Source organism: Equus quagga, chromosome 16 (genome assembly GCF_021613505.1).
Source record: "Equus quagga isolate Etosha38 chromosome 16, UCLA_HA_Equagga_1.0, whole genome shotgun sequence".
Taxonomy (NCBI): Eukaryota; Metazoa; Chordata; class Mammalia; order Perissodactyla; family Equidae; genus Equus; species Equus quagga.
This window is the reverse complement of record NC_060282.1, coordinates 80117587-80182110: the sequence shown is the minus strand read 5'-3', so window position 1 is coordinate 80182110 and position 64524 is coordinate 80117587. Positions and strand designations below refer to the sequence as shown.

At 42.0% G+C, this 64524-nt stretch overlaps 2 protein-coding genes and 1 long non-coding RNA gene across 4 annotated transcripts; 1 reads left to right on the top strand and 2 right to left on the bottom strand.

Moving 5' to 3' along the window:
- Positions 1-15761: 15761 nt before the first annotated feature.
- Positions 15762-24641, bottom strand: LOC124228142 (uncharacterized). Its single transcript, XR_006885644.1, has 3 exons — positions 24441-24641; positions 20496-20616; positions 15762-16401 (listed from the first exon to the last, which is right to left on the bottom strand). It is a non-coding gene; the product is annotated as an uncharacterized LOC124228142 (long non-coding RNA).
- Positions 24642-24828: 187 nt separating this feature from the next.
- Positions 24829-29981, top strand: RBIS (ribosomal biogenesis factor). The gene is made up of 4 exons (XM_046642472.1): positions 24829-24899; positions 26882-26999; positions 29154-29270; positions 29852-29981. The coding sequence occupies exons 2-4, from the start codon at positions 26886-26888 to the stop codon at positions 29921-29923; spliced, it is 303 nt and encodes a 100-aa protein (XP_046498428.1). The 5' UTR covers positions 24829-24899; positions 26882-26885; the 3' UTR covers positions 29924-29981.
- Positions 29982-30169: 188 nt separating this feature from the next.
- On the bottom strand, positions 30170-42636 carry E2F5 (E2F transcription factor 5). 2 transcript variants are annotated; one of them, XM_046642470.1, is made up of 7 exons: positions 38901-42636; positions 37869-38030; positions 36459-36505; positions 35152-35216; positions 33828-34095; positions 31721-31765; positions 30170-30735 (listed from the first exon to the last, which is right to left on the bottom strand). In XM_046642470.1, exons 1-7 carry the CDS (start codon positions 39068-39070, stop codon positions 30626-30628), a joined length of 867 nt encoding a protein of 288 aa, XP_046498426.1. In that variant the 5' UTR covers positions 39071-42636; the 3' UTR covers positions 30170-30625. The 2 variants fall into 2 exon arrangements, with proteins under 2 accessions (XP_046498426.1, XP_046498427.1); XM_046642471.1 differs by having other exon boundaries at positions 36459-36502; positions 38901-42634.
- Between the last annotated feature and the right edge of the window lie 21888 nt (positions 42637-64524).

Sequence of the window (64524 nt, the reverse complement as noted above, 5' to 3'; positions counted from 1 at the left end):
CGGCCCGCAGCAGGCGGCCGGGACTGGGGACCCTGGTGGAGATGTGGGGGTCGGTGCTGCCCGTGGTGGCGGTGATTCCAAATACAGAGCAGGAACGACAATGGTGCTAGCCACAGCAAATAATTTAGCTGTTCTTTATTAAGGGCTTACCCTGGGCCAGGGGCTTAGCTAAGACGTTTACCCACATTGTTGCATTAGACTCTCACAGAACTCCTTTGAAGAAGATAGGACAAGTGCCCCAGAATTGGGAGGAGAGGAAATGAGGCTTAAGAGAAGCTAAGTGGCTGCCCCAGGTCACACAGCTAAGAGGGGCAGGAGGTCGCTCTCCAAGAGGAACAGAGATCTCAGAGATCCACCCCAGAAGCGGGCCCCACAGCCCATTCCTCCTGTTCCTGGCCTCCGCCTCTCACTCTGCAGGCCTGTGGCTTGGGGACTGAGGGAACTAAACCTAATTACTGATACCTCGTGCGGAAATTCTTCTGCCTTTTGGACCCGGCAGGGAGGACGGTGTTCAAGCCATGTTCTCCTGCATGCTTGGCAGGCTTGCTGCCCTGGGACTGAAGGCTGAACTGACTGCACAGCCTTGACTTTCTGTCCTGGAGTGGTAGGTGCTCAGGGCCCGGAGTGAAAAATAGAACTGTGTGACTCCCCAGGATTACAGTTACTGTTCCAGCTGCCCTAAGGGTTTGAGTTGGGTCAGTGCAAAATTTCAGATTGAGCTGTGCAATGACAAACTAATGCAAAGAGCTGCTTAACGGGCATGAGACTTCCGTAAAAGGCTTAAGTGTAGCTGTTCAAGTATCATCTTTGATTTTCTCTTGCCGTCAAGACAGCAGCTGTGTAATGTGGTAGTTGCATGTCCCAGGACGTACCTCTTTGGGTAAACACGGCATTGTCTAGGGACCACTAAATAAGGATCAATTTGACCTATTCTTCTTTAGACCGGAACTAAATACCCCACAGTGACGCCTGTACCTCCTTCTGCTTCTACAGTTCTTAATGAGGTTAGAAGGCAACAGGGGAAAAAGGTTTTTATACAGCATTAAATACAGTAAACGTTATGCTCCTCTTGCATCTAGTGGAAAGCCCAGGATTTCTCTTCCATATTCTCTGGCACAATTGGGTTCATTTATGCCAACATAATAGGAGCCAAATTTTTAAGAATAAGGTTTGAGCTATATTCACTTTCATCACAAAAGACAATAGTTATCCAAAATACGCAAAAAAAACCCTCTTAATACTCAACAATTATAAAACAAGCAACCTGATTACGAAATGAGCCAAAGACCTTACTTAATAGACACCTCACTAAAGAAGATGTACAGATTGCAAATAAGCATATAAAACAGGCTCCACATGATGTGTTATGAGGGAAATGCAAATTAAGACAATGAGATAGCATCACACACCTATTAGAACTGGTAAAGATCCAGAACACTGACAACAACAAAGGCTGGCAAGGCTGGGGAGCAACAAGAACCCTCACTATTGCAGGTAGGAATGCAAAATGGCACAGCCACTTTAGAAGACAGTTTGGCAGTTTCTTACAAAACTAAACATACTCTTACCATATGATCCAGCTATCACACTACTTGGTACCGTCAACTCTAAAACAAATTCATCACTTATTTTACCCTCAAAACGAGTTTATTTGGGAAGAAGCAAAAAATTGCAATTTGGGATGTGCATGCTATGGCAAATCATAAGCAAATCCAGAGAACAAAGGAGGGGAGTTGCTTTTATAGAAAAAAACGGGGGGGGAGTGGGGAGGAGGATGTTCTCAACAAAAGTCCACTGGGGGAAAGCAACAGTTGAAGGCTGCAATGGCTACTCATTGGCTGAACTGTGGCATTTCTCATTGGCTGGGCTGTTGCTGGGTGGGGAGAGAAATGTTCCTTCAGTAGTAATGTAATTGAACTTCCTGTCAGAGATGCCAGCATATGTCTCTTCCTGTACAGAGTAATTGATGACATGTAATAGGGCATGAGAGCTTCTCCTACAGGCCTTCCTGACTCTAATTTAGTTAAGGTTTCTTTGATTAATTTCCACATTTTCCCTTTTGATCAAGATCTTTCTTTGAAAGCATTGCTGGTCAACAGTCAGATTTTCTGCACAGAGTGATTTTTCCCTCAGTGCCAGGAAAGACCTTTCGTGGTTGTTATGTACCACGTTGGAGGGACAGTGCATAGCTGTTGGAAACCATTTAGGTCACACTTGAGTAACAAGGAAGGTTAGGAGGGAGAATTGTAAGGCATTTCACATTGAATGTCTCTATTTATCCAGGGTTGTAGGCGTTGGAGTTCATCTCAAAGTGCTGAGCCAGCATCACCTTACTTGGCACATCATTTTTACAGGAGTTTGACAGGCTGTAAGTACAAAATTTTACAATAAGCATATAGAGTAAGATGAAGAGCAATACTATAAACCAGTTTGCAGGATGGTTCTAAACCAGGAGCCCAGACCTGAAGTCACGAGATGAACAAATCAAAAGATGGTGGTTTGTTAGAAGAAATTGCTTTTAGCCCATGTGCTTGCTCTAATCTTATGTAATCGAGTTTCTACTTCCCCAGAGGCATTCATCCATGTGCACCAGAAGGTGTTCACCATGGCATGGACACCTCCTTGCTCAGCGAGTAGGTAATCAAGGCCTGCACGATTATCCAAGACTACCTTGGCCAATGAGTTAAGTGACTGCTGCTGAGCTGAAATTGCTTTGGCTGTGGAGTTGGTCAACTCGTCTAGAGTCAGGGAGAGATTCCTGATCATTTGTTCCCTAGAACACACTCTGATTCATGGGAAGAAAGCTCCTCCCATGGAGGCAAAACCCAGAGTCATGTACACCTCCTGGGAATTCTCATTCAGAGCAACTACGGAGATTCAATGGTAAAGACCAATGAGAGGTCTGTGTTTGGTTATGCAGAGAGAACAGGACAGTGAATACGGCAAGGGCACACTGTCCCTGGACTCTCGCGCGGTCAAGGTGATGAGTTCCCAGGCATAAAGGTCATTACTGAAACCTCCACAGAAGAAGACATAACCAGGGAGTGTACATAAGGCTCCTGCATATGTGATAACATCTATAGAATGCATAGAGGCATTAGCGTTATATAAACAAGGCTCAGACACTATATTGTTACATACCAACATACACACAACCTAAATACATGGACATGTTAAGAAATATACAAATGATTCAACTTACATTGACAGTCCCACAAAATTCTTCATACAAATATTCAAAAGATCTTGTTTTGACTCTCCCAAGGCTGGGTCAAATTAAAGCAAGGAAAGACTTTAGGGGGCTTAGCACCCTAACCCCATAAAATGGGCCAGCAGAGCAATTTACACAAACAAGAGCATCGGGAATCCCAGCAAAATTACTTATAGGGTAAATGAAGGGGTCATTACCATCTTGGACAGACAGAGGTTTCTCATGGCAAATCCAGAAATCAGAGGGGTTTCCTTCATATTTAGCAAGCGATTGGGAAATATGGACAAGAGCACTGTCTTTTCAGGAAAGAGAGGGAGAAAATTAAGAAACAACAGTGGAAGAGCACATACAGGACGGGTCCAGTCATCTTGGGATAGCTGTCTGCCTCAGGCATTGGGCGCTTCAAATCCTGGTGAGTTTTGTCTTCAGATCACCTGATGGATTGCAGGTACGTGGGGTGTGGTATCTTCCTTAAATGCCACACGTGGGTCCAGGAGTCCACTCCCCGGAGTTTGGTGACACAAGGGTTAGCAATACCTGATAGGGACCCTTCCAATGAGACTGGGGAGTGTCCTTTTGGAGGTGTCTTTTCCAGTAAACAAAATCTCCAGGTTGTAGAGTGTGGTGTTTGGGGTCTTTGTCTTCTGGGAGCGCACTGTGAAAAAGTTACTCTACCAAAGCATGGTTATTTCCAACAGAAGCAATTAGGCCTTGATGATACTGAAGTCTTCCTTTATCAACTGAAGGTGGAGAGAAGCAGGAGCCAAGTGCACTGGGCGACCTGTGATTATCTCAAGGCTGAGAGTTTACGAGTTCCTGAGATTCAGGAGGCAGAGCTTGGGCCAGGTTATCTGGAGGGTTTCTACGAACTTTCCTAATTGAGTCTTAGTAATGCCATTAGGACATTTGACCAGCCTGGAGGATTGGGGATGATCAGCACAGCAAAAATGTGGCAGGATTGTCCAAACAGCACGGACCTGTTGAAGTACTTGACCATGAAATGAGCTTCCCAGTTACTGAAGTTCAAGAAAATCTTTTCTAACAGAATATTAGCCACAGAAGAAGCAGTAGCCTGTCTGCAAGGGAGAGCTTCAGTCCGGCGAGAACAGATACAGACCATGACTGAGGCATATTTATAGCCACGAGACACAGGAGTTGTATAAAATCCCCTTGCCCAACCTTGAATGGTCCATTAGGCAATTTAATAATGTCCAAGAGCGGTGTGAACAGGTTTTTCTGAATTGTATTTTGGGCATTTAGGGCAAGCAAAATAGGCACTTTTTGCATCTTTATTCCTATCTCCCCACCAGGATTGGTGCATAAAGGTTACCATTTCATCTGCAGACAGTGGCTCACGGCATGTGCAGTGCTTACTAACAGGAACTTTGCAGCCTCCAATAGAACTAGGTTTTTCTTTGGCCCAAACCAGAGCTTTCTCTTTTGGTCAAACCAACAATAGCTGAATTTCCAATCTTGCTTTTCCTTGTCTGAGGCCAATCATTGGGCTTCTCCAGCCAGTTTTTCCAAGCTATCATTAGAAGAAGCATCCCCTTGGACCATGACAGAGATTTGACTGCTATTTGCCCCTTTAAGAGCAGCAGTCTTTGCAGAAGCATCACGAAGGGGATTTCCTTTAGCCCCCAGAGAGTCAGGTTTAGAATGCTCTGGGATCTTACTAATAGCTAAAGCAGCAGGTGAGGGTATCGCGTGCAATAGTTTCTGAACATAAGGACCATTTTTGATTTTATCTCTGCAGGAAGTAAGGAACCCATGTTGCTTTCACAACATCCCAAAGTCACAGGCCATTCCAGAAGCGTACCTACTGTCAGTATAAACGTGGCAGTCTTACCCTGGCCTAGGGTGCAGGCCTGCGTAAGTGCACATAATTCAGCTTATTGGGCTGGAGTAGCCAAGGGCAAAGGTGCCACCTCGATTCCATCAAAAGGCATTGATATCGCATATCCAGTACAATATTTACACTGTCCCCCTTTAAATGTGAACCATGAGACATTGGCGTTAATCAGAAGAGTCTCCTGTAGGTCATCACAGGAGTCAGAAGGGGGTCTGTCAGGGGTCACTGGTCATGAAGAACTTTGTTGGTAGCAGAGGGGAGAAGGGCAGCAGGGTTAAGGTTATTGCAGCAAGAAAGTTACATGGGGAGTGGTAAGAGGATCTCGTAAGAGGCGAGATGGGTGGCTGAAAGACATCATGTGTGGTGAGAATTTAGGAGGGCTTCCCCTGCATGGAGCCCAAAATGGTTAAAGGGGACCCCACAACTATTTCCTTGGTGGCCTTAACCAAACAGTGGAGGCAGGTCTGGCTCTAAGGCAAGGAGGGTCCTTGCACTAAAGGGTCCAGTTGCTGGCTATAACATCCTGTGGGTAATGGTGGTCCCTGTGTTTTTTCTTCAGTAGCCCAAGGGCACTCCCTTCCTTCTCATACACAAAAAGAAAAAAGGGAAGCTGGTAGTTTTGATGCCCAAGGGCAGGGGGGATTTATTAAGCTCTTCTTTGAAGTTTAAAGGCTATGTTGTCCCGTTCTCCCCACAAGATCAGGTCAGGGCTACTGGTTTTTAGTAAGACATACAAGGATTTGGCCATAAGAGAAAAATCTGAAATCCAGTTTGGCAGTAGCCAGCCAGCCGAGAAAACCTCGTGGCTGACACCTAGTTTTGGGTTTGGGGAGGCTCAGGACACCATGAAGCCTGTCTGGGTCTAGGAGTAGGCCTCGTTCTGAAATCAGGTGCCCCAAATACCAAACCTGGGTTTGGACAAACTGCAATTTCTCCGTGGTGACCTGCTGTCCCTTTAGGACTATAAATCTGAATAAGTGGATGCTGTCTCCATGTGAGGAGGCCTGAGATGGAGAACAAAGAAGCAAATGGGCTACACAATGCAACAAAATAGGACCTCTGGGAAACTGCATAATCCACATCAGCCTTCAGGACTTGTGAGAAGGAAGGACTTTCAGCAAAGCCCTGAGGTTTCTCTGCCCAGGTGGACTGTTTTCCTTCCCAAGCGAAACGAAGAGGTACTGGGTGTCCTTATCAACTGGGACACTAAAGCACATGCCACACAGGTCAATCACAGGAAAGAATTTACTTTCTCGTGGGATAGATGCCAGCAGCACATGGGGGTCAGGAACAACTGGGTGCCTAGGGGATGAGGATGTTATTCATCGCTCAGAGCTCCTGGAGGAATCTTCGTCCTCGGTCACTGGGGTTTCTTATGGGTAAAGTAGGAGTATTACAGGAACTCACACAGGGGATATTGAGGCCTTGGGATTTATAGTTTTCTATTATTTGCCAATGCCCTGGAGGGCTTCTTTATTTATAGGGCATTGATTAATCTGAGGGACAGGTTTTGAAGGATCTCCTTGAATCTTGATAGGAGGTGCACTGTGGATTCTGCCGATGTCGGTTGCAGACTTTGCCCATAAGGAGGGTGGCTGCTCATCTAACAGGGATAAGTGGCTGGTAGTGTCCTTAAACTTAGTTTTAATGTCATCAGCCACGGAGCAAATGAAAGATGTTGAAGGGTCATTTAATTCATCTAGTTGACCATTCTGATTTGCTGCTATCAAATTCTAGAATTTTTTCCCCTTTCTCCAGAAAATCTTGGCCTAACAGATGAATGAGAGGGGAGGAACTAGGGAGAAGGGTGAGTGCCCCCCAGAGGGCCCAAAGAAAGAGGAATACATTTAGAGATGGGGTCTGTGGGGGTCTGTCTGAGAGCCCACTGTCTGAGCTATTTCAGTACTAATAACAGTGGGGCTGAGCACCGAGAGCATAGCACTGCTGTCAGTAAGTGCAGGGGAAGACTTGTTCCCAGTCTGGAGAGTGGTTTCCCCAAGTTGATTAAGGGAAAGTATTGGGAAAAGCCCCTGTGGTTCCTTGGAGCGCTGTCATTGGGGATGGGGAGGGCATTGAAAGGAAGGGTTGGGGGCTAAAACCCATGGAGTTGTTGAGCTTGCAGAAGTCGCTTTTCCAATGCCCTGGCTTTTTACAGAAAGAGGAGAGACGGAGAGGTTTCTGGTTCCATCCAGAGGCCTGCATTTGTTGGAGTTGGAAATTTAGGATTTTTGTGATCTTTTTCCTAGGTAAGTCCTCTAGGGAGTGAGTGAGCTAATTTGCCAAACTGACCAAATCTGGAGTGGTCATGGTCTCCTACTCCATCCAGGTCCTCTTCACTAAGAGGGAAAGATCCTGGTTCATCTCATTAACAAACCTAGAATTAAAAGCTACCTGAGTGGATGGCTTCCACGGGGAAGCCCGAGTTTTCTGAGAAAGCGATCTGAAGTCCATTCAAATAATGTTGAACAGGTTCATCAGGCTTTTGCGTGCAAGCCTGAGTTTTGTTCCAATTGACAGGCTTGGGAAAGTCTCCTGGGATGGCTTGGTGGAGCTTTCCAGCAAGTGTTCTAGCCTCTTGCCAAAAGTTAGCGTTTGCTTTTCTAAATCCTTCGGGCAAGTTTCATCTCATGTTGGGCCTGGCCTTCCCCAACAAACATGTGAACCAACTGATATAAATCTGAAAACCTCGGCTGGTAGATATGAATATATTAAACTCATCAGCAAACCTATGGAGGCCCTCGGTTGCCTTTGGAAAATCCTTAACAATAGCTCACCATTCAGCTTTAGTCCAGGGAGCATACGAGATCTGAGGTTTGTTTGGATCCTCAGAGGGCTTCACCTTCAAAGGGCAGGTTCTGACAGGTTCAGAAGATGAAGGGGTGAGGGTAGCTTCCGAGGAGAAAGGAAGTTTGACAAGAGGATGAGATTAGGGAAGGGGAGGATACAGAGAAGGTGGGGGGTGCAGAAGGGAAAGAGGAAGATGGCCTTGGGGGTGGAGCCTGGGCACAAGACGGCTGCTGGGGTGGACGCTGAGACAAAGGAGTCAGGGAAGACAACAAGATGGCGCCTGAGACAAAGAAGAAGAGGGGAACATGAGGCTTCAGAAGCCATTTCATTGTTTCGGTTAATTTAGACAGGGTATCTTGTAGTGAGGCAATTTTAGAGTTTTGTGTGAGTTTAGAAGCCTCTGGGTACCAATTAGAATAAATATAGTGTTCTTTTCACTTAATTTTAGAGCTGCAGTCTTCCAATCTGGTTTTAAGAAAAGCTACTTTGGGGAGATTGAATGTTCACCATAATGGCCATAGCAACTCCAGACTGCTTTCGGTCTGTTTGGCCCACTTAGTTAAAAATGCGCAGGAAGAGGCCCAAAGTTGTTAACCATAAACCTGGCCAGGTCCCTGAAGGAGGGTTGCCCTCAGAATATTTAAATGACTGGGATCTGTTTCTGAAATTTTCTCTGAAAACCAAAGAAAGTTGCTAGAGTCTTAGGCCTGATCCCTGAAGGAATCTAAAAACAAAAGAAAGTTGCTGGATTCCCAGGAAAAAGATCTGTGGTGGGGGCTGGGGGGCCGGGAGGGGCAGCTGAACAGGCAGAGCACAGATGATTTTAGTGCAGTAAAAATTCTCTATATGATATTGCAATGCTGGGTACATGTCATCATACATTTGTTCAAACTCATAGAATGCAAAATACCAAGAGAACCCTAAGATAAACTATGGGCTTTGGGTGATGATGATGTGTCAACGTAGGTTCATCATTTATAACAAATGTACTGTCTGTTAGAGGATGTTGATAATGGGGGAGGCTATGCATGTGTGGGAGAGAAGGATCTATGAATCTATGAGAACTCTCTGTACCTTCCTCTCAGTTTTGCTGTCAATCTAAAATTACTCTAAAAAAGTTTTTTTTTTTTTTAAAAAAAGAACAAAATAAACCCACAAAAAAGTAATGAGGTCATGTAAAATACACACACCACCCCCCCCACACACAGGAGCTGGCTTGTAGGAGGTCCCACTGTCAAATTTGGGACAATTTGGGTGTCAAAAAGAATAATGATAGTAATAGATTATAACCTCCTCCCCCTAAAATATCCATGAGTCCACAGTGTTACAGAGGGAGAGAGAAAGAGAGAGAATGCTTCTTTATGAGAGAATGCCAGCTACTAAATACAGATGAACGACAGAATTTTAAAAGAACTATTTTTTCAAGGCCAATGTAATAGCTGGTTCAGGCAAGGATCAATAATGGGTGCTAACCTTCTAAGTGAGAGGTAATTGGGGAATAAGCTATTCACACAGTCTACGATTGAGAGACAAAAGATACATAACTACCAAACGCAATGTGGGACACTCCATTAGATCCTAGATTGGGGAAAAAAGAAACAGCTGTAATAGATGCTTGGGGGACCGTTGGAGAAATGTAAATACAGAAAGCATTTGGGCGATATTACTGAATTGATGTTAATTTTCATAGGTGTGATGACGATACTGGGAATATGCTAGGACATGAATGCTAAGGCGACAGGGCTGAAGTCCTTTAATGTCTGAAGCTCTCAGATGTCTCCATCAATTACCAGTGAATCTAGCTGAGGATGTTTGGGTGCTCTTCACATTATTCTCACAATGTTTTTGTAGGTTTTAAATTTTTTCAAAAAAAACGTGAGGCGATGAAGACCTTCTACTTCCTCAAATCGATGAACCCAAATGCTATTAACCTTTTATAACTGTGTGTGGGTTTTCTCCTTGACAAAGAGCCTCCGTCTCTGGGTTGCCAGCCATCAAGTGTAAACAAGAAAAGGAAGGTTACCACTGACCAGAGAACCCAGGAATCCTGACCGAGGATGGGGTCATCACCTGCACTTCACTCTCGAACCCTTTAGATCCAGGTCAAGCTTCCTTTGCAACAAAGCCTGCTTAAGTCAGCTCTCCTCTTCAATGAATCAGACACTGGATGTTATGAGCAGCACTTGTAAGTTATAATCTAGCCATAAAAATATTTAATGAGATAGAGTAACCTATTAAGGAAATATCAAAGTATGAATTAATGTTATTTTATTAGGGATATACACAGACTCTTTCTCTGAGAGAACATTTTTTCAGGGATCCTTTGTAGAAACTCTGAATGTAAACCCAAGTGACTATTGTCATCTGACTTTTACTGAGTAGGAAACTGACATGAGCAAGATTCCTCAGTGACCCAGAGAGGCAAGCCACACAGCCGGGGACAGAGCTCCAGTCTGCAGAGTCCCAAGTCCAAGGTGCTCCCCAGTTTGTGCCTGTTGCCTTCATCAAGTCCTGTGCTTTGTGCGGCTGGGACTTATTAACCACAGGAACATCTTATCACCCCATATCTTGTGGAGAGTGTTGATTTTTATGGAGCTGGGAATTTCCCATTCCTAAGGTTATTCTAAGATTAGAATTGCATAATGCAATCTCTTTGGGAGATTGCATTGAGGTCCAAAGAGACTAGAGGACGTGTTCAAGTGACCTATAACAAGAACTCTCAGACCAGAATTGAAAGGGTAACTTCAATGAGTCACCTCACAAGTCACTTTTCAGATTATAACTCTTATCAACTACAGCCAAACATTTTGTCCTGTATTGTCAGACAAGAACACATCACTAAAAGCCTACCATCTACATTTTTGTTCTTTTGTTTAATCTCATACTCTTTTCTAATAGAAATTTATCCACACTCTATTTTATAGTGTTTTATTTCTTATCTGAGCATATTATAAAAGTAGATAAAGTGCGAAAGAGAAAAGGAGGGAGCTAAGATTATTTAAAAGAAAATGAAGCTGTATAGGCATCAGATCAGTGTTGAAAAGTCCAGATAATTTAGGCCACAATAATTCAGCTGTCAAAGAATTTAGTTAATTGTTCATTGGCTTGGAATGAATAAGTCAATGTCACTTTATTGCTGTCAACTCTTTGAAATATAATGACAGAATAATTAGGGTTGCTAACAGGCCTTCTGTCATCAGCACTTATAAGATTTATCTACCCTCTTCTGTCCTCTAGGAAAGGACAATCTGTTCTCTCAAGAGTAATACCCATATCCCCATCTCACCACCAAGCAAGACTTGATATAGCCTCACTCTAGGAAATTCTCTACCCAGATACCACCATTTCACCACTGAGGGCTGGATGCGCTAGCCCTGCACACCAGCAAACCCTCCCACTCCCTCCAAACACAGACCATTGTATCCTGTATAACCCACATCACCAACTCTACTCCGTCTTTATCATTGCCATCGGTATACCAACATGTTCTAGAATTTCCTTCTGTCAGAGGGAAAGTCCCTCCCTGAACATGTGTACAGCTCCCACTTGCTACCCACCCATCCTCCCCAGTACCCATTGGGTTCTTCTTTCTATATACAATTGTAATAGTAAGGTTTCTCCAGAGAAACAGAACCACACACTGTGTGTGTGTTTGTGTATTTATAAATTTATATATATATTTATGTATTCTCTCTCTACATATATAAAAGAGATTTATTATAAGGATTTGGCTCCCATGATTATGGAAATTGATAGGTTCCAAGATCTGCAGGATGAGTTGGCAAGCTGGAGACTCCAGAGAGCCAATGGTGTAGTGCCAGTCTGAAGGCTGGCAGGCTCAAGATCCAGGAAGAGCCAATGTTTCAGTTTGAGTCTGATGGCAGGAAAAAGCTAATGCCCCAGTTCAAAGGCAGTCAGGCAGAAGGAGTTCTGTCTTCCTCAGGAGAAGGTAAGCCTTTTTATTCTATTCAGGCCTTCAAGTGAGTGAATGAGACCCACCCACATTAAGGAGGGCATCGTGCTTCATTCGGTCTACTGATTTAAATGCTAATTTCACTCGAAAACACCCTTACGGAAACACCCAGGATAATGTTTGACCAGGTATCTGAGCATTCCATGGTCCAGTGAAGTTGACACATAAAATGAACCATCACACCAACCTTCAAATCTCAGGGGTTTGGGACCTTCTACTAGGTAATTCCATCAATTTCTATGGACGTAATCTACCCAGCTTAGACATCTCTTCCAGCACTATCCAAGAGAAACCTAATGTGAGTCACAAATGCAAGCCATATATGTAACTTTAAATTTTCAACTAATTACCTTAAAAAAAAGTAAAAAAAGAAAAGTGATACCCAAACAACTTAAAATCAACAATCCAAAGTAACATATGCACCCCTATGTTCATTGCAGCATTATTCACAACAGCCAAGACATGGAAGCAACCCTAGTGCCCATCGACTGATGACTGGATAAAGAAGATGTGGTGTGTGTATATATATATATATATATATATATATATATATATATATACACACAATGGAATACTACTCAGCCATAAAAAAGACAAAGTCATCCCATTTGCAACAACATGGATGGACCTGGAGGGAATTATGTTAAGAGAAATAAGCCCGACTGAGAAAGACAAACACCAGATGATTTCACTCACACGTGGAATATAAACAAACACATGGACAAAGACAACAGTTCAGTGGTTACCAGGGGAAGGGGTGAGGGGGTGGGCACAGGGGTGAAGGGGAGCACGTATATGGTGATGGACCAGAAATAACGTACAACTGAAATTTCACAACGATGGAGACTCTTATGAGCTCAATTTTAAAAAGTCTACAAAAAAGTGAAATTTGTTTTAACGATATATCTTTTTTAACTCAATATATCCAAAATATCACTATTTCAATATAAATCAACAATAAAAATATTAAGGAGCATGCCAGTGATCAATTTATCTCTCAGCTCTAAACTCACCATGCATTACCTGCTCCATGAAAATGGAGCTTTGCAAATCTCTTCTGTGCAGCCAGCACAGTGCTAACCTTTATTCAGTCGACAGACACTGCAGGAGGGAGACTGGTTTCCCGGTTCTCATGTGCTGCATTTTTCATCTTCTTCTTGCTCCTGCTGGGCTGCTAGCGGGGACGTGTGTGGGTGGACATGCCCAACCTCGCCGCAAGAGTGTGCAGTCCCTCAGCCAGCTCACAGCCCCACCCCAGCCCAGTGGCCACCTCATTGCGCTTCCCGCAGCAGCCACTGCACGCCCCAGCTCTTGTGCCATCCTCCCAGCAAGCGGATGCCCCACTCCCTCCACACAGCTGCCCAGCAGCCTCGGGCGGCCTGCACCATGGATAGTGTCTCCCATGGTGCTCCTGACACGGACACTGCACTCTAGGTTGTGCATCACGCCCCCAGAGAGTCGGTTCCTGATGCTGAGTCCCTCTGCACAGCTGCATGCCAGACTAGCCCACTGTACCCTGGAAGGGTGTCTCCTGCTTGTATGCAACTGTGGACCAGCTCTGACCTGGGCCACCCCCTGAACTTCTCTGCCATCCACTGGGCTGCAGCCACACCTTCTCCAGCGGTCTGAATCCCAGCCTTAAAGAGGAGGCCAACTTCCACTTCATCCCTCCTTGGAAACTCTCCCTTAGCCTAAGGGCATCCTTTAGAGCTTCTTTAACATCTTATTCCCTGTTATAATAATAATTCTTTACCGTAAATTTACCCTGTTCAAAATATTGTATGATTTCTGTCTCCTGGTTGAAACTTAACTGACACAATTATATCTTTTACATTGTTTTTTTCTTACCAAGTCTTCTAAATCTGGTGTATATCATACTCTTACAGAATATCTCCATTCAGTCTTGCCCCATGACAAGTGATTGATGGCCATGTATGGCTGGTGGCTGCTATATTGGGCAGCACAGCTCCAGATCCACCGAATTGTATCCCATTGCTGCAATGTAAGGATCTAAAATGGAATTATTTTTTTCTCCTCATCCCAATTTCCCTTCCACCGTTTTCTCTATCTCATGAAGTGGCACCACCACCCACCCAGTTGCACAAATCAGAAATTTAATAATCATATTGATTCCTGCTTTTCTCTTTCTCCTCTCACCTCTAAATTTTGTCTACTTTAACTCCTAAACAATTAGTTAATATGACAAAAAAATGAAAACTATACTATAAGCAAACAAAACTAAACACAAAAAACTGAACAAAAAAACTAAAACAAAATTCTAAAGACGTACAGTTTTTGAAAGGTCTTTATGCTATTTCTTCCTAATCAAAATTCCAGCTTCTTAAAAAGTATCAACACTCCATATTAATAAAGATTTGATGAAATAAGCAGTCTCATAGACTGTTGGTAGAAATGTAAGATATCTTACATTTTCTGATCTTTCTGGAAACAATTTGGTAATTTAAATCAAGTATTTTAAGTGTTCATACCCTTACATCTTACTCCTAGGCATGCTCCCCAAGAAAATATTAGGAGATCCACTCAAAGATTCATGTGCAAGGATGTTCATCATGATGTATTTATAACAGAAAAAAATCTAAAAACTACAGAAATGCTAATGATAAGAGATTGAAATAACTTATTTTATATAAAAAAGATGTAACGTTGGGGACCAGCCTGGTAGCGTGGTTCACGTGCTCCCCTTTGGCAGCCCAGGGTTTGCAGGTTTGGATCTCGGGTGTGGACCTAGCACCTCTCGTCAGCCATGCTGTGGAGGTGGCCCACATAAAATAGAGGAAGATGGGCACAGATGTTAGCTCAGCAACTATCTTCCTCAAGCAAAAAGAGGAGAATTGGCAACAGATGTTAGCTCAGGGCCAATCTTCCTCATACAAACACACACAAAAAGATGTAATTTTAGAAAGACATCAAATATCATGTTTTTAAATATACTTTTTAACAAGTATTTTTGTTTATATTTATAGATCATAAATTTTTATCTAAACAGAAATTCCAATTTTTAATAAACAACACAGTATATTTACTTAGGAAAAAAAGGGTGCAAGAAATTTATTTTTAAAAATCTGAGTGGTGGAATTTATTCATTTTTCAGAAATATTTATTGGGTTCTCTTTATGCACCAGGCACTCTTTCAGGCACATGGGTCATCACAGCTGCACTAGCCAGCTTCTGAGATAGTCTTCAGTGCCCCTTGCCTGCTGGTATTCAACTCCATCTGTAGTCTCTTTCCTCACTGAAAAGGACTAGCATGTGTGATTAATAAAATACAGTGGAAGCCATAGTGTGTGACTTTTTTTTTTTATAATACTCTTTTCTTAATGCTTTTTGGCGAGGAAGATTGGCCCTGAGCTAACATCTGTTGCCAATCTTCCTCTTTTTTTTCCTCCCCAAAGCCCCGGTACGTAGTTGTATATCCTAGCTGTGGGTCCTTCTAGTTCTCCTATGTGGGATGTTGCCACAGCATGGACTAATGAGCAGTACATAGGTCTGTGACCAGGATCTGAACTGGTGAACCCTGGGCTGCCAAAGCAGAGTGCGTGAACTTAACCACTCAACCATGGGGCGGGCCCCAGTGTGTGACCTCTGAGTCCAGGTCATAAAAGACATTGCAGTTTCTCCCTTGCTCTCTTGGATCACTCAGTCTGGGAGTAGCCAGCTTCCACGTCACAAGGATGCTCAGTGGCCAGCACCAACCTGCAGGCATGCAAGGGAGATGCTTTGCAAGCAGATCCCCCAGCCCCGGTCAAGCCTTCAACTCACTGCAGCCCCAGCCATCATCTAACTGAAACCTCGTGAAAGACCCTGGCCCAGGACCATCAGGCCAAGCCCCTCCTGAATTCCATACCCACTGAAATCATGAGATAATAAATGATGATTGCTGTTTTGAGTAACTAAACATTAGGGTGATTTATTATGTATTAGAAAACAAATATAGCAGCGAGCAAAACCAGATAAAAACCTCTGCCTTGATGGAACTTACATTCTAGCAGCAAAAGACAGATAACACACAAAATAAGGAAACTATACGGTACGCTGCATGGGGACAATGGGATAGCAGAGATGGGGGGCAGGGATGTAGCAAGACATGTGGTTTACAGAGGCAGTTATGGAAGCCCTCACTGAGAAGACGACATTTGAGAGAAGACTAGAAAGGGCTGAGGGAGGAGCATTGCACATGTTTAGGACCAGAGAGCTCCAGGCAGAAGGGTCGAGAAGCAAGAGCACACCTGGCATGATTACAGAACAGTAAGAAAGCAGTAGGGGGTTGGAGGGTGCACATGGGGTTTCACAGTCACTGTCAGTACTTTGGCTTTTATTCCGGGTGACGTGGGGAAGACTGGAGCTTTTGAGCTGACGAACATTTTAAAAGCAGGATCCCCCGGCTGCTGGGATAAGTAGAGCTGAAAGCGGGGGAACCAGTCAGAAAGCTGTTACGATTATCCAGATGAAAGAAAGATGATGTTGAGTTCGATCAGAATGCAACACCTGCTGGTTGTTCCTTTTCTTCTCCACTTTTCTGAATTTTCCAAATTTCTACAATGACTCTTCATGACTTTTCTAATCCAAAAAGAAAAAGAGTGTTTAAGGAGCCAAATGTTGGTGAAATACTCTAGAGTCTTCAGTATTTTTTGTTGTATTTATCATAATATATGTGCATATTCTTAGTTGGACATAATTCTTAGTTGGATCTCAACACAACAAAGAAAAGAATCCAAAACTGTTTACTTTAGCCTGTGTAGACTCTGAACATAATAATTTCAACTGGAAAACAAAATCATTGTTGAACTTTACACAGTTTGAGTGTTTACAGTATCAACCAAACTGGATAATTATAAAGCACAGCGTCCTTTCTTTTTTTGCTTTTAAGCACTGTTGAAACGTGGACCGTCGAGCTGTAACTTAACAGCACACTGCCTTCCTTGCTTTTGCCAGTTTTCTCAGTTTTAACACCCACCTGCTAAATATTTCACAATTCCTGTAATTTTTAACCATTACTTGCATTTTAACCAAGCATCATAAAAAATGTGAAAGGACTTTGCGTGCCCTTTGAATATTTTTATTGCCTCTGTGATATGCATTTGACTGTCCTTCACCTTCAAATGTTTCTGTGCAAGCCCTCCTTTATGACCGTCATTAGTGCAGGCTCGGGATTTCTAGGCATTTGGCCAAGAGATTCCTCTGGATAAAATCAGCTTAATCAAATTAAAAACATATTTGTCGACAACTCACTGCCAAGGAACAGTGCTACAAGAAGATTAATAAAAAGAAGTGTTCTTCTAGGGATTTTTTAGTCGTGCTAACGATTACAGAGCTCTAAAGTCATTTTTAGTGGATTGGCTACAATTCCTTCTCTGCTTTTTGCACTTCAGGGAATTTTATTTCATTCAGCAAATGTTTATGCCACATCTCCCGTGCACTGGAATTATGGAATCCTGGATGGGGACACAAAGGTGATGGAGTGATGGACCCAGCCCCTAGAGAGTGCACTGACTAACTGAGACACAAACACATGCAGGTAATATGATATTTGAGTCTTAGAAAGTACATAGTGAAACTCAAGCCTGTGACCTGCCTCCTGCGGCTTTATCCTAATCTGCAGAAGCGAGTCATTTCTCCTGCACTACAAAGGGTTAATCATCTCTTTTCTTTTACTAGTCCTTACCCTCCAATATTTCCAGGAATTTGACCTAGATAGAAAGGTGGAGGGTCCTGTCTGTTCTGCTCTACTTTATTATATAGAATATGTTACAGATGTTTATTCTTAGTCTAAAAATTAATGCTTCTGTCCCTGAGGGGTTAAAGGAAAAAAGACCATCCATTTCCATAACCAATTATGAAAATTCTCATGATCTAATTGGTTCCTGACAAGAAATGCAGATTTCACTGGGCAGTAGCTTTACTATTTATTTGACCCACAAACAAACTATATGGAAATGCAGAATGTATATCTTTTTTTTTGTGAAGAAGACTGGCCCTGAGCTAACATCTGTGCCTATCTTCCCCTATTTTATGTGGGACGCCGCTACAGCGTGGCTTGACAAGCAGTGCTATGTCGGCAACCCGGATGCAAACCTGTGAACCCCAGGCTGCCGAAGCAGAGTGTGCGAACTAAAACACTACGCCACCAGGCCAGATCCTGCATATCACTTTTATTGACTGTCCTTCATGCACTGGGTACCCAGAGGAGCTGCAGCAAGTGCATGGTCATCCCAGGCTCTCCATCTCCTCATTAGGCCTTGTCATTTATTTCCTGGACTGCTGCCTCCCTGCCTGCAACCATCGTTTCTTCCAATCTACTTTCATGCTGCCAAACTAAATGAGTGCCCTACAACAAGCCATACAACTCTGGGATGTGTGCGTGTGTGTGTGTGAGTGTGTGTGTATCAGGGGGTGTGAAAGGAAGGGGAGCCCTTCACTGCCTATAGAATAAGATCCCAAACTCTGCTATCTGCTTGTCTCCATCTTTTTTCTCCTCCTTCCTCCCTCCCTTCCTCCCTTCCTTCATAATTCAATCTAAAAGACAGTAGGTCTTAATAGGGGAAGGGACACGGCAGCATTCTAGGTAGGGTCAGAGCCTGAGCAGGGTGTGGAAACCATTTCTGCAGGTGGCAGCAGCCAGAATGGATGGTTTGAGCCGAGTGCGGGCGAGGAAGGAGCCTGCATGGGGTGGGGGTGGGGGAGGTGGCCACAGTGAAGGAAGGTTGTTCACAAACAGATCAATCAAATGAGTACGATTATTTAGAATCACAGGAGCCAGGTTTCTTACTGATGGGGAAGGAATTAATAAATATGGAAAGATAGAAAACTAAAATAAACCTTATAGTATTCAATTGGAATTGGAGATTCTGGCATGAACTCATGTTTTGTACATATAGGAATAAATACAGTTGGTGAGCTGTATGAATGTACATAAATAGGTAGAAAGACAACAAATAGTATGTACATACAGTCTTGCATCACTTAATGATGGGGATACATGCCGAGAAAAACCTTGTTAGGTGATTTCGTCCTTGTGCGAACATCATAGAGTGTACTCACACAAACCCAGATGATGTAGCCTACTACACACCCAGGCTTTATGGTACTAATTTTACGGGACCACTGTCATATATGAGAAGGCCTGGCAGCATCAACATCCCAGATCTTGTCTTCTGAATATCATTTTCCACTAAAGGGTGCCAGGGGTCCTTGGAGAAATGACTAATTCTAGAACTTGGGAAGCATAGGTCCAATGAGCCTGGAATGCTTTGCTGTGCCAGAAAGCAAGGAGGTGGTCAAAGAATGACAGGGACAGGTCAAAAGGATACCCTCAGTGGCCAAATTTGGGACAATGTGAGCCTCAAAATAAGTTACGATAAAAGACTATAATCCACTGAACAAAATAGCAACCCATGAGCCCATACTGATATAAATAAATAAAAGAGTAAATAAAAGAATAGAAGAGAGAGCTTTCACTTACAATGGAATGTCAACTGATGACTACAGAAGGAACAATGGAAATATAAAAATTACAATTTGGCAATCACCATAGTAATAATTAATTCAGCCAGGAAACATCAATGTGTACCAAAACTAGCATATAAAAGTTTGATGAGGAATGGGATACTTACATAGTCCCAAACAGCTCCTCACAATACACTTACTGATTGAAAGGGGAAAAAGGGTACCTTTATAGTGGAGAAATCTGGCAGATAGCATATTAATCCAGTGATCAAAGTTGATGTCCCCCATAACGGGACAAATCAAAATCATACAGCACCTCATGGGATGCAGTGAGATCCCAGCATCACTTCTCTGGTATTTCCACCCCCCAAAAAGTATGTCTTGAATCTAATGATGAGGAAATAAGAGAAAAACCGCAACTAAGAACATTCTAGGAAATAATTGGACCGTTATTTTCAAAAGAGTCAATCCAGGAAAGCCTACACAAGATTGAGCTGCTCTTCCAGATAAGAGTTGACTAAAGAGACATAACAAAATGCAACACTTTATCCTGAATAGGATCTTTTTACTATAAAAGACATCATAGGGATAGTCGATGGAGTTTGAATGGCGACTGTGGATTAGATAGTAGTAATGTATCCATGTTAATTTCCTGATTTTTGATGGCTGTGTTATTATGTAGGAGAATATCCTTATTTGTAGGAAGTACACACTAAAGTATATGGGGTCAAGGGGGCCTCCTGTCAGTAACTTACTCTCAAATGGTTCAGAAAAAAAGCTTGTATTATTCTTGTAATTTTTCAGTAAGCTTAAAACTACTTCAAAATCAAAATCAAATAAACCATTCCTGGTTGTCAAGGCCCTTCATTAGCTCATCTTACCAGCCTCATTTGTAGGGCATCTCCACATCCCCACTCCTGCAGCCATATTGGACTGCTCCCCTCCTGAAAACATAGCATGTCCATTTCTGGGTCTGTGGCTTGCTTATGTCATACTCTATTTCTACAAGGTTTATAGCTCCATTTTTGCCCAACAAATGCTTGAGTGTAAGAAGCATATAACTCTTAAATGTTTGAGTGTAAGCATATCAGAAACATCATAAAACTTAAATATTTAAATTGATTTAAATCTGGCTCCAAACTTTCACTGTTTAATTTGGCATAAAAGTTTCATCTCAGTCTCAAGCACATGGGAAGCAGGTGGCTTACCCAGGACCCAGGAAATGGAAACTTTCTCTAGTCTTCAGTCCATCACAGCCGCTGCTGAGGTGCTCAATATCCGAGTCCAGGTTTCATTTGAAGGCGGAAAGCTCCATCCTTTCCAGGACACCTGTTGGTGAGGGAGGTTATGCTACTGCTCCATGGTGCTGTGTGCCACAGGGACCTACGTCTCAATCAAGCACGGGCAGAAAACCCCTAACCACCCTCTTCCCAGCCACTTCTTCAGTCTCCGGAAGCTCATCTTCTCCCCTAGAATTCTGCTATTTCCCTTTTCCATTCCCTAAGAAGATGCAGGTAGGAATGTCTTCTAGGTATCTGCAAACTTCCATTTTCAGTCCAGAAACATGAAAATCCTTGATAACCATCACAGACAAGGAAAGCCAAACTCATTACATAAAGGTTTAGCAGTCTGAGAAAGCTGGAAGGAAAAGCGCCTTCCATTCTTTCAAGCCTCCTATTGCTTTGCGGATAAAACATTAATAAGTCGACCAATTACGCCACCATGCTGCTCTTCTCCTAAGATGGCTTAGTCACGTTTTTCTAAAGTTGTACAACTGGTAAAGGGCCAGACAGGAAATATTTCAGGCTTTGCAGGCTACGTGGTCCCTGTTGCAACTACTCAACTCTGCCATTGTAGCGTGAAAGCTGCCCCAGATAACACGGAAATGAGCGTGGCCGTGTCCAGCAAAAGTGTGCTTATGGACGCTGAAATACGAATTCAGTAGAATGTTCATGCGTCACAGCATGTTGTTCTTATTTTGAGTGTTTTGTCATTTTCAAATGTAAAACCATTTTTGCTCATGGGCCCTACAAAAATAAGCAGTGGGCCGGATCCGGCCTTTGAGCTGCAGTTTGTCGATTTCTGCTCTAAGACAATCAGATGAGAACTTTAACATGAATGTTTCCAGAATTCAGAATTATTTCCTTCCATTACTAGCACATGTTGGTGCATTTATCATAGTGTTTAGTACTTTCTGTCAAGAATAATCATTTCGTGTGCATGCATCTGTCTGGCCAGGTGACCGTGCTCTCTTTAAGAAGAAGAAATGGTCTTGTACTCCTTTGAGCTCCCACGGAGCCTGTGTTCAAACTGTTTCCACTGAGTGAAACTGAGTGGTGGGGAGAATAAAGCTGAATAGAGGAAGCAAGTTTATTATGAAGAATCGTCTATACAAGGCTGGCTTTGTTCCAGCAGAGGGCTGTGAGTTTTGTTATAGATGGTTTGTAATTATCTATGTGTGCTCTCATTTTCTTCTTCTCCCTAATGATCTTTCTTTACTGGTTGAATTGCTTCCAAGACAGTTCTGTGAGGAGCATGTCTGTATAAAGAACTCTCCGTTGCTGAGTCTCGACAAGGAAACTAAGGTTTCCAAAAGATGTTTTTTCCATTTATGATTTATTCCTCTTTAAGATTGTTAGAAAACCTGGACATATGATATTTGTATGCATTTTTAAAGATTAGTAAACTCAAAGCTATTTTTTATTTAGATATATATATAGTTCTTTGTATATATATGATTAATTTAGTTCACAGGTAAACGGGTTTTAGAAAATTACCATGCTTCTTTCTTTTGTCTTAGTAATCCCTTATGCTTTCATGTTTTGTATTTTCTTAACTTTGCACAATAATCCTGTGAAGTCGGTTGGACAGGAGTAGAATTAAGACTCTTTCAGCTAGGAGTGGTTTTAAAAAGAAAAAGACCCAAGATAGTTTAAGCCAAAAAACCCCACACTGTTTTAGCTCGGGTAACTGAGAAGTCCAGGAATGGGTCTCTCTTCCGCCTATGGCTGAATCCAAGGACTCAAACGACAGCATCAGGGTCCTGTGTTCTGTTGTTCAGCTCTGTTTTCTTTTGTGTCGTGCTCCCCGCATTCTCCCACAGCAGACAAGCTTCCTGCAAGTTGCTGGAGAAGATGGCTGCTAGTAGTCTGGGTTTCACATCAGCCCAGCACAAAGACACTAAGTGCAAAAGACAGCACTCTCCACTAGCTCTAGGCAGAAAATCTTTAGAGAGGACGGTAATTAGTCACCCAACCAGGACCACTTAATGGGAGGACAGGGGTTCCCCAGAAATCGGTGCTAAGGGACTGGCCTGTGGCCGAGTGGTCAAGTTCACCCACTCTGCTTCTGCGGCCCAGGGTTTCATGGGTTCAGATCCTGGGCGGGGACATGGCACCGCTCATCAGGCCACCCGAGGCGGTGTCCCACATAGCAGAGCCAGAAGGACCTACAACTAGAATATACAACTACGTACTGGGGGACTTTGGGGAGGAGAAGAAGAAAAAAGAAAGAAAGAAGATCGGCAAGAGATGTTAGCTCAGGTGTCAATCTTTAAAAAAAAAAACAAAGGGACGCTGGAAATAATGAATGTTCTCTGAAGTGGGTATATTCTCTGATGGCCATCTACCTATGGGAAAGGGAGGCCCAGTGAAACGAAGCAACTTTTCCAGGTCACACTGTGGTTGGGGACAGAGGTAAAATGGAAATCCTTGCCTCCTCACTCAGACATCATAAGAGCCTCTGCTCTTGCCGGTATAAACATACCGTTTCTTTGGTGCATGCATCTCTAGCTCACCATTTCAAAATAAACAGTAGGCCCATATATTTCATAAACACTATAATGTCACTCCAGCTATTTTTTTGACTTCGGCATATAACATCAGTAACTTCAAATTTGAGGAACCATAATTATACCTGTCTCATTTGCCTCCGTATTCGTGGATAACCGGCCTTGGGGAAGAATCGAATGGTTTTCTGTAGCTTTGGTTTTGTTTTGGGATTGCCTGCACACATTACGGGCATTTTAAACCAGCATTCTCAGGTGTTTTTTAAAAGTCACTCTTTAGAAAAAATACAAAATTGAATAAAAATACATTGACAAGTAATCATTCCCCTTTCCTTAATATATCCCATAATTTTTTGTGACGGACATAAACATAATAAGACGATTTCCTGTAAAAGCGGCTCATCCTTCCAGAAGCAGGCAAGGGGCTGACCTGGCGAAAGAGCGCGTGACCGGGGGCCAGACCGACGATTCTAGTTTGGCTTTGTCAATTATCCGTTGTGTGGATACCCGCAGACGGCTTAAACTCTGAGGTTTAGCAGCATCCTCGCTTGCAAAAGGGGAGCGGTGTTACGGCCTTATTTCGATGCTTAGAGCGGAGTGTTACAAAATGATGATATATAAGTGTCAGACCGTCTACATTTGTTTAAAATCTGACTTTTCCAATGACCTCAACAAAATAAGTAGAAAAACATGTGAACACTGTCACTTTAATGGAGACATCATCCCCCTGCACGAATTGAGTCAGTTTTCTAGAAAACTCAACCCAGAACGTCTTACTGGGAAACATGCACACAGACACACAACCGGAAGGCAAAAACGTTTCTTCCAAGTTTTTCTAAGCTCCCCAATACTTGTTTTACGACCTCTCTTATTTCTCGTGCCTCTGCCGCGCTGTGAGAAGCTCCCTCTCTGAAGCAAGGAAAGCACAGGGAGAAGAGCCGTGCAACCCCCGCTCCTGACAAATGTCCCTTTCGTCACCGCCCGGGATGCCGTCCAGCCGCGGGCTCGCGACCACCTGCCGGAGCGGGGCGGAGGGCCCGGCACTCTCGCCACGGCCTCCACGGCCCCGACGGCTCCGACACCGCGGGGGCTCCGTGCCCGCGCCCGCCCCGGGAAACCGAGCCTCCAGTTCGCGGGAGCCTTGCGGACGCCCGCAACCCCGAGCCGAGCAAGCGATGCCAACGGGGCGGGGCTTTCCCGTGGTGGGCGGAGCTTAGCTCTGTGGGCGGGGCTTAGCCGTGGTCGGGAGACGGGCTCTGCGGTCGAGGGTTGGCCCCGTGGGCGGGACTACGCTCGGTGGATGGGAACCTCCTCGCGGAGGGACTACGTTTTGTGGGTGGGGCTACGGCAGGTGGGCGTGGCTTACCTCCGCCTGGGACCCGCGCTCGTTGGAGGCGACTCCGCTCCGTGGGCGGGGCTACTGCCAGTGGGCGTGGCTTTTCTCTGTCTACCTCTCGACCTCAATGGCATCTCCGCTCGGTGGGCGTGGCTCTATCGGTGGGCGGGGCCTATCTCCCTGTAGGCCCATGCTCAATGGAGCGACTCCTCTCTGTGGGCGGGGCTTATCTCCGTGTAGACCTGAACTCAATGGAGGCGACTCAGCTCCGTGGGCGTGGCTCGCTCGGTGGGCGTGGCTTCTCCGTCTGGGGCCTGACCTCAATGGATGCGGCTCCGCCTGTGGGCGTGGCTTGCCCGGCGGGCGGGACTGCGGCCCGTGGGAGGACTCCTGACTGGCTCCCTCCTTCCGGAACTTCCTGGCCGGCTGCGTGCGGACGGCGTCCCCGGGAGCCGGAGGGGCGGCCGAGGGTCCGCGGGTCCGGTGAGGAGTACGTAAGGACGTCCTCCGGAGGGCCGGAGTGTAGCGCGCGGGGCGGGGCGGACGGCCTCGTGCCCGGGCCTGGTGCTCGGGTGGCTCCGGCGGCGGCGCGTGCAGGCCGGCCGGAGCCCAGTCCCTGCAGGGCCTCCGACCCTCGGCAGGTCCGTGGTCGGTCTGTGGTGTCCGAATCCCCTCTCCCCCTGCTCGGTTCCGCTCCCCGAGCCTTCCGCAGCGTCCCCGCCGTGCGCTGCCCGTCCCGGCGCCGTCACGTGCGTCTCGCGCCTGCGCGTTTCACGGGTGTGCGCATCCGCGCCGCACCGCAGTTGGTGCACCGTGGTTGACTTGTGCACAGAGGGCTGATAGCATTTGGGGTACTATTGGAAGGACTTTGGATTACTGCATTTGAGGGGATTTATTATGTGTATTTTCTACGTCTTCTGTAATCGTGGATTTTCTACTGTGTTCGTTTTTTAAGTGGAAGTATTGTTGGGGTTCAAAAGCGTTGCTGGCTGTTAAGTAGTTTCCTGAGGCTAGACGTTGCAGGAGGATATAGGTTTCGGTCAAGAGATACAATGTGAGCGAAGGAAAGAAAGGCCGAATGTACAAAGTGTCTCCGAAAACAAATAGTAGACGAGGCTGGGGTGGATAGGGAGGGAGCAGATACATTGACAGGTTTATGCGGGATGCCGGGACAAAGCGTGTTGCTCCTTAGGCATTGAAGAGCCGCTGGAGGTCTTCAGCCTCGGGAAGGCTCTTCACACAGCGCTATGCAGCACAGCCTGGAATGCCGATGACTTTTAAGTCAGGGGTTGGCGATCTTTCTGGGAAGGGCTAGATAGGAAATCTAGGCTTTGCGGGCCACAGTTGTAGCAGGAAAGCAGCCATAGAAAATAATTCAATATGTATAGGTAGCTGTGTCCTAATGAAACTTTATTTACAAAGACAAGTGCCTGACTTTATTTGGTCCATGTGCATATTTGGCCCTAACCCATGGTCTAACCAAATAGTCCTAGGGACTATCGCAGTGACCCGGACATCATGTTTTTGTATTGCATTTTTACTCATGAATGAGAGGCTGTATCATCACGTAATGTGAGCTCTGGGTCTAGTCTGCCTAGCTTTGAATCCTGGCATTACCTGATTACTAACATTGTCACACTGGGCAAATTCACTTCTCTTTGCATTCGTTTTTTTGATCTGTAAAGTGGAGATAAAATACCTCTCAGTAAATTAGTTAAAGTACGTAAAATGTTAGCACAGTGTTTGTTCACATAGTCAAAGCTCAATAAATCTTAACGGTTAATATTTTTTAAACTGTTCCTCACATGCATTGTTAAATATAGATTTGAGAGATGTTTCTAAGGTAGAATTTACAAGCTTAGTGTGTGTTTAGCTATAGAATGAAGAGGACATCTGAAGTTTGAAGGCAAGAGCCATTCACATAGAGGTGATATGGAAGTTGTGAAAGTAATTTAACAGAGAGGGGGAGGTAGGAAGTGCAGGACTAAGGACTGATTTAGAGGAGGTGCATGCACACGGGAGAGAAAGTGGGGCAAGTAACAGGGAATGAAAAAGAAGGAAGGAGACAGAGTCCGTCCTGGAGTCTGCTCGGAACCAGAATGGTACAGTCGTATGTCATTAGCAGAGGGATAGTTGCTGACAGTTAACATGGTCGGATGCTGACAGAGCTGGAAAAGAAATTGTGTGGATTGATTACTTGATGAGCTCAAGCAGCAAAAGTGACTGGGTACCCGCTGTGGGCTGAGTGCTGGAGATGCAGAGGAGGGTTAGATACACACTGCAATAAACAGCAGGAAATCTAGAAGAGGCAGAAGATGTGGAAATAATGCAATGCATGCAGCAACCTTAGAAATAATTAGAAGTAAGATGGGATTTGTAGATTTAACTGGTACCTTTATTTTCAAAACTTAAGTTGATTTATAGTTCATAAAGGTGGGCAGCCTAATTGAGCTCCTTTTCTTTCTTTCCTAGACAATGGCCAAGAACAAACTAAGAGGGCAGAAGTCCAGGAATGTATTTCACATAGCCAGCCAAAAAAACTTCAAGGTTAAAAATAAAGCAAAACCTGTTACCACTAATCTTAAGAAGGTGAGTATTAAAGTACTCTAACTTTATTGTTTACAAGCAAAGCATGATAGTAAAGCTACTGAAAAGCTGATGCTATTCTTTAAAACAGGTTCTTAGCCTTTCCTACAAAGGGAAGATGATTTTATATGTTTGTTTAAAAAAAAAAAAAGACGAAAAGCCTCCCTTTCTTGAATCCAAATGTATGAAAAGTAAAAAGCATTTTAACTGCAAATATGTGAGACTCCAAATAACAGTTTAATAGTTATGTCAGAGCATAGGAATCATAAAAAAACATGCTATGGAAAACAGTTCTTAGCTCTGAACTCAAATATATTTAAGAACCTCTTAACACAGCCAAGACCTGGAATGTCAGTCAGCACCCATTCTTATTTCTCTGAAGATATGTAAAACTGAGACAGAAATCTGTGAAATGAAGATAAAATATTTTGTTTCTTAAAATGCAACATTTGAAAAGAGAGGAGTTTCTTTATCTCCTTTGTTTTTTTTTTTTTTTTATTTTTTTTAAAGATTTTATTTTTTCCTTTTTCTCCCCAAAGCCCCCCGGTACATAGTTGTGTATTCTTCGTTGTGGGTTCCTCTAGTTGTGGCATGTGGGACGCTGCCTCAGCGTGGTCTGACGAGCAGTGCCATGTCCGCGCCCAGGATTCGAACCGACGAAACCCTGGGCCGCCTGCAGCGGAGCGCACGAACTTAACCACTCGGCCACGGGGCCAGCCCCATTATCTCCTTTGTTTTTATTTCAAAACATTTAGGAAATGGGAAATTTCTTGATCACAATTAAGCAGATTCTTTAAGAAAATGTTTCCCAGTTTAAGTCATAGGTGGAGTCAGCTCTCCAGGACCTAGTAATTATCATAGCAGTCCACAGAAATGTAACAGTTTATTGTTCAGTTTTCAGGACCTAGCTGAGTTCAGCTTTTATGACTTTGCAAATGCTATAAAGGAAATAAAGGGGTGACATGAGCCGGGTTTGGGAGTGACAGTTTTACATAGAATTGTCTTCAAAGTCAACAGTGAAGCCAAGATCTGAATGATAAGGAGCTGGAAATGCAAAGACCTGGGAAGTGCTGGGAGCAGCATGTTCTAGGCAGAGAGAATAGCAAGTGCGGAGGCCCCAGGCAAGGGAAGAGCTTGGCGTCTTTGGGGAAGATTGCTTCCATAGTAAATACTAGAAGCTTTGTGGATGCTAATGAAAAAGCTCTAAGAGAGGGAGATCTGTGGGTAGGCAGCCTGGTTGGAGAAAGGATCAAATAATCTTCTCAGAAAGTAGCCTAACTTACTAGGGGGAGGTTGTAAGGTCACCAAGCACTATAGAAATGGTAAATTGAAGTTTGTGGTCATGAATTTCAAGTGAAGCCAGTGGGCCAGTTATGATTTTCTACAGCTTCAGTTTTAGGTTCAGAAAAGGCTGATGCAAGTTGAGTTTGACTAGGCTGCCAGGCGAGTTCGATTAAGGGAGGGGAGAGAAGGAAGGTTAAGAGAGTGTAAAGAAGTGATTGATGAAATGATGGCCATGGAATCTGTGCGGCTTTTAAAGGAAAAAGTGAAGATGTGAAAAACAGTGAAATTGGTGGCAAAAGGTTTCAGTGAGATTTGAGAATTGTCAATAAACTAAGTGAACTAGAAGGACAGACGGAGCAGTTAGTTACAGGTAATGAAGCAGCCTAACGTAACCCGTGGGAGTGGATGGCTGAGGTGTGTGGTGGAAAGGATCTTTGGAGATGAGATGAGACCTGAAGGGTTAAGAGGCAGTAGGATTAGATTTCTGTTGAAACTGCTAAGCAGTGACGCCAGGCCTGAGGTCAGTGAGCCAAGGTTTGAGATCTCTCATGAGGAGCAAGTATGATGGTGTTGGCAGGGGACAGTATGAGGAAAGGGATGTCAGAATGTCCTGATGCCTGAGGTGCAAAGGAGCTGAGCGTTCTGAAGGAGAAATGGTTTAGGAGCAGCAGGACAAACAGGAAACAGAACCTTGTATGTGAAATTTCCCACTAGGAGTCTAAGAATTTTAGTGTGAATTATCCCCACAGATTGGTAGGGGGGATAAAGGAGTTTTTACATCTTTTGGTTTATCAAGGTTGAATTAAGGTAGAATATGTTTTATCACTAATGGTTATAAGATGATGGATTAATGCTCTTTTTCTTTTTTAAAAGATAAACATTGTGAATGATGAAAAAGTGAACAGAATGAATAAAGCTTTTGTAGATATACAAAAGGAACTTGCACATTTCTCGAGATGCCTTTCCCTTGAGCCTCTGCAGAAACAGCTGGTGAGTACAAATCATATCCTTTTGTTATAGCTAATAAATTAAACTCCAGATTTTCAAGGCCTGTAAGTTGCATGTAGTTTTTAGTGCCTGGCTCTCTAGGATACCTGGCTCTGAAGGATGCAGAGCCTATTCATTCATGTTCAGACTCTAAACCTTTGAGTCCAACTAGGAGAATTTATTGTTCTACTTCCAAATGTATGACTAGGAGAAATTAAATTGGATAATGGATTATATATGTCATTTTTGTATCTAAATTTTTTTGTGTGAGGAAGATTGGCCCTGAGCTAACATCTGTTGCCAGTCTTCCTCTTTTTGCTTGAGGAAGATTGTCGCTGAACTAACATCTGTGCCAGTCTTTCTCTATTTTATGTGGGATGCCTCCACAGTGTGGCTTGACGAGCGGTGCTAGGTCCATACCTGGGATGCAAACCTGTGAACCCTGGGCCGCGAAAGCACGTGAACTTAACCACTACGCCACTGGGCTAGCCCCCTCTACATTTTTAATGTAGATGTTGTTACCTATTTTTGTTAGATAGCCACTGTTATCTAAATTTTTAAATATAATGCTTTTCTCCCTCCAGATTCCTCCGCAATGCCAGGAAAACGAACCAGTTAATGTTGACGAAGCTACAAGATTAATGGCTCAGTTGTAATACACTGATGATGCATCCAATTCCCCAAAAAGACCAATAAATTAAATGTTTTATACAATTTTATTTTTAAAAATCTTGTTAATGTACAGGCATTGGCACATTTTAAAAACAAACTACATAAACAGATCTTTCCTATAATCTAGGAAAGTGGAATGTCAGAAGTCAACAAAATGTGATAAACTTAAAGTGCTAAAACAGAAGGCACTTCACAAAATCTGTTCACTGAAACAGGAACATAGCCTGGTTTACATCCTTCACTTTAGAAGTGGCAGTGAATGTCTGGCGTGGAGGACACAGAAATGGGGACAGTTTCATGGCAGTAAAAATGTAAGACAGACAAGTGATGAGCCCTTGGCCAAACTTTCTGTTTTTGACGACCTTAAGTCTACTTTAACTCTCCTCTTCTAAGAGGAAAAAAACAGAAGGATTCAGAATTAGAAGAAAAGTTGAAATCCCAGAATGTGATTACTTAAGGGTGGTGGGGGGCTGGTGGCTATTTAATCACTTTTTATCATGAAGCAGAGCCCTTTGTTTGATGGTTGAAGTTTTGTGAAGTAAAAAAGAGAAAGTATTAGGGAAGAACACTTCAGAATCAGTGAACTAAAAAGGTGTTACATTCATTATTTTAAATACTTAGGTTATTAAGAAGTCTAAAAGGTTACACAGTTAGAGGTAGATAAGAGTCCCGAGTTGCCGTGGAATCTAATAATTTAGTATCTGGACATCAAACAGATCGCACACTCCTTCATTATCGTCTAGATTAAAGTTGTAGTCATCTGCCGGGGTGGGGGAGAGCCGGAGGAGCGGAAACACTGCAAGCAAAACACAAATTGCCTGTTAAAGATGGTTTCTGCAGACGCGTAATGGTGTTTAGCAGAAAACACTCTCAAATACATCAGTCCTCGTCAAGCTATGTTTCTATGGTACACAGGAATTTAGGAAAATAACGATGAAATTAATGAGTTGTATTTAGTGTATGTTTTGAAAGATTCATCATAGGTATTAGCTTGAGAAATAGAAGTTAAAATTTTTATTGGTTGAACGTGTTACTAAAATATATGATTCAAAAGCTGGTCAAAGTGTTTTCTCTGATCTGCTGAATTAGCTCCCACTTTGAGAACAGAAGCAGGAGCTAGAATTAAACTTCCTGATGTTCCTGCTTCTACAGAAACGTTGACTAAATTTCCAAGTGCTTACTGTACCATTTGCTAATTTAACAGCTGCCACTTCCTAGGTCTCAGCTGTATTTGTTAGGAGCCAGGACTTTGAATTTAAGAACTTAACAGAAAGGTGAAGCCCACAGAGTAATTATGAAAGTAATTAGAATACGGTAGCTAATTGATTTTTAAGAATTATTTCAGATTAGATGATGACACGGCGAATGTTCGTAATAGTTTGGTGACTTCACATGGGCAGCCTGAAATTGGCCGTGGTGGAAGTATTTATACAACTGGTTTTCAGATGACCTGTTCACTTAAATTATTTTACTCCTGGCCAGATTCTTCAGGAGTGAAAAGGACTAGTGTGCCAACAGCTTAGCAGTTTATTCAGTGAAAGTGATAAGTATCCCCTTAAGGATTCTTTTCCCTTGAAATGAAGGCAAAAAAAAAAAATTCTCAAGGATACCTATGATTTACTATAAAGCATTATCAAGGGAGAATTTTCATGAATTATCAAAGTATGTTAAGCAGGTAAAAAATAGAGGTTCTTCATTTCTTTTAAAGCATGTGCCACTTATAAATTCTAGAAAAGCATTAGTAATGTATAAGGTCGTTTATAACATTTTAAACTACTTACCATCAGAAGACATTAACTCATCAATGATATCTCCACTAATAGATCCTATTGGAAACAGAAATGGGATAAAGTCTTGTTACATTTCTGTTTATATATTTTAACAGTAAAAGGCACTTATATTTAAACACAGCATATATTGAGCACAGCACATATTTAAACACAGTACATATTAAGCACAGTTATATTCCAACAGCGGTTTGATTAAACGTACAAAATTAAAGTACTAGAACTTTATGGACAGAGCATTTTCATGAGCGCCTACCCTCCCTGCATTAAACTTCCAAACTCAAGATGTAGACCAAAGACTCATTACCATCTCTCAAAACTGACTCGGTTTTACAAAGTCAGTGGTACCATGATTGTCTCAGTCCCCTGACCTTAAGACTTCCCCATCACTTTCCATTCCTCCTGTTGAATTTATCTCCAGGTCTCACACATCAAACGCTACTTATTCTGCCTAAAAGGTATTTCTCAAATCTGTTCTTTATTTCTCTTTCCAATCCTGTTGTCATCACCCTATTTTAGCCTTAATGTTCTCTCACAGTGGCATAACTGCACAAATTTTCACCTTTGCCTCTAACCTCTGCATCCCAGGGCCGAAAGCATCTTCTCTCCTCATCATGCTACTCCTGTGCTCCCCAGCGTACGGTCCTAGTCGTGCCACTTCCCTGGTCAAAAATCTTTACTGGCTTATTGGCTAAGATCCTAACTCAGTCTGATAGTCAAGGTCCTCTCTAATCTGGCCCCAAATAACTTTCCCCGCTGTTTCCAAATACAAAACCACGTAGAGAAACTAAATGCTCAGAATTTTTTAATGCTTTATGGAAGCCAATGTACTGTGTCTAAGCTAAACTATCTAAAGCCTGCCTGCTTTATTCATCCCAAATAGATTACAATTAGATTATAAGCTTTTTAAGGCTGACGCTTTCCCTTGTGCATCCCCATGGCCTACAGTATAGAAATACTTAGAGGAGAAGGAAAGGAGGGGAGGATATAAGTGACTGAAGCTGATAAATATTCTGTGTCCAGTTAGATTTTTTTAGCCCCACTCTTAACTACTGTATACTCCCAGAGTAGTAGACTTATGCCACATCCCAATGAGACATAATCCCAAAGGTAAAAATACACAAATTGGATTATGTACTATTACATGAGAGGTTTGAGTTATCTGCAATTCTACCTCCAGATGGGCCTGACTAAGCCTCATTCAGCATCACTGAGAATATCTGCCATGGCTCCTTTATTTGGAATCACTAAGGAGGTGCTAAATAGCTATCTATGAAACCAGGGGAAAGACTGAGAGCCCAGGGAAGTTTGTACATTGAGGAGGTGTGGTCCCTCTTCCTGAGGCCCAGTTTTTAGAGTTTTAGCTATTTATCACTTCACAGATAAAACAATTTAGGAAGGCAAGAAAGATGTCCTAAATAATTGGAGTTGAGACCACTTATCAACTCTATAAAACTAAGCTTTCCAAATAAAAAGTATAGCAACAGAGAATATGGAGAAACAGGAAGCATGAGTCACAATATTCTACACTAGTTTGGTTTTTCTTAAAGGCAGCTAGAGCACATTCAATAATATGTCCTAGAGTTACTAAGACATAACCTCACAATGTAAACCTCAGATAAAAAGCTGACATACATGAACAGTAAAAAGGAAGGGGGAGAGGAACAAATCTGGCTTACTTTCAAAAATGCAATCCTAAGGAAAACTGTAAACTTTGGCTCATTAAATATCTTTCCTTTGCTCAGTATTCATAGTTCTACACAGTCTTAACCACGTTACATTGTGCCTGATTGTATATTTCTGAATATACTTATTTATATACATACATATACACATATACACAAACAGCCTATGAAACAAATCTGTAGTATTATAACTAAAGACAAGATCTGTTTTTAAATTTTTCTCATAATACCTATTCCAGAGCTGGGCACACAGGAGACACCAAATTAATATTTCTGATTGAGCTCAGCTTGCTATTTTGCCTCCGGTATTAGATAATAACATCACAACTGACAAACTGAGAAAAGCTCTCCACGTTGTTTACAGCAGTATTCATATTTTCCCCTCTCTACTTTTTAAAACAAAGTCCTGAACCCACCCGAAGATAAGTCTGTGGCTGGTGTCTGCTGAAGATTCTGGCTTCTTTCAGACACGTGCTGCTCAGGCAGATTCTGAGTCGCCGTGCTGGATTTCTGTGGAGTCACCGGAGTCGAGGACTGAGAGGAAGGCTGTGTGAGGTCATCAGGTGGGGGGACCGGAAAAACCACGGGCTTAGAAGAACTGGACTCTTTATTTATAAGCAGCACGTGGATAGGTCCTGAATGACTCTTTAAATTGATCTGGTATTTCTTTTGTCCATTCTGACCCTTTGAAGTTATGGGGTATAAACAAATGAATGAATATCAACATGTCTTGCTACCTTGAAACATTAAAAATAGGACAGGCAAAGATGTTTGGGAGTAACTAAAACCACACAAAACAAAGTCATTAGGTCAGAACGCAAGAGTAGAGACCAAGAGTAGAATTGAGGGCTATAAACCACTTGCCCCTAAAAATAAGCTTTTCTCAAATACTGATCGTCAAAAACTCTCAGTTGTAGAATTCTGGCAGCCATCCACTTTTACTGTAATTGTACGAGTCAGTGCATTCTCCATATATATGGACTCCATTGCTGGCGTCAGCTGCCATGGGTGTGGTCATCTCAACGTGCTGTCTTAAATGGCAACTATGTCACAAGTCAAAACTTTTTCCCTTCAGTAGGCACAAAGACAACTGATTTTTCCTACAGAGATATAAGTGTAGAGTTCCTCCGTTTCAAAGGTAATTTGCATCCTGAGGGTTCAGAATCCAGTAATATAAATGCCTACATACAAACTACTACAACAGCTCTGGAGAGGGAGGTAGATGATAATAGTAATCTTTTTCTACTTCCTTTTTTGGTTGTTATAGCTTTCAAGTCAGTTTGTTTTAGGAACTTTGAATCCGAAAACTAAAATCATGATACTTACATTAGCATACACTCAATAATTATCTTTGACTCAGTAAGTCAGAAAATGTTTTTAAAAAGACCTAATTTAAAGCAATGTATTATTGTTGATATTTAAATTGAACTTTTCCCTTCATTAGGATTGTTATGTTAGTGATAGAGACTGATTTTTTAAAATTATTGACTACATCATTACTCACTCTCTGATATCTCACAGCTCAAAGAAAAGCAAATCTTAAAAAAAGTAAAATGTTAAATGATTCATTCAGCCACTTCTATAATTTTACTAAAGTACTGAACACATCCAAATTCAGATGTCAATATGTTCAAACAGACATGAAAGAGTTTACACACAATCACTCATATTCAGCTAAAGAAAATGCATTTGTCCCTCTTGAGACAGCAGATGCATTTTAACAGAAGTTATCCTACATACCATTTCTGGAATAGGTACCTCCAGCTGTGTACCAGAAGGTGCTTGAATGGCCAAAAGTGTATCACCTGGTCAAAAAAATAAAGATTTTAAGATTTTAGAAAATACCACTGCTCCTGGCATACAGTGGCGAGAGTGTGCGCTCTAGAGTCAGAATGCTTGGGTTTGAATTCCAGAATAGGGGACCCTGGGCTTCGGTTCTCAATTCTGTAAAAGGGGCGAAATATACTTACTGTATACGTTCATTTTGAGGATTAAATGAAGTAAATAAATATATTAGTAGGTCTTAGAAGAGGGTGAATACTCAGTGTTAGCTCTTTTATTAACAAACTCAGCTCAAGTTAATTGTGCTTTCATTCAATCTTGTGGAAAGGCTGAGATTCTTGAAAACTTTTAGCCTCAAATAACACTGTTTACTTGAAATATCTAAACTACTTAAATGAGTGGGGATACTAGAGACTAGGTATGATACATTGAAATCTAGAGCTTAAGTGAGCTTACTTTTGAAGCCAAATTCTACAGTAGTCTCTGTAGAGCTGAAGATTAAGAATATTTCCCCAAACTTTCTTCAAAAGCTCAGGAGATATGGAGGCAAAGCAGAGCAATAAGGCCACACATATTGCCAACGCAGTCTTACATGGAAAATCAGATTCCACTCGGCAAGGTGGTTGGCAGATTTTGTGTGTGTGTGTGCATAATACACCAGGCTGTCCTTTTATTAGCCATGCATAATTAAATATAAATGCACATGTAAAATTTCATTTTACTTGTGTTATATGTAATTATGGGAAGACAGCTCCTCCCGTTTTAGTTAATACATTATAGCATCATTTCAAGGGGAGGCATGGGGGTAGGGAATGGAATAGGGTTAGGATAATTCTCCTGGTTACAAAATGGATTCACCTCACCCTGTCCTCATGCTTTCTTTGGGTTCCATTTGTGACCAGCACACTTGCTGCATATGGTTTCATAAACAGTGCCAATGAGAACAGTGTTCTAGTTCAAGTTCAGTCAGTGACTGTGATTCCGTCACTTTGAGATTGTTGCTTTATCCCTCTCTGACTTAGCTGCCCCTCCCCACACACAGCTGATACCTACCGATGCAAGCAATGAAGTGAAAGCTGCAGAAAGCAGTTATTGTCAGAACAGAAAAGAAAGCAGCCTATCAAGACACAGCTCTGTAGAGTGACACAAAATGTCAACACCGCCTGAAAGCAATGACTTAGGGTGAGTGCGTGGGGAGTTCTGAATCACTCTATCCTAAATAGGTCAGAGAAGAATGTCATAAAAAATGTGCTAACGGTACTTACCATTAAAGCAATTACAGATGTCTTCATGTGTTACATAGGAAAACGTTCTGTCATAAGAGTTAAGGAATGACATTTACATCAAGGTCTAGGCATTTAAATTAAGATAATAAGTCTGAAGGCCAAAATAAACACAAGACCAAATGCATGAAGGGGCCGTCACACATGGTCAGATACAAGAGAACAGAAGTCTTTAGTCTGAAAAAGCAAAGACAATCAAATAAAGGTCCATAAGAGGAGCTTCCATCCTTTCCTCTGAGAAGAAGCCACTTTTGATTTCTGTGACATCCGAGGACCCTTGGGAGAGAGATGGAAAACATTCCTCACGGAGACAGGGGTTTCTGGGGAAAGGATATTGATGGGAAAAAGAATGCAATCGGGGTGAGTACAGAAAGACCATATAAGCCTCCACATCAAGAATCTTCTGGGGTCATGGTTTGAGGAACTGGGAGAGGACAGAATCTTGGAAAGCAGCGCAGCAAAGTCCAAGATCTACTAGTTAATGGTTTTTGGATCCTGGGGCCCCACAGAGCACAGCTTGAAAACCCCCATTGTTATCAAACTCTTCAGGAGCTCTGATCCATAGGAAGGAAATAACAAATGAGGTCGTGGACTTGCTCACCAAAGACACGGCAACAGGAAAAATTAATTGTATACATTAGTCAAAAGTTCATGAGAGGTGGTACAAGATAAATGTAGTTAAGATGTTCCATAAGAGTACAGGTAAGTCTGCAAATTGAGAGAATAACAGATATCTAAGAGAACACAGTGATCGCGAGAAACACATGGAGTATATCACTAATGTTTTTCCTCCCAATATAACATGATAGATACCCAAGCCTTGGAAACCCACCCTCCAGAAGGTACTATCTTTCAGTTAACATTAGGTAGAAAGTATCCTGGATTGATTGCAGGCCCATGATATTTCATTTTCAAACCAAAATTAATTTTTCAAAACTTTGAGAGTGGCTGGCTATTTACCACTTCAGAACACTGAACATAAGGACTTAAATCCGCCTGTGTACTTAACCATGACCTCGACTCTCACAGACTCCCGAGGCACACTGTGGCCAGCACTTAACCATGACTTCGACTCTCACAGACTCCCGAGGCACACTGTGGCTAGCAGGTTGCATCCTATCGATGGGTAGACCAAAGGTAAATAAATGTGTTTTTCTCCATACAACACAGGAATGATGTTAATAGATGTAGCATATAAGTTAAAAAGGTAAAATTTTTAAAATGTTAGTATAAATTATTAGAAGATTATTATAAAATTAAAATGTTATATTCACTTGCAAAGCTTCACTCTCTAAAAACACTAGAATAAAAGTAACTGATCATCACACTGGGAGAATAAGTTATATAAATACACATTCTATAGCCATACACATAACTTATTAAAAAGGATATCTATTATTAATGGAGTCGTCCATCACATTTTTGATGCTCTGCTGTAGCCACAACTTCTGCTGATCAAGTTCTCTTTCCTTCAGTTCTAGATCTTCAATTTCCGCTTTAAGATATCTTAATCTATCTATGACTTCTTTCGTATTACAGCCAGCACCTACACCTCTTAAAGACATAGAATTAATAGCCCCACTATCAGACCCAGGTTAACGTCACTTCGTTTTGTAGTAACAAAACTGACTCAATTACTAATATATTCAAGACACAGATATTTACATTCTTCTAAAAATCAAGCATTAAAATCCTTAGAATATTTAAACACCATTCCTCCGAACATGTTTGCTTAGAAAATTTATTGGCAAGAAGAATCAAAGAGCAAAAATTCTCAATATGTTCGAGAGTGGTTTTTGTCATCTGGAGGGTCAGGCTGGTGACCGAGGCACCAAAAGGATGTCAAAACCACATGGTCACACCTGGAAGCTTCATCATGTAGACTGAGAGGCCAGCAAAATAAATTACAGTCTTTTAATATTTTGGTCAGATTTAGGCTAAAAACATTAACAAAACTAAGCCCAAAGGAGACAAATTTGCAGAAAAGAAAGTATTTATTTGTCACATTCAAACATACAACCATACAACAGTTAACAAACGACAACATGTATTTCAAGCAACTATTATTTACAAGGTACATATTCCCAGAGATAAGACATAGTTCCTGCTCTCAGGGAGTTCACATTCATTGGGCAGGTAAACAATTAGAGAAGGATGAATAATACAAAGCAGTATGCAGTGTGTGCCTAATGAGCAGTTTGAGGGAGGAAATAAGAGTGTAAATTAAACAGCAGGGAGAGCAAGGGAACATCGCAACACTGGAGTGCCAGACACAGGAGCCCAGAGAGGTGTGTCTGTGCAAAAGTGAGGGGCTGGTGTGACCAGAGTGGAGGGCTGAAGTAGAGGATTTAGAAAGGTCAGATTTCCCAGAACATTGGGAAGAAAAATAAAGGTCTTAGAATAGAATACTGGTTTGTAACTTACTTCCATTGGATACTATTTTTTGACTTTTTTTCAATCAGGTCGATTCCCTCCAAGACATTGGTGATGTCATAAATTCTTCTTTTTTGCCTCACAGCCAAAGTATCTGCAGCCTGTTTAAAAAAAAAGGAAGGAAGAAAGAACAAAGAACAATGAAATAAATTACAATTCATATTTTAAAGCAAAAAAGGGTTGGTTATTAAGTTCACAGCGTGAGGGCCAAATCCCAATTTTGACCCAGTCAGTTGCTTGGGAACAATGGCTGGGTATGTTCAAAGCATCTCTCAAACATTGCAAATACCAAAGAAATTATTCCATTTAAAAGCCAGCAGCTGTTGGAATGGGGAAAAAAATGAAGAGGTCATGACACAAAGCCCATGAAAATAAAAGAACACAATAAGAATACTTCACGTCACCTTATGGACTAATCCTGAGGAGGAGTCTTAATTGCTCACCCATGTCACTTTCTATCTTATTTCTCTGTTCACAAGCAGTCTTGTCTAAAGAGAGCCTTAATTATTTTTTGAAACTTGAAAAATTCTATCTCAGCAAATTTTTGAATAATGAAGTCAACATCCTTGGGGGGAAATTCTGAATTATACACACACTGCAATACTTTGAAATACACGATCTGCATTTTTCAAACTCACAACGAAAACAAAGGAATGAATCATGCCATCCCAACACAAAGCATAAAGTCAACAAGAAATCAAAATCTATGGCACAAGGTGGTGGTACTAGCAACTATTACACAAAAGCTTGGTAGTTTCATCCACATCAGATAAAATCAACAAAATATTTCATGCTATCATGTTATGAGTGAATTGAAGAACACTGTACAGTCCCTCTAATTAGTTCCAACTCACATTTCTGACATTAGTTTCCCAACAGAACAAATAGAACCTCTAAGAAGAGGTTAGCCTACAGTCGTTTTTCAGAGTGGATTAGACACCAAACTATCTTGAGTGTGGAGTCACATTTTAAGTTTCATGGTAGTAATGAAAAAACACATTTATGTCCTCAGTGACAATATTCAGCACAACATCTAAATTAATGAATAGGATTTAGCTTCATACAATTGGTTACCAGCTATCACTACTTTCTTGATTCTGTAAAAAAAAAAAAAAACAGCTCCTACAAAAACCCAGGACAGCATACTGTTTGTAATCTGGACCTTCCATCCATGGGGAGCAAGTGTGATAACAGCTACTGCTCACTGCACAGGCATTCGGACACTTCAAGGGAAATGTCAATTCCATCAATTGTCGTGCTAACAAAAATACTAGGTTGCTATTGTCCAATCCTTCAGGTCTTCAGGAAGGGGATTCTGGCCTCAAACAGCGGACCAGGAGAGTCAGTAGGACGTGGCAGAGAGAAGCAAGCACTGGAAAGCGGGGCTCTTTGAGTCCCCAACTCTAACTTGGCCCATCTCTTCTAGAGCACCAGAACAAAAGCAGGTCTAGGCATGGTTTCATCGATAGCCTCTTCTCTTGTTCTTAGAAATTCCCTCCTGGTTTTATCTGCCTTCACGGTTTCTGTTCTTGAGTCTGAGGCTGTTTCTCTGAACAGCAATAGTCTACTGCAAAGTTCACCATAAAAATCTGGAGTTGCGGATTCATTTCTCACTTTCCTCTGAAGAGGTCCTAGTAACAAGTAGCCCAGAACACCCCAAGCCGGCTCTGCGTGATTCGTATCCATGTGCTCAGACACAAAAGCGTTCGCCACCATAGCAACAGCTCACTGCCACGGGATGAGAACGTGTTTGTATGCACCCGAGCACAGCAGCTATCCTAGGTCATTAGGCAGAGAGCCATGCCATATCACTCGGCTCAAAATTTTTAAAAACTATCTTGTTTATAATTTATTACTGCTTAACAATTTCCAAATTTAACCTTTGATTTCCAAAACTAAATATTATTTTTTAAATGCTTTTCTAACTAGGTATATAAACGGCCCCCGTGTAGAGAGCACATCACTTAGAAAGGATGTCCAGGAGGCTTGTAGTCCGGCAGCCCACATGTTCTGGAGTCAGGCTCTGGGGTCTGGCACACCACAAGCCAGCCCCTGGGCTGCCACTTCCTGTCACCAGTTGGCCTCAAACTCATTAACCCTCATTTCTTTTTTTGTAAAATGGGATAATAACATATGCTGAATTGTGGGGATTACACTGGATAGTCTTAGCACAACGTCTGCTGCATAATTAATACTTAAATGTTGGTAAAGTAACAGCCTCATCATGAAATACAGGTTGAAACAGGGGACACTGGGTAAGATTTAGAGTTTGTGTGTATATGTATCTACCATGTTTGATGTAGCGTTTTAAAAAGTTGCACGTGAATTCTTAAAAACTTTTATTAAGTATCCCAAGACTTTCATACTTAATAGACTCATACAATGAATCAACACCCCCTTCATTCATTCATTCAGCACCTACAAGATGTGCCAGGCTCATTCTGGGTCTTAAGGACACAGCAGTGACAGAACAAAGTCCCTGTGCTCAGAGGAGAGGGGGGCTAATAACATACTAATAATTATGTCAGGAGGCATGTATGTAGGAAGGGGCTACATTTAACGGGGTTTTCAGAGAAGAGCTCGCTGATAAGGTCACATTTGAACAGAATGGAGGAAGTGACCCCTGTGAACAGGTGGCAGAAGCAGCTGGTGAAGGCCCTGAAGTCAGGGGACAGGCTTAGTTCCTTCAAGGAAAGACAGGCAGGCCAGGGTGGCCAGAACAGTGAGTGTGAGGGAGAATGCTGAGGATGGGAAGAGTAGGAGGAAGAGAGGCGGGAGGGAGGGGAAAAGACAGACAGACAGACAGACAGACAGGGAGATGAAGATGATGACAATGTCGGGGAGATAGCAAAGGGCCAGATCACCGGGGTCTTGCAGCCATTGTAAATAAAGACTTCAGCTTTTAGTCCCAGGGAAATAGACAGGCACAAGAGGGCTGTGAGCACACAGTGATTTGACTCCACATTTAAAAGGCTCTGTCCGGCTGCTCTGGGTGGAAGAAAGGAGGCCATGAGAAGGCAAGGGCAATCATCCATCCAAGAGACAGTAGTGGCTTGGATGAAGGGGGTAGCTGTGGAGGTTGTGAGAGACGGTGGGATTCTGGATCTATTAGGAAGGTATGGCAAGCCGCAGATCCTGAGTCAGAGAGGGGTCGAGGGTGACTCCACAGTTTTTGACAGGAGCACCTGGAGATGAGGAAGACGGCAGGAGGAACAGGTTTGGGGCACTGGAAATCAGGAGCTTGGCTGCGGACTTGGATTTCAGAATGTCATCCAAGGGGAGAAATCAAAAAAGACCACTGGACCTGAGAGTGTGTGGGTTAGGGGAGACAGCCAAGCTGGAGACGCGAATTTGCTAGTCATCAGTAAAAAGACATTCCAGGACACAGGATGGAACCCACTGGGTTCACCTAGGAGGTAAGCATGGAAAGAGATGTCCAAGGGCCCACCCACCCTGGGGTACTGCAGTGATTAAGGTCTGGGAAACAAGGAGCGACCTGCCACAGAAGAGAAGCAGGAAGAGTGCGGTCTTGGAAATGAAGGGAGGAGGGTAAGAAAGAGCAACCATGTCATGTACCGCTGTCAAGACGAGTCAGATGAGCACTGAGACCCATCAGTGGATGGGACTTTGCAAGGATCCTTGGTGACCTTGGTCAGAGCTGTTTTGGCAGAGTCAAATGGAGTCGGAAGCCTTAATGGAGAGATTTCAAGAAAGCGTAGAAGGAGGGAGTGGGCGGAGCAAAATGGCGCGGTGAGCTGACCCGGGATTCTCTCCCCTCCAAAATACAACAAAAGATTGGAAGAACTGAATTTCAGAGAATAAACATAATGCCAGCTCATTAGAGACCTACAATACCAAGAAGGCGGGGATCATAACCTTGCTTACACCCTCGGAGGTGCTGGAACGGTAGAGAGAACATCGCTCCCTCCCCTAGAGTCTGCGATCACTGCGGTGCGGGTCGGGAAGGAGCGGGCCAGGGGCGCGCGACCGGGGGATCATCCAGGACTCCTGCCGCTGATTCAGTGGAGACCCGCTGACGGGGGGGAAAGCTTGTGTCTGCAGGGACCCCATAAATCAAGGGCCTTGGGAGACCAGAGAACAGAACTGATCTGAACCCAGACCCCCCGTGTGAGTAACAGCCCCTCCCCCCCAGCAAAGCCAGTGGGCGCAGCCATCTTGCCCCGAAGGCGGAGAGCTAACACGCCGCTCTCGACCCCCATCTAGTGGTGACAGGCTGTAACTGCAACTGAATTCTACCACCATGCGAAAAAACCGCTCCTCTACCATCCAGCAATTTATAAAAGCCCCAGACCAGAAGGAAAACAATAAAAACACAGAATTAAGTCCAGAGGACTTGGAATTAGGTAAACTAAGTGATAATGAATTCAGAGCAGCTATAATCAAAAAACTCAATGAGGTAGAGAGAAAGATGGAGAAACAAGCCGAGTTCTGGAGTTACCTCACAAAAGAGATTGAAATCATAAAGAGGAATCAAACAGAATTACTTGAGATGAAAAACACAATGGACCAGATAAAACAGAATACGGATTCCCTGAATGCCCGTGTAGACAACCTAGAGGAGCAAATCAGCATAATCGAGGACAGACAGGCTGAATGACGCCAGACAGAGGAAGAAAGAGAACTAAGAATTTTAAAAAATGAGGAAAATCTCCGAGAGATAATGGATTCAATGAGGAGTAAGAACATAAGGATCATAGGAATTCCTGAGAATATGGAAAAGGAAAATGGAGCAGAAAGTGTGCTTAATGAAATTATTGAAGAGAACTTCCCAAATCTAGGGATCAACGGAGAAATGTGTGTAGAGGAGGGTTTTAGATCTCCTAGATTTGTCAATGTAAAAAGACCCAGTGCAAGGCACATAATAGTAAAGTTGGCAAATAGGAATGATAAGGAAAGAATACTCAGGGAAGTAAGAAGAAAAAAGAGAATAACCTATAAAGGAGCCCCTGTCAGACTGTCAGCAGATTTCTCTACAGAAACCCTACAAGCTAGGAGAGAATGGAGTGATATATTCAAAGCTTTAAAGGATAAAAACCTTCAGCCAAGAATACTCTATCCAGCAAGAATTTCCTTCAGATATGAGGGAGAAATTAAATCTTTTCCAGACAAACAAAAGTTAAGGGAATTTGTAACTAAAAGCCCTCCATTACAAGAAATCCTCAAGAAGGCTCTCATACCTGAAAAAAGAAAAAAGGGAGAAAGGGGACACAATCCACAGACTAGGGAGACCGATGGATAGAACCAGAACAGGATAGCAAATATTCAACTATAGCATTAGGGTAAAGGTAAGGAAACTACCAAAACAAGGACGATCTTAGCACTCTAACTACAAGTTAATAAGACGAGTTGGAATAAAAAATGAAAATAATTATTTAGGAGGGGAAGAGCAAAGGGTCTAAATCAGTATTGGTCGAGTAAGTAAGAGACCACCAGAGAATAGACTATATTATACACGAGATTCTAAATACAAACTTCAAGGTAGACACTAAAATAAAGTACAGAACAGAGTGACAAATCATAGATAAGGAAAAATCTAAGAAACCCAGCATAAGAAATTGCAGTATTAAATGGGTAGTCTGAAGCACAGAGGAAAAGAAACACAGGAAAACAAGATAATGAGCGACAGATTGACAGCATTAAGTCCACATGCATCAATAATCACTCTCAATGTGAACGGATTGAACTCTCCAATAAAAAGACACAGAGTGGCAAAATGGATTAAAGAACAAGATCCAACAATTTGTTGCCTCCAGGAAACACACCTCAGCCCCAAGGACAAACACAGACTCAGGGTGAAGGGGTGGAGGACAATACTTCAAGCAAATAGCAAGGAAAAAAAGGCAGGTGTTGCAATTCTCATATCAGACCAAGTGGATTTCAAAATAAGACAGGTAAAGAGAGACACAGAGGGACAATATATAATGATCAAAGGGACACTTCATCAAGAAGAAATAACGCTTATAAATATCTATGCACCCAACACAGGAGCACCAAGATTCATAAAGCAACTATTAACCGACCTAAAGGAAGATGTTAAAAACAACACAATAATAGTAGGGGACCTCAACACCCCACTCACATCAATGGACAGATCATCCAGACAGAAAATCAACAAGGAAATAGTGGAGCTGAATGAAAAACTAAAACAATTGGACTTAATAGACATATATAGATCACTCCACCCTGAAGGAGTTGAATACACATTCTTCTCAAGTGCACATGGCACATTCTCTAGGATAGACCATATGTTGGGAAACAAGGCAAGCCTCTACAAATTTAAAAAAATTGAAATAATAACAAGCATCTTCTCAGATCATAGTGCTATAAGGCTAGAAATTAATTACAAGAAAAAAGCTGAGAAAGGCACAAAGATGTGGAGACTCAGCAACACACTACTGAACAAGCAATGGATCATTGAAGAAATTAAAGAAGAAATAAAAAAATACCTGGAAACAAATGAAAATGATAGCATGCCATACCAACTCATATGGGATACAGCAAAAGCTGTATTAAGAGGAAAATTCATCGCAATACAGGCACATCTTAACAAACAAGAAAAATCCCAAATAAGCAACCTTAAAGCACACCTAACTGAACTAGAGAAAAAAGAACAAATGAAGCCCAAAGTCAGCAGAAGGAGAGAAATAATAAAAATCAGAGCAGAAATAAATACTATTGAGACGAAAAAGGCAGTAGAAAGGATCAATGAGACAAAGAGCTGGTTTTTTGAGAAGATAAATAAAATTGACAAACCACTAGCCAGACTTACAAAGAAAAAAAGGGAAAAAGCTCAAATAAACAAAATCAGAAATGAGCGAGGAGAAATAACAACAGACTCTGCAGAAATACAACAGATTATAAGAGAATACTACAAAAAACTATATGCCAACAGAATGGATAACCTAGAGGAAATGGATAAATTCTTGGACTCCTACAATCTCCCAAAGCTCACTCAAGAAGAGGCAGACAATTTGAACAGACCAATCACAAGGAAAGAGATTGAAACAGCAATCAAAAACATCCCAAAGAATAAAACCCCACGACCAGATGGCTTTCCTGGGGAATTCTACCAAACTTTCAGAGAGGATTTAATACCTATCTTTTTCAAGCTATTCCAAAAAATTAGGGAAGATGGAACACTTCCTAACACATTCTATGAGGCCAACATCACGCTGATACCAAAACCTGACAAGGACACCATGAAAAAAGAGAACTACAGGCCAATATCACTGATGAACATAGATGCAAAAATTCTAAACAAAATTTTGGCAACCAGAATTCAGCAATTCATCAAAAGAATCATACATCAGGATCAGGTGGGATTCATACCAGGGACACAGGGATGGTTCAACATCCGCAAATCAATCAACGTGATACACCACATCAACAAACTGAGGAATAAAAACCACATGATCATCTCAATAGATGCAGAGAAGGCATTTGACAAGATCCAACAGCCATTTATGATAAAAACTCTGAACAAAATGGGCATAGAAGGAAACTACCTCAACATAATAAAGGCCATATACGACAAACCCATAGCCAACATCATACTCAATGGGCAAAAACTGAACCCCATCCCCCTGAAAACAGGAACGAGACAAGGATGCCCTCTATCACCACTCTTATTTAACATAGTACTGGAGGTCCGGGCCAGAGCAATCAGGCAAGAAAAAGGAATAAAAGGAATCCAAATAGGGAGAGAAGAAGTGAAACTCTCGCTGTTTGCAGACGACATGATCTTATATATAGAAAACCCCAAAGAATCCATTGGAAAACTGTTAGAAGTAATCAACAACTACAGCAAAGTTGCAGGGTATTAAATCAATTTGCATAAATCAGTAGCATTTCTATACTCCAGTAATGAACCAACAGAAAAAGAACTCAAGAATACAATACCATTCACAATCGCAACAAAAAGAATAAAATACCTTGGGGTAAATTTAACTAAGGAAGTGAAGGACCTATATAATGAAAATTACAAGGCCTTTCTGAGAGAATTGGATGACGACATAAGGAGATGGAAAGACATTCCATGTACTTGGATTGGAAGAATAAACATTGTTAAAATGTCCATTCTACCTAAAGCAATCTACAGATTCAACGCTATCCCAATCAGAATCCCAATGACATTCTTTACAGAATTAGAACAAAGAATCCTAAAATTCATATGGGGCAACAAAAGACCCCGAATTTCTAAAGCAATCCTGAGAAAAAAGAACAAAACGGGAGGCATCACAATCCCTGACTTCAAAACATACTACAAAGCTACAGTAATCAAAACAGCATGGTACTGGTACAAAAACAGGTGCACAGATCAATGGAACAGAATTGAAAGCCCAGAAATAAAACCACACATCTATGGACAGCTTATCTTCGACAAAGGAGCTGAGGGAATACAATGGAAAAAAGAAAGTCTTTTCAACAAATGGTGCTGGGAAAACTCGAAAGCCACATGTAAAAGAATGAAAATTGACCATTCTTTTTCACCATTCACCAAAATAAACTCAAAATGGATTAAAGACCTAAAGGTGAGACCTGAAACCATAAGGCTTCTGGAAGAAAACGTAGGCAGTACACTCTTTGACATCAGTATTAAAAGGATCTTTTCGGACACCATGCCTTCTCAGAGAAGGGAAACAATAGAAAGAATAAACAAATGGGACTTCATCAGATTAAAGAGCTTCTTCAAGGCAAATGAAAACAGGATTGAAACAAAAAAACAACCCACTAACTGGGAAAAAATATTTGCAAGTCATATATCTGACAAAGGCTTAATATCCTTAATATATAAAGAACTCTCGCAACTCAACCACAAAACATCAAACAACCCAATCAAAAAATGGGCTGGAGACATGAACAGACATTTCTCCAAAGAAGATATACTGATGGCCAATAGGCACATGAAAAGATGCTCATCATCGCTGATAATCAGGGAAATGCAAATCAAAACTACACTAAGATATCACCTTACACCCGTTAGAATGACAAAAATATCTAAAACTAATAGCAACAAATGTTGGAGAGGTTGCAGAGAAAAAGGAACCCTCATACACTGCTGGTGGGAATGCAAATTGGTGCAGCCACTATGGAAAATAGTATGGAGATTCCTCAAAAAACTAAAAATAGAACTACCATACGATCCAGCCATCCCACTACTGGGTATTTATCCAAAGAGCCTGAAGTCAGCAATCCCAAAAGTCCTGTGCACCCCAATGTTTATTGCAGCACTGTTTATAATAGCCAAGACGTGGAAGCAACCTAAGTGCCCATCGACAGATGAATGGATAAAGAAGATGTGGTACATATATACAATGGAATACTACTCAGCTGCAAAACAGAACAAAATCATTCCATTTGCAATAACATGGATGGACCTTGAGAGAATTATGTTAAGTGTAATAAGCCAGCGAGAGAAAGATAACCTGTGTATGACTCCACTCATATGAGGAATTTAAAACTATGGACCAAGAACGGTTTAGTGGATACCAGGGGAAAGGTGGGGTGGGGGGTGGGCATAAAGGGTGAAGTGGTGCACCTACAACATGACTGACAAATATTAATGTACAATTGAAATTTCACAAGATTGTAACCTATCAATAACTCAATAAAAAAAGAATAATAATAAAAAAAGAAAGTACTAAGAAAAAAAAAAGAAAGCGTAGAAGGAAAGCGAGAGGGGGCAACTCTTGGGAAGTGTCTTGCGGCAAAGAACAGAGAAATGGGGCAGTGGCTGTAGGGAGTGTTGGGGTCTCTCCAGGAAGCTTTATTTCTTCCTTTCTCTTTTCTTTCAAAGATGGGAGCCAATTCAACATGTGACTACGCTGATAGGAATGATCCAGTAACAGGGAAGAAGGGTAATTCACGATGCAGGGGAGAAAGGGGGCAACCACTACAGAGATAGCTGTAGGTCGGCAAGGGAGGTGTGAACCAGACAAGCTGAAGGCTCAGCCTTAGGTAATAACAGGGCACATTAATGACTGAAGTCCAGCAGAGAGCCTGGGGAGATGGAGGTATCACAGTAGACAAGGCAGGGGGAGAGGTGAGACACCGTCTTCTGGTTGCCTTTTATTTTCTCATCAGTGGAGGGGGCTGGGAGAGTGAAGCAGGGAGGGGACAGTTAATGCTTGAGAAGAAAGTGTGAAATGTTCATCTAGGAGAGCAAGAGAGTGAGTAGTGTAGGAGTGCTGGAGCCCCCTACTGGTCCTTTTGAAATTACGGGTCACGAATTTATAGTGAGACCCATTAGCATCATTGTGCATTTCTCTCCAGCCCTGGGGAATGGCCTGGGGACTGACAAGGGGCAGGCAGAGAGCAAAATGGGGAGATGCTCGCTAAATGTACATGTGCATGCATCAAACTTACCTACAACAGTTACACTTGCTATTAGAGGATTTGACCTATACAGTCATAAAGGAAGCACCCAATTGTACCACTCCAACTCAATTTTTCAGGAAAAGCAAACGAATAACATAACCCTCTGAAAGAAACAGCTCTCCCCTCCAAATTTTAAATATTTTTCTAAAAGTATGTCACCGACAGGGAACAAATTGATGTCTATAGGTGGAACAAAATGAATGCTTGTGATGCTTTTAAGAGGCGGGAGGACAAATAAACCAGGAGAGCTGAGTGAGATCACACATAAGTGCTAAAAAGGGTTTAAGAATTTTGTGATCCCACCCCTTCACTTTAACACTGAGTTCACTGAGCCCAGTGTTACCTCTGGGAGGGAGAGATATTATGTGGTCACTTTATTTGATTAGGATTAGTTGCGGCTCATTTGCTCAAGGATGTTCTCCTGATGGCACATGTCGCATTCAAAAGGGCTAACACAAAAACAATAACTACGGGAAACATCCTGTCTTTCAGGTTCTCCATCTGCAAGACAGGTACTTCCCCCTCTTCCAGGACCAGGCTGCCAATACGTGTGCGCTCAATGGTTCAGCCACTGTACGTCAGAAACTACCATCACAGTGAGGAGGACCAGAATCCCACACCCAAAAATGGGCAATAGAAACACCACATAAAATCGATGACGTCTATACACATGCACACATGTTCACAAGTGATGAGATCCTGAAAATAAGGTGAAAGGAACCCAAGGGATGTACCAAGATTGCCTATTAAGTATTTTAATGAAAAATTTTTTAAAACGGAGTGAACTCACTTTCAACTGTGCCACCTGCTATTTTCTGTTGATCTATCTCATGATAAGACTTGGACTGGTTATTAGCTAATTTCAAACACCGGTAAAGAAAATTAATATGCAGAATGTTTGATTTTAGCCCACAGTTAAGAAGAACCATGCCTAAGCCACTAATGGGATAACTGTGCAACAGTATCTCTCAGAGGTTATCTCGTTTAACACTCTTGACCGCTTTGCAAAGCAGGTATCACACTCCCCTGTTTGAAAGGAAACGGACTCAGAGAGCTAATGAATAATCGGGTAGAATTGGCATTAGTTACATTTTCATGAAACAGATTTGTGACAAAACATTTTCAAATGGGATTCTGTAATTTTAAAAGACTTTAAAGAAACGTGGTGCACAGTTAAAAGTTCCCAAGCTATAAAACCCCACTGAACGAGCACGTCAAGGACCACTGGTCTACAGGCGGTTTCACCTGGAGTGTATAAAATGGCCTGAAAAAGCAGAAAGATCATCATTTCCACTTATTTCCTTATTTACTCAAAAATAATAAACAGTAACAAAATATTATATACATATCTAAGGCTTTGGCACTGTGGCTAACACCTCGCAGAATGTGGTTAAAAAATTGAAACAGTCTCATGAAGTGGAGATAAAGGGTTACAAGAGGTTGGGAAAAAAAAGAGGTTATTTAGGATGGGGGCAAAAAGGAAACAGTACCCTCAGGGGCCTCTGCGTGTTTTCAGCCGGGTCTATTGGGGACGTTACATCAATAAGGAAATTAAATACCCAAAAATAAATAAGTGACTTTAAGGGCACACAGGACTCCTCCAGAAACAGGACTGAGCACGTAAGTGTTTTAATTCCCAATCAGTAACCTGACCCCGAGGAATCTCTCCCAAGAAAATCTGCTGTTTCCACTCTGCTAAACTAAACTCTGCTACTGTACTGAATATTTTTGAAATACATAAGCTTTAAATTTGTTCTAATTTTGTTTTATTTTTAACAAACTCTGCATAAACTTTTAAAATGGAACTTCATTTTTACCGTCTTACTCAAGTCACCAAAGATTACCCAAAAGGAAAAGAAGACATTTGATAAGTATCTATTCAAGCAGGAAAAGCCTGCTGGAACTCTGAGATCTATACAGCATAAGCTTGAGAGATTGTTTGCCTAAGTTCTCAACTGCATGCTTTGGAAATTCTCTTCTCATAAGTGTTAAGTTTTTCGAACAGGAGCAAAATTAAGTGGCTATTCTACCACTGGGATTTGTATCTGCACATTTCATATCATTCTGATGGTGGTATGGTGCAGAGGCTACGTACATGGGCTCTGGGATGGGCCCCACTTACCAGCTGTGTGGTCCTGGGTAAGTCACTTAGACTCTCTGTGCCTCAATTTCCTCATCCGTAAGATAATTGCTAAGATGCTGTTGTTCTGAAGATTAAATGAGTACATCTGAAACCCTTAGGGGAGTGTCTGGCACATCATAGACATTACATTCATGTTAGCTATTATTACTATTATTGATCCAATTTCTCACCCAAAGTAGCAAAGAAATATTGTTCTTTGACAGGTGTATCGTGGCATGTGATGGAGTCCCCACCTATCTGGTATAACTCACTAACTTTAACACTTCAGAACACAGCTGAGCACAATGAAGCAGGAAAAAGGGTTTCTGAAGAGTAAAAAGTAGACATAAAAATGTGTATTTTATTACTCAAAGAATTCACCCATTTGGATCCTATTTACTCCTCCTTTTACATGATTCTTAACAGATGGGCTATTTAATTTCAAGGTCCACAGGAGTGGAAGTAGCATCTGGGATGCTGGGGAGGCACCTTGGCAGCAATCAGGGGATAAGAGAAAAAGTACAAAAAGGACCAAGAACTCACAAAGCAGACAAAGCTGCGGCTACTGGACACAGTGGTCGTCCAACATACTCAGAAAAGCTTGGAGGCCCCACCTCCACAGAATACAAAGGATAATATTCATATGACTATCCTGAGTTACAAAAAAGCAAAATCATCCACAATATTTTCAGTTTAAGGAGACAAAGACATGAGTAATGCATTTTGGAAACTTTCCAGACCTAAATGGTTAAATGTTCCTTTATAAGAAACAATATTATTAATAGATATAAATCCTTAGCTAATTCAGAAAACTCAGCTATGGACAAACTCTCATTACCTAACGGATAAACAGTGGTTTTAGGATACTTGGACTTGTCACGTTCAAGAAGAAAATACTAGGCAGACGTGGATTTTAAAACAAATCTAAAAATCTCAGAGGGATTACGGTGACCGTGAACTATGACTAACTGAGTTAAACCCAACTGCATGTCAGCTTCCGTCACGACTGTGGCCAACAGCCTATTCCAAAAACGGACCAAAATTCCCCCAAATCACGGCAGCATCTCTGTCTCTCTCTCTCTCACACACACACACACTCATGCACACATATATTCATCAAAATGTCAAAAATGTCCTTTCCTGGGAACTTCTAAAGGTCAAATCTATAGAAGAAATAAAAATGAAGAGATAAAGAGGTGACTATCTCAATACGAGTTAAAACGCATATAAAAGAAAGCACAAAGACCACAAATTAAAACATGGACAACAGGTGGATTTCACATCAAAAAACTGTTAACATTCTTGAAAAAGCTCTCAAACTTATTTAATGAGTTACCAAAGGGATAATAAAAATGTGCAAATTAAAACAATGAAAATACATGTTGACACAAAGACTTGGACCTGAATATTCATAACAGCCCCCAATTGGAAGCAGCCGGTGAATGGTAAGCAAAAGGTAGGACAGGCATAAAACGAAACACCACCCAGGGACAGACAGAGGCAACTACTGGTACAGGTAACGACGAGGGGGGCGCGGGGGGAAGGCACCTCAAAACAGCACACGGAGTAAATGATGCTAAACATCCGTGCTGTCTGAGTGAGTTAACACGAAGCTCCAGAAAAGATCACTTTAATTCATGGGAAAGAAAGCAGAGCAACGGTGGCTGAGGCTGAGGCTGAGGTTGGGGTTTGGTTAGAAGATGAAAGGGAACTACCTGGGGTGATGGGAATGCTCCACGTCCAGTTGTTGTGGTGGTTACAGCTATAGGCATTTGTCAAAACTCATTGAACTACACACTTAAAATGCGAGTGTTTAATGTATGCAAATTATACCTTTATAAACTTGATTAAAAAATAGATACTATTATTCATCACCTTTCATATTTGTAAAATATGAAACATCAGAATACCCAATATGGATTCATTCTATCTATCTATCTATTCATCCATCCATCCATCCATCCATTCACCATTTGTCTAACACACACGTGGATACAGCACTTACTATGTGCCTGGCACAGTTTAAGCGATTTAAAAGTAAAAACTCACTTTAGCAATTCCTATAATAATGACCACATAAAGTAGATACTACTATTGTCCCCATTTTTGCAAAAGGGGAAAGTGAGGCATGATAACTTGCCCAAGGCCACCAAACATGGTCAAGTCCAGACATAAATCCAGGGTGCACACTTTGAACCACTACGCCATGCTTCGTGATGTGCTGAGCTGGCTGGTCACAACTGTATGCTGCTAGCGGAGTGTAAATTAATACCATCTTTTTGTAAAGCAATTTGGCAACATTCATCAAAGGCCTTAAAAATGTTTATTATCCTTTGATTTGTTGATCTAGTAATTCTTTAGTATGGATTATCAGATAGAGTTGAAAATGTTTAAATGCCAAAAATGTTTTCTGGACCTCTGTTGCTAAATCCAGCAGCTACCGCAAACACTTGTGGTATCCCCCGCAGCACCTGACACTGGTGCCCTCCTTCCTAAGACTCTGAGCCCCGGCTTGGTGCCACCGCAATGCTTGGCTATTTCTCCTAGGTCTCTAGCTATTCCTTCTCAGTCTCCTTTTTCTATGCTGCTCCTGAACTATTAATGTTTTCCAGAGTTCCATTCCTATTCCTCTTTCCACTCAAAATCTTCTCCCTTACATAGCTCATAAGCTAATCATTTCCAGATCAAACTGGTAGCCTTTGTCTTTCTCTTGGGCTCCAGATTCACAATTTCCATAGGCTGCCACATACTGACTCAAGGATGGCCTACGGGCCTCTCACGCATGTCCAGAACTGAACTTACCTTTCCACCAACATCTTTTCCTCTTTTTATAACTTCTAAGCGAAAATCACCACAATCTACGCCGTTGAATAACCAAAGACACGGCAGTCATCCATGAGTCTTCCTTTTCCTCCAGACTCAGCATTCAAGTTCTGTCACTTCGGCAGTGTAACATCATCTGAATCTCTCCACCTCTATTTCCACTGCCTCTACCCTAGTTCTTGCCTGTAATCTTGTCTGCATTACAACCATACTCTCTTAATCCAACAGTCTCTGATCCACAGCTTCTCAAATGTACTCATTTCTTTCTCTGGCCTCTTGGCTCTGGAACATGCTGCCTTGCTGGGAACGCCCTTTCACCTAACTCTGACCTAAAAGCATCCATTCACTCAACTATCTGATGAGAGCTTATGATGGCCTGGCTCGATCAGCACTGGTGACACATAAGACACAGCCCCTTGCCTCACAGACCACTGGTCTAGAGGGAAACAAGGGAAAGCAAATAAAGAAATAAACAATCCTGTATTGTGATAAATGATGTTAAGGAAAAGCACAAGTTGCTGAGAAAGAGAATAAAAGCGAACCAAATTTAGCCACTTTAGATTAATGGGAAGAGTCAGGAAATGCATCTGTATTCGTTTTCTATTGCTGCTGTCACAAATTACCATAATTTTAGTGGCTTAAAAAAACACTTAAAAAAATTTACTGTCTTATCATTCTGTAGATCAGAAGTCCAAAATGGGTCTCACTGAGCTAAAATCAAGGTACCAGTAAGGCTGTGTTCCTTCCGGATGCTCTAGCAAAGAATCCATTTCTTCCTCTTTTCGAGCTTCTGGGGTCTGCGGTGTTCCTTGGCTCATGGTCCCCTTCCTCCAGAAAGGGTCAGGCAGAGGCCTTATCATGCTGGATCTCTCTGGTTATCTCTCTTCTCTTGCCTCTTCCACTTTCCGGGACCCTTGTAGTTACAATGTGCTCAACTGCATAACCCAGAAAAATCTCCCCATTTTAACACTAGTTTACCAGCAACTTTAACCTTCGTTCCCCTTTATCGTGTAACTGAACATATTCATAGGTCCTGGGAATTAGGACACAGACATCTTTGGGAGTCCACTACTCCACCTACCACGGCATCTAACATTTAAATCGAGACCAGAGGATTTAGAGAAATGGCCAAATGACTGTGTGTATAAAAGCGTGCTCCAGGCAGAAAGAAAGGCCTGTGCAGCAGCCCCAAGGTTGGGGGGGGGGGGGGGCATGGGAGGGTGCCAGAAGGACAGCAGGACTGGGGCCAGGTAAGGGGCGAGTCCACCAGGAGAGGCAGCGGGGAAGGAGGGCCGGACAAGGCAGCATCCTGTAGGCGTTTGCATGCTGTTCTAAGTAGAGGAGCAACATGACAATAGAGTCTTACGTTTTATATCTATCACTGTCATCTGAGTTTTTGAGTGCCTGCTCCCAGCTCAGCTCCCACGGGCTCCCTGAAGCCTTCAATGGCTCTCACAGCACCAATCCCTGGGCTCAGCAGGTGCATCCATACCCCCTTACAGGGTGCCACTGCTCATTTCTGTGACTTCTTGCCACAACAGCAAGCTGTAAGCTACTAAAGGAAGGGACAATGGGACACACATTGTTTAACTTACATTTCTTGAATGAGAAGGAAAAAAACCCTGGAAACAACTTATGTAACTTAACTACCTATAAGAATGGTTAATTCTGCGTAACGTGATAGACCTAAATTGTCCAGCCATCACAAATCATGTCTATAATTTGGGAAAATAAGCTTGATGTCAGCTATAAAAAGATGTAACAAATCAGAGCAATATTGAAAACTGAAAATCACAGCTCTCTTTGGGTGGTGGCATACTGGGTAATTTTTATTCTAGACTCAATCTTTTCCCACGTTTTCTACTATTTGCATGTTACTTCAATAATTATATTTTAAGTTTAAAAAGGTAAATCAGCAATAATACCCTCCTTTTTATAAACATATTAAGACATAAAGGGAGACCCATGGACCAATGATTGGAGAAAGTCAGCCTTAACTGTCAAAATCTAAAAAACCATTTATTTATAAGAAATATTTTTTACTATACCAAAACTTACCATACTAAAGAAATGGTGTAATACAATACACCCATCCAGACCAGTAGACATGTGGTCCGCCGTGATAGGCACCCCATTCAAACACCGTCTTTTATCGTTCATCCTTGGAATATGACCTTATTCTTAAAAACACCAGTCTCTACCACTCAGTGCTCTTAATACAAGGTAGACCCTATCTGAAAATCAGTACTTTCACTCCTCATTTCATTCCTCTTTCCTTTGCCTGGTACACCTTCACCTTTTCAAGTCTTTTTGTTTGTTGGTACACTTCTTGTAAACAACAGATGCTTGAACTTTTCCATCTAAACAACTTTATTAAAAAGAAAAAGGAAGGCAATACATTCACCTGCTGGAGAAACTAACAGGTTTCAAGCATTACTCATCCGATGTTTTCTGTGTATTATGCTTCCGTGCTCTTACCTTCTGTTCCCTTTTATGGGTTTGTTAAGCTTTCTGTGTTACTTTTTCCCCTTTAAGTGAGAGAGCAATTCAAAGTGCATTTCTAGTCTGTTAAGCGTTACCTTTAAAGTTTTAATAACATATTTATAAAAAGAAAATGATGTATAAAAATCAGCAAAAGGTTTACTAACATACCTGGGCACTCTGCTAATCAGATCTCTCAGTTAACCGAGGGTCTGGACTGGAAACTCCTTATTCTTCCCCGTGTTGAGAACTCTCCTAAAATGTCTACATTCCTGCCTGCATACACTCTTCACTCAAGGAAAGAATCTTTCCCCAATGATTGAGGCCCTAGCAGCATTGTGAACATCAGTTCATTCATTGCCTGGTCCCCTGAGTGACAAATGATGAAGGAGATTCAGCTCCATTTGGGCCGATCTTGCTCTTTTTAAAAATTAAATCCAAAATTTCAAAATCTTGTAATTTTCCTATTGTCCCTAAAAGTGGAGTAAAATGGAACTTTCCTATAAAAGTGGATTTTAATCTATTCCATTATAGAAGTTAACTCTCAAAGCTGACTCATTTCCATTCAAAATTAGGTCCCTTAATTAGTAATGACAGTTTTAAAAGCCTTAATATGCTGCAATTCAAAGACACGAGCAGAGACCATTCCAGAGCATATAAAAGGGGAAATTCGTCAGTCCCTAACTCTAACATTTTCTCAAGAGTAGCTCTCTCATCCATCTCAGTTAGCCGCTAAAGATGCAACTCTACTAGGCATTAACTCCTCTTACCTCCCACTGCCAGAGATTTCTGAATAACAACACTGGAAAAGAAAAGGCAGTAGAATTCATTCCATGGTTCCCAGATGTTGTAAGCACCAAAATCACCTGCGGTATCTGTTTAAAATGCAGACTCCTAGCCCCTTTCCCTAGACCTGCACAATCTGATTTCTCAGGTCTGTCATTAAACTCTGTATTTTTAATAAGCGTCCAGGAGATTCTGATGCATTCGATCTTTGGTCTACACATTGAGAAACACTGTCATCCCTTTCAGGTGACCACCTTTCTTAAAACATCGGGGTGGAGGGACCATGCAGCTTAGCAGAAAAATAAACCTTGCTTGGCACTTTTCAGTTCACAAAGCACTACCACCAGTTATGGTGTTTCATCCCTTCTTCCTCCTTGGGGCTCCTGTATTCAATTTGCACATTCCACTTGAATGATACGATAGACAGCAGAGCCCCTTAACCGCAGGGGTGCGTTCCAAGACCATCAGTGGATACCTGAAACCACAGATAGAACCAAATCCTAGATAGACTGTTCTTTCCTATACATATATATCTGCCATAAAGTTTAACTGTTAAATTAGGCACAATAAAAGATTAATAATGTTAACTTCTCTTTGGTATATCCGATTTTCCAGCATCACTATTCTTGCACTTTGGGGCCATTTTTAAGTAAAGTAAGGATTACTTGAACACAGCACTGTGACACTGCAACAGTTGATCTGGCTACTAGGTGACTAATGGGCAGGTAGCGTACACAGCGTGGATGCGCTGGACAAGTGGGCGATTCACGTCCCGGCCAGAAGGAGTGGGACGGTACAAGATTTCATCACACTACTCAGAATGAAGCGCAATTTAAAACTTATGAATTGTTTATTTCTAGAATTTTCCATTTAATATTTTCAGACGGCAGTTGACTGAGGATAACTGAAACTGTGGAATGTGAAACCGCGGATAAGAGGGGACAACTGTACAGGACGTGGGGCTTGCCCAAGGACACACTGCTGGGAAGTGGCAGAATCAGGACCAAGAACTCAGAACCACGGTCTGAGCTACAAGCCCATTTATCCTGTCCAGAAATGCAAAAACTTGGACAGCTGGCTTTCTTTTCCTCCAATAAAGTTTTTTGTCAAATTATACCAAAACCTGGGAGGTGGGTACACCTTTTGTTCCGCATAGTGGTTCAGGGCATCAATTCTGGCATCAGGCTGAGTTCCTCTCATTTACTGTGGGTACTGCCTAAGTCGCTTAACCTCTTTAAGCCTCAATTTCCTAATCAGCTAAATGGAGCTATAACAGCTCCCATACGGTTTTGTCGGGAGGATTAACTGAGCTAACATAAGTGAGTCATTCCCCATAGTGCCAGTCACTTAGTCCTGGCTATTGGTAATCATTTTGATTAGTGTTGTAAACCTTTAGGCTCCTGAGAATTTTCTTTTCCCATTTAGCCATGCATCTTCTATCTAAGAGATTTTTAATGGAATAGATGTATCCAGATCAGCTTTATATATGCATTTTTAATAAATTTTATTTTTTAGAGTAGTTTTAGGTTCACAGCAAAACTGAGAGGAAGTACAGAGATTTCCCGCAAGCCCCCTGTCGTCACTATCAACGTCCCTCACCAGAGTGGTACATTTGTTACAATCGATGGACCTATATTGGCACATTAGCATCACTTAAAGTCTACAGTTTACATTAGGGTTCACTCGGGCTGTTGTATATTTTATGGGTTTGGACAAATGTATAATGATGCATCCATTTAATAATGTACGATCTAATAATGTATCCATCATTAAAGTAGCATTATCACATCACACAGAATAGTTTCATTACCCTAAAAACCCTCTGTGCTCCCTCTTTTCATCCCTCCTTCACCCCAGCCTCTGGCACCCACTGATCCTTTTACTGTCTCCACAGTTTTGCCTTTTCCAGAATGCTATATAGTTGGAATAATAGAGTACCTTTCAGATTGACTTCTTTCACTTAGAAATATGCATTTAAGTTTCCTCCACGTCTTTTCATGGCTCGAGAGCTCATTTCTTTTTAGTAGGGAATGATATTCCATTGTCTGTATGTACTACAGTTTATCCATTCACCTACTGAAGGACATCTTGGTTGCTTCCAAGTTTTGGTGACTATGAATAAAACTACTGTAAATACTTGTGTGTAAGTTTTTGTGTCGACATAACTTTTCAGCTAATTTGGGTAAATACCATGGAGTATGATTACCAGATCATGTAGTAAGATCTTTTTTTTTAAATAAGAAACTGCCTAACCATCTTCCAAAGCAACGGTGCCATTTTACATTCCACCAGCAGCAAATGAGAGTTCCTGCTGCTCCACATCCTTGCCAGCATTCAGTGTTGTCAGTGTTCTGGATCTTTACCATTCTAATACGTGTGTAGTGGTATCTCGTTGTTTTGTATATATATTTTTATATATTATTATATAACATATTACATATAGCGGTAAAATACACATAACATGCAATTCACCGTTTTACCCATTTTTAAGCATACGGTTCAGCAGTTTTAAGTCCATTCACATTCACATTGCTGTGCAACCATTCTCCAGAACTCTTTTCATCTTGCAAAACTGAAACTCTACACCCCCCCTGTATTAGTTTGCTAGGCCTACCATAAAAAAATACCAGACTGGGGGGCTTAAACAACAGAAATTTATTTTCTCAAAGTTCTGCAGCCTACAAGGCCAAGATCAAGGTGTCAGCAAGTTTGGTTTCTTCTGAGGCCTCCCTCCTTGGCTTGCAGATGGCTGCACTCTCGCCGTGTCCTCACACGGCTTTCCTCTGCGGGCATGCATCCCTGGTGTCTGTGTCCATATTTGCTCTTCTTATAAGGCTAGATTGGGTTAATGCCCACCCAAATGACCTTATTTTAACTTAATCACCTCTCTAAAGGCCCTATCTCCCAAAACAGTCACATTCTGACGTTACTCAGGGTTACAGCTTCAACATACGTATTTTGAGGCACCACAAATCAGCCCAAAACACCCATTAAACAGCAACTTCCCATTCTCCCCTCCCTCTGGCTCTTGGCAACCACTCTCCTCCTTTCTGTCTCTATGAACTTGACTACTCTAGTTACTGCAGATAAGTGGAATCACACAGTATTTGTCTTTCTGTGCCTAGCATAATGTCTTCAAGGTTCATCTATGTGGTAGCATGAGTGAGAATTTCCTCCCTTTTTAAGGCTGAATAACCTTCCATTGTATGTATAGACCACACTTTGTTTATCCATTCACCTATCAACGGACACTTGTATTGCTTCTCTCTCTTGGCTATTGTGAATAATGCTGCTATGAACATAGATGTACAAATATCTGTTCAAGACCCTGTTTTCAGTTCTTTGGGGTATATAACTCAGAAGTGAAACTGTCCTGAGAATTTTTAAGCATGCACTAAAGTTCTGGCTGTTCTACCCACATGCCTCTCCTTAGGCTAACTCTTCCTTCATTCTGTGACACCAAATCTTTGCTTGATGTCACAAACTAAGGCCTTAGATTAAATGATTTACTTCTCCCAGGGTGTGTATTAATCAGCTAATCATACATGGGTATGAGTCAGGGACCTGTGGGATAAGAAACACCATAAATCCTTTATCTTATTAATGCAGGTATTATTCAGGCAATTTGTAACTTAAACAATTATAATAAAAGAGATAAGCAATCTTGATCATACTTTAAAAAGCTCAGCAAAATTTTCAATGCGAAAGCTCAATCTCTCTCTCTTCTATCAGGGGTAGAGGAATAAAAATACTCATGCATTTTTCTTTATAAGAAGGAACCCACACCCTTATATAGATGAAAAACTTAAATACGAAGTTTATTTTTTTTAGGAATACTGAAAGACAGTATAACATAGAAAAATAAGAAAAAATGGTCTAGTTTCAAATCTTAGCTCTGTCACTTTCTACTGTGTGACAGGGGGCAAGATAACCTATCAGTTTTCTCCTCTGTGAAATGGGGATGTTAACCCTGAACTTCCACTGTTGTTAAGAGGATAAAATTAGTTAGTATATACAATACCTGGCACATCATAAGCTCTCAATAAATGTTAGCTATTAACAGCATAAATTGGCAAACCATGTAGCTCAAAAGGACCATGACTTACCTTCTTATCTCACTGGAACAAAGAGATAGTAAATATCCATCCCCAAATGACACTATATGGTGGGGCCGTAGGAGGGAGATATTGAATAAAATTTTCTGAAATCACTTCCCAGGTGTTTCTACTCCTTTTTACTTGTTAAATTATACTAGAACAGCTGTGTTAGAATTGATTAGCTTTGTTAAGCTACATCCTTAATTAGTTATATTACTAAGAAGAAATGCATCACTAAGATACACCACTATGTTCCTATTCTTCAGTAGAATGTGTCATAAGTCAGAAAATAAATAACATCTATGTGGCCTTGGATATTTTATGGATAACCAAGATATTTGCATGTGAAGGTTGATACAATGTTTTATATTCATGATATTCACAAAAATGATGATTCATTAACTGCTTCTTAAAAAATGTCAGGGGCCAGCCTGGTGGCACAGTGGTTAAGTTTGCCCATTCCATTTCGGCGGCTTGGGGTTCGCCGGTTCAGATCCCAGGTGCGGACATGGCACCGCTTGGCAAAAACCATGCTGTGGTAGGCATCCCATGTATAAAGTAGAGGAAGATGGGCACAGATGTTAGCTCAGGGCCAGTCTTCCTCAGCGAAAAACAGAGGAGGATTGGCAGTAGTTAACTCAGGGCTAATGCTCCTCAAAAAAAAAAAAAAAAGTCAAGGGTATAACTCAAAAATATCCATAACTTACGCTGACAAACCCCCTCCCCCCCCCATAAGAACATAAGAAAAAATATAGGGCTAGCCCCTGTGGCTGATTGGTTATGTTCTGCATGGTCCACTTCGGTGGCCCACGTTCAGTTCCCAGGGGCAGACCTACACCACTGTCTGTTAGTGGCCATGATGTGGTGGCAGCTCACATACAAAGAAAAGAGGAAGATTGACAGCAGATGTTAGCTCAGGGCAAATCTTCCTCAGCAAAAAAAAAAAAAAAGATTCTATAATTTCCAATTAGAGGAAACTCATAATTGTCAGTCCATCTTCACCATGCTCCACTGTTAAAAATGTCTTACTGATCTTTTACTATGGTACACAATAAGAAACATCATTGGAAAGATTTCAATATGAGAATTTTATATATAAGACTTTACATACCTATGTAAATAAATGAAAAATATATGCAAATAAATGAGATACATTTTTTTCATATATGTGAAAAGGAATGATACTCAAAGTGTTCTCTAGAAGTATCAAGTCAATATAATGAGACATAATGTTACTGCAGAAACCTCTGAACTTTTAGGAGAGTTCTAGGACAAATGAAACAATGTTGTTATGGAATACTAAACTCCACTCCACACGCGCTCCTTCTGCAGCTTCTGGAAAGCAATTATACCGCCACAGAGCGAACAGGAAGAAGCCAAAGAATTTGTAAAGTCAAGCAAAGGCGAAGTTCCACCATAGCGGGAAGCAAGTTGAAAGAGAAACCCTCAGAGTCAGCCCTCAGAGTTCAGTTTTATCTGGAAAACCCCAAACTTCCCTGATTCCTCATTGAGGTCACAGGCTACAGTTGAATTTCTCGATTCTGAATAGCAGTTACAAGCTATGTGTTGTAACATCCCTGGCTTTCTCCGATGACCTCATGACTTCCAGTGAAATTCTTTAAACAGCATCCCTTTGAGTTCATGACAATTTAAATACTATACATGCCAGAAAGCACTTTCAGGGAGGGAGGAAGGGGCTGTGGGGAAAAAAAAGAGAACAAGGAATTTCCAAAGGGGGGGGGGGGGGGGGGGGGGGGAAATTCCAGGAATAACACTTCAAAAAGAAGATAGTAGAAACTACTTTCCCAAATGCAAAATATGTGCATCGTGCCTCATTTGTATAAAGTAAAACAATTCAGACACTACAGCCAGAGAAAGCAGTGGGCATTCAAAGACATCCCTCAGCCCCTGGGCTACTCTCAGAGAAGGGCCCCTGGGAGTCTCAGGGCCCTGCATCCAGAGAGGACTAGAGGATGCTCCTCTGCTCAGACGCTGCTTCCGTTACTCTAGAGAGGCCTTGATGACGGCAGACACTCTCTCAAGCCAGGTGAGGTGGCCCTGGCACTCCCTGGGTGCTGGGACCAATCCTCAGTGTAGGACCCGATTTAGGGGTAACGCCTAGGAGGGTCTGCAGTGATTGCTGACTCTCGCTAATCATTTTTGTTTATTGTTTTGAAAGCTCTGGTTCTTACTTAAACTTGGTGCGCTGACTGACTTTTAATTCGTGACCCCATTCTCTTGTTCCTCAGCACCGTGGAATCCTTCCAAATCCTGCTCGCAACGGTTAAGCCATTATCGTTTCCTCCAACAGCTTTTGATGCATGTTGTTGTTTGAAAAACCTGAACTTTAGTAAAAGACGAAACGCACGTTCTCATCAAACAGCAGGAGTTCCCTGAGCGCCTCCACCCGTTCGGGTGAAAGCTACAAAACACCCCGTTTTCGTGTGATGGCAAAGCTCGCTTTTAGAAATCTGTATCAGACGGCAAATTAAGTCGCAAATCCAACATCCCCCCGTAACCCTCAGGATGATGAAAACAACTGTCTAAGGAAGAGCTCTTTTGATTACTGCTATGATTTTAACGGGGTGGGGTGTGCAGAAGGCACTTTCTTTCTTCTTTCATCCAGAAGAGGTGGCAAAATGTTGCTGTGTGTGTTTTTTTTCCCCCAAACAACGGGAACAAGGTCTCAACTAGAACCGCCCATTAAAACCACCAATTTCCAACAGCAGAACGAGCCGGGAGGGGGTCTCGCGGCAGAGAGCCGGCCCCCCGCCGCGCCTCCGCCACAGGTGCACGCGGCGCGGCCAGGACCCTGGGGGGGCGCGGGGCCCGCGCCCGGGACTCGAGCCACGCGGGCGCGCTCCCGGCCCCGCTCTTTGTCGAGCGCCCGGCGCGGCGCCGGCCCCAG

What these genes read in the sequence shown, in the direction of transcription:
- E2F5 (XM_046642470.1), bottom strand. Translation starts at nt 39,070, where the DNA reads ATGAATTGTAATTTATTTCATTGTTCTTTGTTCTTTCTTCCTTCCTTT. An exon ending in AAAAATAGTATCCAATGGAA is followed by an intron (nt 38,031 to 38,900) that starts GTAAGTTACAAA and finishes TATGTCTTTAAG; the next exon opens with AGGTGTAGGTGCTGGCTGTA. An exon ending in CATCTGTAATTGCTTTAATG is followed by an intron (nt 35,217 to 36,458) that starts GTAAGTACCGTT and finishes TTTTTTGACCAG; the next exon opens with GTGATACACTTTTGGCCATT.
- RBIS (XM_046642472.1), top strand. Translation starts at nt 26,886, where the DNA reads ATGGCCAAGAACAAACTAAGAGGGCAGAAGTCCAGGAATGTATTTCAC. An exon ending in TTACCACTAATCTTAAGAAG is followed by an intron (nt 27,000 to 29,153) that starts GTGAGTATTAAA and finishes CTTTTTTAAAAG; the next exon opens with ATAAACATTGTGAATGATGA. An exon ending in AGCCTCTGCAGAAACAGCTG is followed by an intron (nt 29,271 to 29,851) that starts GTGAGTACAAAT and finishes TTCTCCCTCCAG; the next exon opens with ATTCCTCCGCAATGCCAGGA.